The sequence below is a fragment of the Microchirus variegatus genome, assembly GCF_963457635.1.
Source record: "Microchirus variegatus genome assembly, chromosome: 4".
Lineage (NCBI taxonomy): Eukaryota > Metazoa > Chordata > Actinopteri > Pleuronectiformes > Soleidae > Microchirus > Microchirus variegatus.
The window spans coordinates 17,326,141-17,398,229 of record NC_139805.1 but is presented as its reverse complement, the minus strand read 5'-3'; the positions used below and the strand labels follow the sequence as shown (position 1 = coordinate 17,398,229).

Here is a 72,089-nt window from a genome sequence, read left to right as displayed (position 1 = left end):
AAAACATAGTATAGTATGACGTACTACATAGTATACGAGGACGATTTGTCAAGTTTTGGACCAAAAAAACGTTTTTCAAAAAAATTGTCAGATTTTGGACGACAGTATAGTATGTCGTTTTTGTCAAATTTTGGACCACATTTTTTTTTCTGAAAATTGTCACATTTTGGACAACATAGTATAGTATGACATACTACATAGTATAGGATGACATTTTTGTCAAGTTTTGGACCAAAACAACGTTTTTCAAAAAAATTGTCAGATTTTGGACGACATAGTATAGTATGAAATACTACATAGTATAGTATGACGTTTTTGTCAAGTTTTGGACCAAAAAATGTTTTTCAAAAGAATTGTCACATTTTGGACGACATAGTATAGTAAGACGTTTTTGTCAAATTTTGAACCAAATTTTCTTTTTCAAAAAATGGTCACATTTTGGAAGACATAGTATAGTATGACGTACTACATAGTATAGTAGGACGATTTTGTCAAGTTTTGGACCAAAACAACGTTTTTCAAAAAAATTGTCAGATTTTGGATGACATATTATAGTAAGTCGTTTTTGTCAAATTTTGGACCAATTCTTTTTTTTCATAAAATGGCTACATTTTGTATGACATAGTATAGTATGACATACTACATAGTATAGTTTGACGTTTTGTCAAGTTTTGGACCAAAAAAATGTTTTTCAAAAGAATTGTCACATTTTGGACGACATAGTATAGTATGTCGTTTTTGTCAAATTTTGAACCAATTTTTTTTTTCAAAAAAATGTCACATTTTGGACAACATAGTATAGTATGACATACTACATAGTATAGGATGACGTTTTTGTCAAGTTTTGGACCAAAACAACGTTTTTCAAAAGAATTGTCACATTTTGGACGACAAAGTATAGTATGTCGTTTTTGTCAAATTTTGGACCAAAAAATTTTTTTTCAAAAGAATTGTCACATTTTGGACGACATAGTATAGTATGTCGTTTTTGTCAAATTTTGAACCAAATTTTTTTTTTCAAAAAATGTCACATTTTGGACAACATAGTATAGTATGACATACTACATAGTATAGGATGACGTTTTTGTCAAGTTTTGGACCAAAACAACGTTTTTCAAAAGAATTGTCACATTTTGGACGACATAGTATAGTATGTCGTTTTTGTCAAATTTTGAACCAAATTTTCTTTTTCAAAAAATGGTCAAATTTTGGAAAACATAGTAAAGTATGACGTACTACATAGTATACTAGGACGATTTGTCAAGTTTTGGACCAAAAAAACGTTTTTCAAAAAAATTGTCAGATTTTGGACAACAGTATAGTATGTCGTTTTTGTCAAATTTTGGACCACATTTTTTTTTCTGAAAATTGTCACATTTTGGACAACATAGTATAGTATGACATACTACATAGTATAGGATGACGTTTTTGTCAAGTTTTGGACCAAAACAACGCTTTTCAAAAAAATTGTCAGATTTTGGACGACATAGTATAGTATGACATACTACATAGTATAGTATGACGTTTTTGTCAAGTTTTGGACCAAAAAATGTTTTTCAAAAGAATTGTCACATTTTGGACGACATAGTATAGTAAGACCTTTTTGTCAAATTTTGAACCAAATTTTTTTTTTCATAAAATGGCTACATTTTGTATGACATAGTATAGTATGACATACTACATAGTATAGTTTGACGTTTTGTCAAGTTTTGGACCAAAAAAATGTTTTTCAAAAGAATTGTCACATTTTGGACGACATAGTATAGTATGTCGTTTTTGTCAAATTTTGAACCAAATTTTTTTTTCTAAAAATTGTCACATTTTGGACAACATAGTATAGTATGACATACTACATAGTATAGGATGACGTTTTTGTCAAGTTTTGGACCAAAACAACGTTTTTCAAAAGAATTGTCAGATTTTGGACGACAAAGTATAGTATGTCGTTTTTGTCAAATTTTGGACCAAAAAAATGTTTTTCAAAAGAATTGTCACATTTTGGACGACATAGTATAGTATGTCGTTTTTGTCAAATTTTGAACCAATTTTTTTTTTCAAAAAAATGTCACATTTTGGACAACATAGTATAGTATGACATACTACATAGTATAGGATGACGTTTTTGTCAAGTTTTGGACCAAAACAACGTTTTTCAAAAGAATTGTCACATTTTGGACGACATAGTATAGTATGTCGTTTTTGTCAAATTTTGAACCAAATTTTCTTTTTCAAAAAATGGTCAAATTTTGGAAAACATAGTATAGTATGACGTACTACATAGTATACTAGGACGATTTGTCAAGTTTTGGACCAAAAAAACGTTTTTCAAAAAAATTGTCAGATTTTGGACGACAGTATAGTATGTCGTTTTTGTCAAATTTTGGACCACATTTTTTTTTCTGAAAATTGTCACATTTTGGACAACATAGTATAGTATGACATACTACATAGTATAGGATGACGTTTTTGTCAAGTTTTGGACCAAAACAACGTTTTTCAAAAAAATTGTCAGATTTTGGACGACATAGTATAGTATGACATACTACATAGTATAGTATGACGTTTTTGTCAAGTTTTGGACCAAAAAATGTTTTTCAAAAGAATTGTCACATTTTGGACGACATAGTATAGTAAGACGTTTTTGTCAAATTTTGAACCAAATTTTCTTTTTCAAAAAATGGTCACATTTTGGAAGACATAGTATAGTATGATGTACTACATAGTATAGTAGGACGATTTTGTCAAGTTTTGGACCAAAACAACGTTTTTCAAAAAAATTGTCAGATTTTGGATGACATATTATAGTAAGTCGTTTTTGTCAAATTTTGGACAAATTCTTTTTTTTCATAAAATGGCTACATTTTGTATGACATAGTATAGTATGACATACTACATAGTATAGTTTGACGTTTTGTCAAGTTTTGGACCAAAAAAATGTTTTTCAAAAGAATTGTCACATTTTGGACGACATAGTATAGTATGTCGTTTTTGTCAAATTTTGAACCAAATTTTCTTTTTCAAAAAATGGTCAAATTTTGGAAAACATAGTATAGTATGACGTACTACATAGTATACTAGGACGATTTGTCAAGTTTTGGACCAAAAAAACGTTTTTCAAAAAAATTGTCAGATTTTGGACAACAGTATAGTATGTCGTTTTTGTCAAATTTTGGACCACATTTTTTTTTCTGAAAATTGTCACATTTTGGACAACATAGTATAGTATGACATACTACATAGTATAGGATGACGTTTTTGTCAAGTTTTGGACCAAAACAACGCTTTTCAAAAAAATTGTCAGATTTTGGACGACATAGTATAGTATGACATACTACATAGTATAGTATGACGTTTTTGTCAAGTTTTGGACCAAAAAATGTTTTTCAAAAGAATTGTCACATTTTGGACGACATAGTATAGTAAGACCTTTTTGTCAAATTTTGAACCAAATTTTTTTTTTCATAAAATGGCTACATTTTGTATGACATAGTATAGTATGACATACTACATAGTATAGTTTGACGTTTTGTCAAGTTTTGGACCAAAAAAATGTTTTTCAAAAGAATTGTCACATTTTGGACGACATAGTATAGTATGTCGTTTTTGTCAAATTTTGAACCAAATTTTTTTTTCTAAAAATTGTCACATTTTGGACAACATAGTATAGTATGACATACTACATAGTATAGGATGACGTTTTTGTCAAGTTTTGGACCAAAACAACGTTTTTCAAAAGAATTGTCAGATTTTGGACGACAAAGTATAGTATGTCGTTTTTGTCAAATTTTGGACCAAAAAAATGTTTTTCAAAAGAATTGTCACATTTTGGACGACATAGTATAGTATGTCGTTTTTGTCAAATTTTGAACCAATTTTTTTTTTCAAAAAAATGTCACATTTTGGACAACATAGTATAGTATGACATACTACATAGTATAGGATGACGTTTTTGTCAAGTTTTGGACCAAAACAACGTTTTTCAAAAGAATTGTCACATTTTGGACGACATAGTATAGTATGTCGTTTTTGTCAAATTTTGAACCAAATTTTCTTTTTCAAAAAATGGTCAAATTTTGGAAAACATAGTATAGTATGACGTACTACATAGTATACTAGGACGATTTGTCAAGTTTTGGACCAAAAAAACGTTTTTCAAAAAAATTGTCAGATTTTGGACGACAGTATAGTATGTCGTTTTTGTCAAATTTTGGACCACATTTTTTTTTCTGAAAATTGTCACATTTTGGACAACATAGTATAGTATGACATACTACATAGTATAGGATGACGTTTTTGTCAAGTTTTGGACCAAAACAACGTTTTTCAAAAAAATTGTCAGATTTTGGACGACATAGTATAGTATGACATACTACATAGTATAGTATGACGTTTTTGTCAAGTTTTGGACCAAAAAATGTTTTTCAAAAGAATTGTCACATTTTGGACGACATAGTATAGTAAGACGTTTTTGTCAAATTTTGAACCAAATTTTCTTTTTCAAAAAATGGTCACATTTTGGAAGACATAGTATAGTATGACGTACTACATAGTATAGTAGGACGATTTTGTCAAGTTTTGGACCAAAACAACGTTTTTCAAAAAAATTGTCAGATTTTGGATGACATATTATAGTAAGTCGTTTTTGTCAAATTTTGGACAAATTCTTTTTTTTCATAAAATGGCTACATTTTGTATGACATAGTATAGTATGACATACTACATAGTATAGTTTGACGTTTTGTCAAGTTTTGGACCAAAAAAATGTTTTTCAAAAGAATTGTCACATTTTGGACGACATAGTATAGTATGTCGTTTTTGTCAAATTTTGAACCAATTTTTTTTTTCAAAAAAATGTCACATTTTGGACAACATAGTATAGTATGACATACTACATAGTATAGGATGACGTTTTTGTCAAGTTTTGGACCAAAACAACGTTTTTCAAAAGAATTGTCAGATTTTGGACGACAAAGTATAGTATGTCGTTTTTGTCAAATTTTGGACCAAAAAAATGTTTTTCAAAAGAATTGTCACATTTTGGACGACATAGTATAGTATGTCGTTTTTGTCAAATTTTGAACCAATTTTTTTTTTCAAAAAAATGTCACATTTTGGACAACATAGTATAGTATGACATACTACATAGTATAGGATGACGTTTTTGTCAAGTTTTGGACCAAAACAACGTTTTTCAAAAGAATTGTCACATTTTGGACGACATAGTATAGTATGTCGTTTTTGTCAAATTTTGAACCAAATTTTCTTTTTCAAAAAATGGTCAAATTTTGGAAAACATAGTATAGTATGACGTACTACATAGTATACTAGGACGATTTGTCAAGTTTTGGACCAAAAAAACGTTTTTCAAAAAAATTGTCAGATTTTGGACGACAGTATAGTATGTCGTTTTTCTCAAATTTTGGACCACATTTTTTTTTCTGAAAATTGTCACATTTTGGACAACATAGTATAGTATGACATACTACATAGTATAGGATGACGTTTTTGGCAAGTTTTGGACCAAAACAACGTTTTTCAAAAAAATTGTCAGATTTTGGACGACATAGTATAGTATGACATACTACATAGTATAGTATGACGTTTTTGTCAAGTTTTGGACCAAAAAATGTTTTTCAAAAGAATTGTCACATTTTGGACGACATAGTATAGTAAGACGTTTTTGTCAAATTTTGAACCAAATTTTCTTTTTCAAAAAATGGTCACATTTTGGAAGACATAGTATAGTATGACGTACTACATAGTATAGTAGGACGATTTTGTCAAGTTTTGGACCAAAAAAACGTTTTTCAAAAAAATTGTCAGATTTTGGACGACAGTATAGTATGTCGTTTTTGTCAAATTTTGGACCACATTTTTTTTTCTGAAAATTGTCACATTTTGGACAACATAGTATAGTATGACATACTACATAGTATAGGATGACATTTTTGTCAAGTTTTGGACCAAAACAACATTTTTCCAAAAAATTTTAGATTTTGGACGACATAGTATAGTAAGTCGTTTTTGTCAAATTTTGGACCAATTTTTTTTTTCATAAAATGGCTACATTTTGTATGACATAGTATAGTTTGACATACTACATAGTATAGTATGACGTTTTTGTCAAGTTTTGGACCAAAAAAACGTTTTTCAAAAAAATTGACAGATTTTGGACGACATAGTATAGTATGTCGTTTTTGTCACATTTTGGACCAAACTTTTTTTTTCAAAAAATTGTCACATTCTGGACAACATAGTATAGTATGACATACTACATAGTATAGGATGACGTTTTTGTCAAGTTTTGGACCAAAACAACGTTTTTCAAAAGAATTGTCAGATTTTGGACGACATAGTATAGTAAGTCGTTTTTGTCAAATTTTGGACCAATTGTTTTTTTTCATAGAATGGCTACATTTTGTATGACATAGTATAGTATGACATACTACATAGTATAGTATGACGTTTTTGTCAAGTTTTGGACCAAAAAAATGTTTTTCAAAAGAATTGTCAGATTTGGGACGACATAGTATAGTATGTCGTTTTTGTCAAATTTTGAACCAAATTTTTTTTTTTTAAAAATGTCACATTTTGGACAACATAGTATAGTTTGACATACTACATAGCATAGTATGACGTTTTTGTCAAGTTTTGGACCAAAAAAATGTTTTTCAAAAGAATTGTCACATTTTAGACGACATAGTATATAGCAGGGGTCACCAACCTTTTTGAGACAGAGAGCTACCTTAAGGGTAAAAAATAATATGGAGGGCTACCATATAATATTTTTATGGTTTGTTTACCATTTAAATGATTAATATTATGCATTCAACTGCATACACATTCATTCCAGTGCTTACTCCTAACGATTATCAGTTTGTATAAACAATATCAAAGATATTTTACTGAGCGATCATACGGATACATGCAAGTGAGGTGAAGTGAAGTGAGCCCGCGGGCACCGTATTGGCTGCCTGCGGGCTACCAGGTGCCCGCGGGCACCACGTTGGTGACCCCTGGTATATAGTATGTCGTTTTTGTCAAATTTTGAACCAAATTTTCTTTTTCAAAAAATGGTCACATTTTGGAAGACATAGTAAAGTATGACGTACTACATAGTATAGTAGGACGATTTTGTCAAGTTTTGGACCAAAAAAACGTTTTTCAAAAAAATTGTCAGATTTTGGACGACATAGTATAGTATGTCGTTTTTGTCAAATTTTGGACCAAATTTTTTTTTCTAAAAATTGTCACATTTTGGACAACATAGTATAGTATGACATACTACATAGTATAGTATGACGTTTTTGTCAAGTTTTGGACCAAAACAACGTTTTTCAAAAAAATTGTCAGATTTTGGACGACATAGTATAGTATAACATACTACATAGTATAGGATGACGTTTTTGTCAAGTTTTGGACCAATTTATTTTTTTCATAAAATGGCTACATTTTGTATGACATAGTATAGTATAACATACTACATAGTATAGGATGACGTTTTTGTCAAGTTTTGGACCAATTTTTTTTTTCATAAAATGGCTACATTTTGTATGACATAGTATAGTATGACATACTACATAGTATAGTATGACGTTTTTGTCAAGTTTTGGACCAAAATTTTTTTTTTCAAAAGAATTGTCAGATTTTGGACGACATAGTATAGTATGTCGTTTTTGTCAAATTTTGAACCAAATTTTTTTTTCAAAAAAATGTCACATTTTGGACAACATAGTATAGTTTGACATACTACATAGCATAGTATGACGTTTTTGTCAAGTTTTGGACCAAAAAAATGTTTTTCAAAAGAATTGTCACATTTTGGACGACATAGTATAGTATGGTGTTTTTGTCAAATTTTGAACCAAATTTTCTTTTTCAAAAATTGGTCACATTTTGGAAGACATAGTATAGTATGACGTACTACATAGTATAGTAGGACGATTTTGTCAAGTTGTGGACCAAATTTTCTTTTTCAAAAAATGGTCACATTTTGGAAGACATAGTATAGTATGACGTACTACATAGTATAGTAGGACGATTTTGTCAAATTTTGGACCAAATTTTTTTTTCTAAAAATTGTCACATTTTGGACAACATAGTATAGTATGACATACTACATAGTATAGTATGACGTTTTTGTCAAGTTTTGGACCAAAACAACGTTTTTCAAAAAAATTGTCAGATTTTGGACGACATAGTATAGTATGACATACTACATAGTATAGTATGACGTTTTTGTCAAGTTTTGGACCAAAAAAATGTTTTTCAAAAGAATTGTCACATTTTGGACGACATAGTATAGTATGTCGTTTTTGTCAAATTTTGGACCAATTTTTTTTTCATAAAATGGCTACATTTTGTATGACATAGTATAGTATGACACTACATAGTATAGTATGTCGTTTTTGTCAAATTTTGAACCAAATTTTTTTTTTTCATAAAATGGCTACATTTTGTATGACATAGTATAGTATGACATACTATATAGTATAGGATGACGTTTTTGTCAAGTTTTGGACCAAAACAACGTTTTTCAAAAGAATTGTCACATTTTGGACGACAAAGTATAGTATGTCATTTTTGTCAAATTTTGGACCAAATTTTTTTTTTCAAAAAAATATGACATTTTGGACAACATAGTATAGTATGACATACTACATAGTATAGGATGACGTTTTTGTCAAGTTTTGGACCAAAACAACGTTTTTCAAAAGAATTGTCACATTTTGGACGACATAGTATAGTAAGTCGTTTTTGTCAAATTTTGGACCAATTTTTTTTTTCATAAAATGGCTTCATTTTGTATGACATAGTATAGTATGACATACTACATAGTATAGTATGACGTTTTTGTCAAGTTTTGGACCAAAAAATGTTTTTCAAAAGAATTGTCACATTTTGGACGACATAGTATAGTAAGATGTTTTTGTCAAATTTTGAACCAAATTTTCTTTTTCAAAAAATGGTCACATTTTGGAAGACATAGTATAGTATGACGTACTACATAGTATAGTAGGACGATTTTGTCAAGTTTTGGACCAAAAAACATTTTTCAAAAAAATTGTCAGATTTTGGACGACAGTATAGTATGTCGTTTTTGTCAAATTTTGGACCACATTTTTTTTTCTGAAAATTTACACATTTTGGACAACATAGTATAGTATAACATACTACATAGTATAGGATGACGTTTTTGTCAAGTTTTGGACCAAAACAACGTTTTTCAAAAAAATTGTCAGATTATGGACGACATCGTATAGTAAGTCGTTTTTGTCAAATTTTGGACCAATTTTTTTTTTCATAAAATGGCTACATTTTGTATGACATAGTATAGTATGACATACTACATCGTATAGTATGACGTTTTTGTCAAGTTTTGGACCAAAAAAACGTTTTTCAAAAAAATTGTCAGATTTTGGACGACATAGTATAGTATGTCGTTTTTGTCAAATTTTGAACCAAATTTTCTTTTTCAAAAAATGGTCACATTTTGGAAGACATAGTATAGTATGACGTACTACATAGTATAGTAGGACGATTTTGTCAAGTTTTGGACCAAAAAAACGTTTTTCAAAAAAATTGTCAGATTTTGGACAACATAGTATAGTATGACATACTACATAGTATAGGATGACGTTTTTGTCAAGTTTTGGACCAAAACAACGTTTTTCAAAAAAATTGTCAGATTTTGGACGACATAGTATAGTAAGTCGTTTTTGTCAAATTTTGGACCAATTTTTTTTTTCATAAAATGGCTACATTTTTTATGACATAGTATAGTATGACATACTACATAGTATAGTATGACGTTTTTGTCAAGTTTTGGACCAAAAAAATGTTTTTCATAAGAATTGTCACATTTTGGACGACATAGTATAGTATGTCGTTTTTGTCAAATTTTGAACCAAATTTTCTTTTTCAAAAAATGGTCACATTTTGGAAGACATAGTATAGTATGAAGTACTACATAGTATTGTAGGACGATTTTGTCAAGTTTTGGACCAAAAAAACGTTTTTCAAAAAAATTGTCAGATTTTGGACGAAATAGTATAGTATGTCGTTTTTGTTAAATTTTGGACCAAATTTTTTTTTCTAAAAATTGTCACATTTTGGACAACATAGTATAGTATGACATACTACATAGTATAGTATGACGTTTTTGTCAAGTTTTGGACCAAAACAACGTTTTTCAAAAGAATTGTCACATTTTGGACGACAAAGTATAGTATGTCGTTTTTGTCAAATTTTGGACCAAATTCTTTTTTTCATAAAATGGCTACATTTTGTATGACATAGTATAGTATGACATACTATATAGTATAGGATGACGTTTTTGTCAAGTTTTGGACCAGACAACGTTTTTCAAAAGAATTGTCACATTTTGGACGACAAAGTATAGTATGTCATTTTTGTCAAATTTTGGACCAAATTTTTTTTTTCAAAAAAATGTGACATTTTGGACAACATAGTATAGTATGACATACTACATAGTATAGGATGACGTTTTTGTCAAGTTTTGGACCAAAACAACGTTTTTCAAAAGAATTGTCACATTTTGGACGACAAAGTATAGTATGTCGTTTTTGTCAAATTTTGGACCAATTTCTTTTTTCATAAAATGGCTACATTTTGTATGACATAGTATAGTATGACATACTACATAGTATAGTATGACGTTTTTGTCAAGTTTTGGACCAAAAAAACGTTTTTCAAAAAAATTGTCAGATTTTGGACGACATAGTATAGTCGTTTTTGTCAAATTTTGAACCAAATTTTCTTTTTCAAAAAATGGTCATATTTTGGAAGACATAGTATAGTATGACGTACTACATAGTATAGTAGGACGATTTTGTCAAGTTTTGGACCAAAAAAACGTTTTTCAAAAAAATTGTCAGATTTTGGACAACATAGTATAGTATGTCGTTTTTGTCAAATTTTGGACCAAATTTTTTTTTCTAAAAATTGTCACATTTTGGACAACATAGTATAGTATGACATACTACACAGTATAGGATGACGTTTTTGTCAAGTTTTGGACCAAAACAACGTTTTTCAAAAAATGGTCACATTTTGGAAGACATAGTATAGTATGACGTACTACATAGTTTAGTAGGACGATTTTGTCAAGTTTTGGACCAAAAAAACGTTTTTCAAAAAAATTGTCAGATTTTGGACGACAGTATAGTATGTCGTTTTTGTCAAATTTTGGACCACATTTTTTTTCCTGAAAATTGTGACATTTTGGACAACATAGTATAGTATGACATACTACATAGTATAGGATGACGTTTTTGTCAAGTTTTGGACCAAAACAACGTTTTTCAAAAAAATTGTCAGATTTTGGACGACATAGTATAGTAAGTCGTTTTTGTCAAATTTTGGACCAATTCTTTTTTTTCATAAAATGGCTACATTTTGTATGACATAGTATAGTATGACATACTACATAGTATAGTATGACGTTTTTGTCAAGTTTTGGACCAAAAAAACGTTTTTCAAAAAAATTGTCAGATTTTGGACGACATAGTATAGTAAGTCGTTTTTGTCAAATTTTGGACCAATTCTTTTTTTTCATAAAATGGCTACATTTTGTATGACATAGTATAGTATGACATACTACATAGTATAGTATGTCGTTTTTGTCAAATTTTTAACCAAATTTTCTTTTTCAAAAAATGGTCACATTTTGGAAGACATAGTATAGTATGACGTACTACATAGTATAGTAGGACGATTTTGTCAAGTTTTGGACCAAAAAAACGTTTTTCAAAAAAATTGTCAGATTTTGGACGACATAGTATAGTATGTCATTTTTGTCAAATTTTGTACCAAATTTTTTTTTCTAAAAATTGTCACATTTTGGACAACATAGTATAGTATAACATACTACATAGTATAGGATGACGTTTTTGTCAAGTTTTGGACCAATTTTTTTTTTCATAAAATGGCTACATTTTGTATGACATAGTATAGTATGACATACTACATAGTATAGTATGACGTTTTTGTCAAGTTTTGGACCAAAAATTTTTTTTTCAAAAGAATTGTCAGATTTTGGACGACATAGTATAGTATGTCGTTTTTGTCAAATTTTGAACCAAATTTTTTTTTCAAAAAAATGTCACATTTTGGACAACATAGTATAGTTTGACATACTACATAGTATAGGATGACGTTTTTGTCAAGTTTTGGACCAAATTTTTTTTTCTAAAAATTGTCACATTTTGGACAACATAGTATAGTATAACATACTACATAGTATAGGATGACGTTTTTGTCAAGTTTTGGACCAATTTTTTTTTTCATAAAATGGCTACATTTTGTATGACATAGTATAGTATGACATACTACATAGTATAGTATGACGTTTTTGTCAAGTTTTGGACCAAAAATTTTTTTTTCAAAAGAATTGTCAGATTTTGGACGACATAGTATAGTATGTCGTTTTTGTCAAATTTTGAACCAAATTTTTTTTTCAAAAAAATGTCACATTTTGGACAACATAGTATAGTTTGACATACTACATAGCATAGTATGACGTTTTTGTCAAGTTTTGGACCAAAAAAATGTTTTTCAAAAGAATTGTCACATTTTGGACGACATAGTATAGTATGTCGTTTTTGTCAAATTTTGAACCAAATTTTCTTTTTCAAAAAATGGTCACATTTTGGAAGACATAGTATAGTATGACGTACTACATAGTATAGTAGGACGATTTTGTCAAGTTTTGGACCAAATTTTCTTTTTCAAAAAATGGTCACATTTTGGACGAAATAGTATAGTATGACGTACTACATAGTTTCGTAGGACGATTTTGTCAAATTTTGGACCAAATTTTTTTTTCTAAAAATTGTCACATTTTGGACAACATAGTATAGTATGACATACTACATTGTATAGTATGACGTTTTTGTCAAGTTTTGGACCAAAACAACGTTTTTCAAAAAAATTGTCAGATTTTGGACGACATAGTATAGTAAGTCGTTTTTGTCAAATTTTGGACCAATTTTTTTTTTCATAAAATGGCTACATTTTGTATGACATAGTATAGTATGACATACTACATAGTATAGTATGACGTTTTTGTCAAGTTTTGGACCAAAAAAATGTTTTTCAAAAGAATTGTCACATTTTGGACGACATAGTATAGTATGCCGTTTTTGTCAAATTTTGGACCAAAAAAATGTTTTTCAAAAGAATTGTCAGATTTTGGACGACATAGTATAGTATGTCGTTTTTGTCAAAATTTGAGCCAAATTTTTTTTTCAAAAAAATGTGACATTTTGGACAACATAGTATAGTATGACATACTACATAGTATAGGATGACGTTTTTGGCAAGTTTTGGACCAAAACAACGTTTTTCAAAAGAATTGTCACATTTTGGACGACAAAGTATAGTATGTCGTTTTTGTCAAATTTTGGACCAATTTTTTTTTCATAAAATGGCTACATTTTGTATGACATAGTATCGTATGACATACTACATAGTATAGTATGTCGTTTTTGTCAAATTTTGAACCAAATTTTTTTTTTTCATAAAATGGCTACATTTTGTATGACAGTATAGTATGACATACTATATAGTATAGGATGACGTTTTTGTCAAGTTTTGGACCAAAACAACGTTTTTCAAAAGAATTGTCACATTTTGGACGACAAAATATAGTATGTCATTTTTGTCAAATTTTGGACCAAATTTTCTTTTTCAAAAAATGGTCACATTTTGGACAACATAGTATAGTATGACATACTACATAGTATAGTATGTCGTTTTTGTCAAATTTTGGACCAAATTTTTTTTTCTAAAAATTGTCACATTTTGGACAACATAGTATAGTATGACGTACTACATAGTATAGGATGACGTTTTTGTCAAGTTTTGGACCAAAACAACGTTTTTCAAAAAAATTGTCAGATTTTGGACGACATAGTATAGTAAGTCGTTTTTGTCAAATTTTGGACCAATTTTCTTTTTCAAAAAATGGTCACATTTTGGAAGACATAGTATGACATACTACACAGTATAGGATGACGTTTTTTTCAAGTTTTGGACCAAAACAACGTTTTTTTAAAAATTGTCACATTTTGGAGACAAAGTATAATATGACGTACTACATAGTATAGGATGACGTTTTTGTCAAGGTTTGGACCAAAACAACGTTTTTCAAAAAAATTGTCAGTTTTTGGACGACATAGTATAGTATGACAATAACAAAATTGGTGCCAGCCAAAATTAAATATTTTAATGTGAGATGCATGTAGTTTTTGAACATCAATGATTATTGCACAGTAAAATGTTTGGAAATAGCAGGTCAATTTGATTAAAAATGAATTACATTCACTGACAACTGTACAAAATATGTGATTTAAAGAAAAAAGCAACACCACCAAGTCCACTCGACTTACACCATCTTCTTTTTTTAAATAGTTTGAATCAAACCTCAGTCTGCATTTAATGATGAAGGGTTGTAAATGAAAAGGATGAATTGACAATTACACTGTATTGAAGTTCCAAAATGCAGTTGATGCTCCTATAATAATCAAATCCACGCAGTCTTCAGATTCACTTCTTATGGAATTTATTCTTCTTCTTGTTCCTCTTGCCAGCTGCCTGCGATGCTTTCTCTGTCACAACTTGCTGGTATTTCCTTTTATTTTTCCTGGAAAGAGAAATATATTGTTTGCACTTTTAAAGAATTTAAGGAATTTCAAAAGCATACACCTCTTGAGTGTACAAAGAATTTAAGCCAATAATCTACTACAAAAGGCTGTTTTAGCAGGGTAACACCAGTTTCTTCTTAAAGCCCTTGTAGTGATGCATTTTTGCTTATTTCCTCTCCTTTGTGGCCATTTGCAATTTTGCTTTCCCCTGTCTTTGTGACTTCATGAATGTATTGGCTGATTAGGACATTTAACAGCCAAACATAAGTGGAATGGAATGCCTCTTTGAGGAGTTCTTTATCCTGGTGAATTACAGTTGTGGGAAACTCAAGTTTACATAGATTTACCACTGATAGACCCATGTCACAGACCAAACTCTAGATTTAGTGTCAGAATTAGGGCTGTAACAATTAATCAATTAAGAAATGAGTAAGGTTTTCTGACCCCACCCTGGTTAGATAATCATCAGGCAACATGCAGGGAGATACTATTATTAAAATATATATTATTATGAGTTATAATTGTGACGTGACAATCGTTCTACACACTTAGTCATGGTGTTTTACTCGTGTATTTCAACTTACTGTCTAAACTCAGCGTCAGCCAGCAGCTCCTCCACCATCGTTCTCTTCCTCTCTTTCTTGGGAAGACGGGAATGATAAAAGTCGACTGGACTGTCCACCACAGTAGCAACCTGGATCCACATGCATGGAACACAAGCAAACGCATGTGAAGACACAAATACACTTCTGTCTGCGGCATACACTCGTTTATTCAAGCTAGAGTGAAATCAATCAGTGAAGACGTTTGTTGAATGGGGGCATTGAAGAGCACTGACCTGAAAGTACTTGGGGAATCCGTCTCTGTCGTTCTTCTTGTAGAACCTTTTGGGGTCCATGGAGCCCCTCATCTTCAGGACTCTGAGGTCTCCTTTCAGCTCCTGCGTGATCTCAGGGGCTTTCATGTTAAACCAAGCATCTCCTGTTGTTTTCTCCCTCTCAACCTAAAAAATAAATAATTATTTTACTTCTGCATCCTATGCTAATGAGGTAGGAGGGTCTGGGGCTCAGACTAAAGCAGGATTGGTTACATGTGTGAGATTATCGAGTTTGAAGCCTTTCATAAACACTGGATACACACAATTAAAATATACTAGGGATGCAGGATATTGGACCTTTTGCCGATATATATCGGAAGCGCTTGGGCAGATAACCGATACCAATATACTGTACATATACATCTTTTTCCCTGGTTTTCGTTCCCATGTTGCAGCAGATGTAAATATACATTTTCTTTATTAAGTAAAATAAACTTAATAGAAATAATTGTCAAGCAGATGGCAGTCTTATTAGCCTACTGTTATAGTTACTAGTCATATCTGCAGATCTTGGTGTGTTTGCCGATATCCAATAATACACTGTAAAGTCGATATGTGCCGATAAATTTGTGCATCCCTAAAATATACACATGTAAACTATACGGTCATAACGATGATTGCACAGTAAAGGTCATAACCATTTAGTCGACATTCTATTGCTTTGAAAAACGTACTCTGTGCTTCAGTTTTACGGCGTGTTTGGATTCACTGTATGGAGGCACCGCCTCCTTCTTTTCAAAGTCCGGTCCAATCACACTTTTCTTCATCACCTGCGGAAACACAACAAAAACTTAAATACTGCAAAGCACCCAAATCTGTCAACACTTCACTACCCCGACATAAAAGGCCAAAGTCAAAAAGAATTAGAGGGAAACTATGAATAATACCATCTCAGGTGTTACTGGATTTATCGTCCTAGCATACCTGGAAAGGTTATCATTCATTTTGCATCACAGATCACCTTCATAGGTGGGAAAAAATCAATCACATATTAACCTCATCTTGGATCTTCGTTTCCTTTACTTTCTGCAGCGAACTGGAGACAGGTTTTGATTTTCTGTCACCAAAATTGATGTATAAACCCCCGAGCTCCTTCATTCTGATGCCTGGGTCAATGCGGGTCGACAGTGCCTTCCTGAAACAAAGTGACAGAGGTCCTGTTCATGCCTGATAGAGCATCAGAGACGGATTAACATTTGGTTTTACTTTTTTTCTTCTTCTTCAATCGGGAATTGTTGACATTAGAAAACGATAAAAAAACTAACTTTATCCTTTGGGTTCTGTCAGGCCGGAGGCACCTCACAACTGTTTGACAGCGCAACATCAAAAAGCTAAACAGCTGAAAGACAATTAACATCACTCCCTTTCCCATGTACGTAAGGGATTTAGTGGCGTTTGTATAATAAAAAAAAATGATGTTCTTTGTTTCCACATCAAAAGGAACACAATCTGACTGGTTTGTCCATTTGGGCTGTTGAAACCTGGTGTTGGCCTCTGTAAAGCAAGGCCCTTACCTTAAAAAGTACATATAAAAGGCCTATTCTAAAGCTATGTAATCCAAATGATTTTAGTTTGAAAGCAATTAGACACATGTACAAAACATACTTATGCAGTCAGGTCCATAAATATTGGGACACAACCCTCTTCGTTTTGGCGCTATACACCACTACAATATATTTGAAATGAAACAAACAAGATGTGCTTTAACTGCACACTTTCAGCTTTAATTGAGGGTATTTACTCTATATGTGCCCCCCACTTTTTAGGGGACCAAAAGTAATGGGACAGTTGACTGAAAAGCTATTTCATGGATATGTGGGATATTCCCTCGTTATGTCATCTTCAATTAAGCAGGTTAAAGTTCTGGAGTTGATTCCAAATGAAATGAGTGACATTTGCATTTGGAATCTGTTACTGTTAACTCTCAATTATGGACCTAACTATAGGTAGTATTTTCAATTTCTCCCAATAAATGTAACACAGTTGCCCTTAAATTAACCAGAGACTACTTTTTTTTAAAAATATACTTACAGATTTTGATTTGAGAAGAGGAGTCCTGTATCATCATCATCATCACCCTCCTCATCCACAAATTCCTCATTTTCCTCATCCAGTTCAGCTTGCTCGCTTTCCTCTGTTGGTTTTTCCTTGTAGTAAAGTTCATCAGCCTCTTCACCGGGCCGTGTGTCAATCATAAACAGTCCTTCAACTGATGATGCAGCCGTCTCGGACGTCTTAGAGGATTCTCCCCTCTTGTACTCAAAGTCCTCCTCCTCCCCCTGCTCCTCCTCCTCATCATCATCATCATCTCCAGAAACTTCCTTCTCTTCTTCAGCATCGTCATTTTCATCATCGCTGCTGTCCAACAGGCTGATAACTTTTGCTTTCTGTACGACGACATCCTGAGGTTTGTGGTCAGAGTCAGAGTCCACTGTGATCTTGTGCTCCTGGTGAGACGTTACCTGAATGGACTCGACTTGTTCTTCACTGGTCTCAACCACCTGCTGAGCATCGGTGTTCAGGGTGCCAACTTCCATTTTCTCATCCACGCTGGACTGGGCCTCTACAGCTGTGTCTACTCCAGCTGAGTCATCTCCTTGTGATGAGGGAGCTTCCACATCAGACACATCCATGGGTTGACCCCGCTCTTCAGTGATTTCAGAGGCCTTCTCACATGTTACTAGGAATGGCTGGCGGGCCCTTACCAGCTCTGATGACTGGATCATCTCCTGCATCATTTCCACCTCTGAGGTATCCCCATCTTTATTTTCAGCAGACAGCTCCTCCTGCTGGTCTATGGTCATCACTGCAGGCTCAATAACAACTATTTCTTCTTCTTCTCCCTTTTCTGCATCTCCCACAGTCTTCCTGATGTCATCTACCTCTGTGGTATTTTCAGCAGACAGCTCCTCCTGCTGGTCTATGGTCATCACTGCAGGCTCAACAACAACAACTTCTTCTGCCTTTTCTACATTTTCTGAACCTCCCTCAGTCTTCCTGATGTCGTCCTTTTCTTCTAATGTTTGGTTCTCCTCACATTCCTCGACCAGTGTACAGTCTCCATCTTCAGAGATCACTGTGCTTTCTAACCTGGAGTCACTTAATGAACTGTCCTCTTTAATCGGCTCTATAGCTTTCTTGAGAACAATACAAAGGTTTTTGACTGAGCGTCTGGTGACCTGAGCACGATGACTGCTGTTTCCTGAGCCTGTGCGGCTGCTGCAGGGAGTTTCTCTGTCTGTCAGCTCCAAATCAGAGTCCACGGCTAAGGGACCTGTGGATTGGGACTTGGCCCGTGTACGAGTGGCCATACTGTAAGTGGGCCCTGACTCGAACCTATCAGACTCCAGTGACAAGGCCTCATTAACAGCTTCAACGACTTGTGCTTTTTTCCTTAAAGCCCTGGTTGGTCGACTTCTCGGGGCAGGGGAATCAGAGTGTTCTGAGGCCTCGTCAAGGTTTAAAGGGATGTGGTGTATTGGCTTTCTAGATCTTGTGCCTCTGCGAGCAGTGGACTGAGACCCTTCAGCTCCCGAAACGCTTGACATGCAGCTTTCAGCATTTGAGACCTCTGCGTCCACAGCTTGAGCACCTTTTCTGTGGCTTCTGGTGACTCGCTTGGATTTGGACAATACAGAACTACATGAGTCGCTCTTCAAATCCTGGTCAACTTTGACTTCATCTTCACCCACAACGCGAGTGGAATCATCACATTCAGGAGCCTTTTTTCTCCGTGTGCTCCGGCGAGTAATTTGGCCAGCTGCAGAGCAGCATGACTCCACATCAGATATTTCCTCATCTCCCTGAACAACTGCACGGGGCAGTCTTCGCCTGCTTCTTGTGAGTGTTAAAGGTGGTTCGACGTCAGACAACACAGAGCAGCACGACTCCAAGTCTGACACATCTGCTTCATGGACCGAGCCCACTGGTGTGCATGGCTGCTCTGGACTGTGGAGTCTGGAGGCTCTGGTGCATCTTTTCAACAAGGACGTTGGTGGAGATGTTGGAGGTTTAACAGCGCTCCTTGATCTCCGATCAGTGGAAGGAGTGGCCTGTGGGGCAGAAAGAGGACAAACTGCAAATTAAAAAAAAAATGTGTGCTGGGGTTTATATCATATGAAAGTCACTTGGTTGCTGCCATTCCTTAGTTTTGTCATTATCAACAGAGCAGCAAACAATGTCTGCCTCATTACACACCCTGGCCTCCATTCTGTATCTGTCATGAATGTAGAGCTGAATCGATTATTAATCGATTACTAAATTAATCGCCAACTATTTTGATAATCGATAATAGGTTTGAAGCTTTTTTCATCAGTAAAACCAGATTTCTAGCTGTTTTAGCTCTAAAATGTGAATATTTTCTTGGTTTCTTTGCTCCACATAACAAAGAAATCATTAAAACTGAATCATTTTGGTTTGTGGACAAAACAAGACTACCGAGAACATCATAATTTCCAGCTTTGACACACACGATCAATGTTTTTTAAAATTTTCTGACATTTTATGAACCAAACGATTAATCGATTAATCGAGAAAATAATCGACAGATTAATCGATTACAAAAATAATCGTTAGTTGCAGCTCTACATGAATGTATCATTTGTAAGCCAATGTCACCATGTGTTTATTTTGGGCCTGTTTTCAGCTGTGTATCACATAGGTTTCTTTCTCTATAGAGACTGTTTTCAGGATGATGAAGAAACTTGATGGATTAGCGATGCTCACTTCACTTGTGCTGTTCCCATTGGGAAAGTTAGCTTGCAGTAAGGTCAGGGTCTCTGCAGGTTTCAACAAGTCAAATTTAAGACTTTTTAAGACTTTAAGACCATAATGAATACAATTTATGACCCATTTCAAATCCATACTGTCAAAAAAGTACAAAAAACATGAAGGAAAATTGGAGCCATAAATCGTTAAACTTGCAATTCGGCTTAGCTGTGGGCTTTCATTGAGTTTTCTCTGCTGCTATGCTAAGCTGAAACACACTGCGGCGTGCGCACAGCTCACTAGCTAGTGGTGCTCAATTAATTCTGACCGGGCAGCACAGGTTCCTACTTTAGTTCCGTGTTGTAGTTCTGTTATCGCATCCTCAAAAATATAAACATTTCAAAGCGAGACTGAAGTTTATGCTTGTTTTAAATAAAAGAAAAGTTAATAGATTTTAAAGACCTTTCAAAACTGTATTTAAGACCTTTTATGAAATTTTAGGAGAATTTAAGACATTTTAAGGCCTTAAATTCAAATTATTGGATTTAAGACTTTTTAAGACCCCACGGATACCCTGTAGGTGCATGAGATCTCAAATCACTCACAGAAAGTACACATAAAACTATTTCAATCCCATAAAACACAACACATAAAAAATACGAAGACTTCATTTATTTTATGTGCAAAGAAGTGAGGCTATTGCACATTGGACTAAAGCTAAAAAGCTTGAGTTTTGTGTGCAAATAATGCAGGGTTATCACACAAAATGCTGATCACTCACTGATCTTTAAAAGCAGTTCATTGAGAACAATGGAAGATTATTATTACGATACTACAGGAGGGCTAATAAGCTGGGGATAAACATCTTTCAATGTACGTTTTATTAAGTTGAATAATTCACAGAAAATAAAATGTACAGAAAGTGAAATCCCATCATGTCTGTTTTACCATGATGACTTTACTTAAGCGTATTTGTGACGACACCCTCTACCACCAAACACATTGTTATTAAAACTATTTATTCTATCATTTTTGGGCTACATCGGGTTTCCTCCCTCAGTCCAAAAACATGCAGATTGAGGATTAGGAAAATTGGACACTCTAAATTGACTGTAGCAGTTAGTGTGAGTGTGGTTGTTTGTCTCCATGTGTCCCTGTGATGGACTGTAGAACTGTAACCAGCCTTTCGCTCTATGTCAGCTATGTTTATTATTAGTGTACACTTGTTTTTGTTTTTTGTTGTTATTCACACAGTTTGTTTACTTGGGTGGTCTATCTATCTAACTATCCATCTGTGAAGTGTACATCCCCTCTCAGATCTCAGAACTTCAGGTTTAAATACAAAGCAGGTTGAAAAGTTTAAATGTACGCCCCTGTCCCTCTACTTCCTCACCTCATATTACGGCAGACACGCTGACATTGAACGATGTGCTCTCACTTTTATTTGATTTTGATGAAGTAAAGTTAAGAGCTAAACAACTCCAACTATGTGTATTGTTTGAGGTCATTAAATCACTCGAAGGACCTTTAACACGACTAACGCGTATTCTCTAACAATCAATACCATCTCTGGATATTTACAAACTCCACAGAGCTGGAGACAAACTGTTGGCGTCCACGTGTCTCCACTCGTGGAGGTTAACTACCACTTTAAACGCTTAGTTCACCTCGCACTGAACATTTGCACGACTTGTCAACATGTACGTGTTCGTATTACATCCGTTTTCCACACATACCGGGACGCCGGAGGACTGCTGCCGCTCGGAATCTGTTTGGTTTGAAGCATTCCCACGTCCTCCTGTCCTGGTGGCCACCATCTTGCACGCTCCCTCGTCTCTCTCCCACTTCCGGAACAACTCGAGCCGAAGGCGAGTAGACCTGACTAATCGATTCGCAGGCAGGAGGCGGCGCTTGCGCAGACGATCGCAGAGCTACAATGACAACAAAAACTCCAAGTCCAAAGTTTAAATATTTAAACATTTGTAATACATACAATTTTCTACAACGATACTTGTTTGTGTGAAACGTATTTCCGACAGTGGACTCAAACAGCAACACAACGCTATATAGAAATGCACATAAAGGAGATCGGATATATTGTTTATGTGAAGGTATCAATGAGCTAGTGCCGTTTTAATCGTGTAGTTGCATGGTATTGTGCCCTATCAGGTTGTTTATTCAATTATAAATTAAAATATGCTTTGTATCTTAGTGTTAAGGAAACTAATATCCATGTTGACAAATGTGGTGGGGTTACATATTTCCACCCTCACATGTAGTGCAGTACCAACAGTATGTATGAACATTCTTGGGTAATCTGCTCATCAGCGGTGAGTCCTATGTTCTTTGTGTATTGATAGTTGTGAGGCAGCCAGATGAACAAGCTGACAGTCAAGTGAGTTAACAGGCCACTGTGTTGAGGAAAGCATGAACAGTTGGATATTTGATGCTCCAGCACAGCAGCAAATACAGAAGTCATGTGATATTTTGTTAGCAATTTGTGAAACTAAATCTAGATTGAAATACAAAATACACATCGCACCCCCCCCCCCCAAAAAAATGTAGACATTAAATATATACCTTTCACCACTTTAATAAAGCCAGGTCATAAAGATAGATATGACAGCATTTGATTCCAGTAAAACATTTTTTCAGTTGTTGTCTTTATGAGATTTGCTGGGCGCCGTCTGAAAAAAGAAGCATCACCTTATAATTAAGTTTCCAAGGCTAGAATAAATCATACACATACAGAGTGAAGGCAAAAGGGCCAACAAGTGCTCAGAAACTCAAAGCAGTAATCAAAGCAAAGGTTAGCTACTTTGAAGAATGTAAAATATGAAACATATTTTGAGTTATTTCACTTTTTGTTTACTTCATAATTCCATATGCGTTCATTCATAGTTTTGATGCCTTCAGTGAGAATCTATGATGTAAATAGTCATGAAAATAAAGAAAAAAACATTAAAATGAGTAGGTGTGTCCAAACTTTTGACTTGTAGTGTTTTTTTGTTGTTTTTTTAATCAATGCATCATCAAAAAACATGATAACACTAGCAGCAATCTGTGGGGAGAAATTTAAGTCATTTTCATATACTTGTCCATTTACCAGTTAAAATGTAAAATATCTGTCTGCACCATAAAATACAGTATACACATAGTTGGGTTTGACTCGTAAAAGTGCATGTTTTTTTTCTCACCAATGGAATGCAAATGGTGTTATTACAAACAGCAATAATAATCACAATTGCACAAATATAAAACTAATTTCAGACAAGATGGATTTCGATTTCTCCTTTCAAAATGTTTGGAATAATTATTTCATAAAGACGGTAGATTCGCTTCGCTTTTCCTATAATAACCTTTTCATTCCGAGTTACATATACAGAGCTCGATGTAAACAAAAAACAACAGAGACAAAGCAAATATGAGAGCAAAGGATTAGAGGCACTGAGAGGCACAGGGTCAAAGAACCTTCATTTTCAATCGATTTTTTAGCAACTACCATGTATATATTGATTAAATCTGTATAGATTTGTAAGCTTGCTGGTCACAGTGAAAACATATGAAACAATTCACAGTCTTTCTCTAACACACTGATCATGGGGTTTAACTTCCACATTCCGTTTCCTTTTTTTTTTTTTTTATCTCACTGAGACAATGGTAATGAACATCTGCATCTATGAACCAGAACAAATCAGAGATGCAAACTTATCTGTGAGATAAAACAATGACTTCAAGACTCATTTTGATTGGACCCCACTCTCAGAGCTATAAACTGCATACTTTGTATGTGTGTGTGTGAATGTGAATGAAAAAGGAGGAAAATGGTTTCATCACTGCATCTTCTTTTCTCGTAGAGTGTGCTAGGGGTTTGTCTTCCTTGCGCTGATGATATAGCCTTTAGACTTGATGATGCCTCTGCTCTTGACAATAATGGAGTAGCGTAGGACCCACTCCAGCCTCCAGTCGACCACATTCAGGTTCTGTGTCCCCTCCTGTACTGTCTCCTGAAAGGCAGCAGCCGACATCAACTCTAAGGATGCAAACAAACAGAGAGAGAAGCAGTTTGAAAGTGGTACATGTGAATTGTGCAGTTTACACTATACAGAGCACATACAACTAGATTCAGTGATGATGTAGTTGACAGTGTATTAATTGTGTTCAATTCAATTATATTGGACAATTTTCACCTTTGGATTGAGACACATTTAAAATATTAAGTATATAGTATGAAACATTTGGAACAGAGAGTGCATACAGTGTATAATGTCAAGCATGTCATCAAGTAAGGCTGCATTTATAACTGCATGGTGCTGCAAGTGACCCAATTCTTATCTTTTCCTCCCACATAGCACAAATCAAGCATGAGCTATGAAGGTGTAAGCAGGAAAAAAGCACATGGATTCAAATATTTTCAGAACGGTTTCAAGCCTCATTCTTATGTGGACATAAAGAGAACAGATATGTGCATTTTCATCTGCCATCTAAGTGGACAGATCAGATATTTGCAGTGTAATTTCATCATGTGAAGTTGGTCGAGTTTTCTTATGATCAATCGATTGTTGGTTTAGCTCTTATGATGGGAAAAAAAACAACTGCATATAAATTATGCTTTAATCTTTTAGCATTGATGGTACTTCATTTGAGACAAATTGTTTTGCATCAAGAAACAAACAAACAAATATTTCACCTTTTGGATCGCTGTGTGTGAGCAGCTGGATGTCAAACTCTTTAGCAAAGGCTGTCAGGTCAGGAGGCATCACACAGCAGGAGGCCAGGTTTACCTGGTTACTACTGGGCTTCACCTGATCCCAACAGAATACATTGTTATGAAAGTGCTCAGAAAATAACCCATGGATCAGCTTCAGCAATGTCAGTTATTAATCAGGGTCAACACCATTTCCGCTGTGGTGACACAAATTAATCCTCATGAAAGAACAAAATTCCCACTGACCTGCGCCCAGGTGTAGAGCTGCTCCAGTAGATCTTTGTCCAGGTCAGAGGTGCCAATAGCAGCAATACGTTGGCTCCTGACCAGTGTCTCCAGCTCCTCCCATGCTGGCTGAAGATGGGCCAAAGTTAAACTGTCACCCTCCACAAGCACAGGTGGCGCTATGATAACAGAGTCAAGCTGGGACACGGCCAGTGTCTGGCAGCCTAGCAAAGTAGATCAAATACTATATCAAATTTATTTAAAAAATCGTTCAAATCCATATGAGAGTTTTTAAGGCACATTTAAGTTTTACTGAAAAGATATAAGCTCACCTGACTCCACTGCATCTCTGATTGAGGACTGAACCGGGTCAGACAGGAACAGTTTGACTGCAAGAACAAGGAAACACTAAACATACTAATCCCCATTTACCTAAGGCAAGTAATTGATACAAAGACTTGTCACAAATATTAATTAATCATAATTTGTGGTGTAACCACAAATATTTGGCACAATTGTCATAAAGTTTGTCATTGAATTTTGAGAGCAAACAACAAGCAATGGATTATTACATCCAGAAGAAGGCAGTTAAGCAACATTATGAATGCCAACCCCACCAAACAACTAATTACTTGGTGAAAGAAAATTGAAGTGCTAGGAAACGGAGTGCGTCATGTCAAAACATAGGTCGATCATGATGATTAGAAAAACCATACAGACCTGAGACCTTCACCTCCTCCCTCTCCTCAGGTGTAATCACATCTGTTGCTTGGGGAACAGAACAGTCGAGCGTATCTGTAAAGTCCTGCATGACAGAAAAGGAAAGCACTTCATTGTCAGTTCTTGCTTCTAATTTAGTTTATTATTATTATTGTTATTATTTTTTAATACAAAGCCTGAACATTTGTTTTGGCATGTCCTGCATGATGGGGAGCATCAAGGCAAAAGACTAGGCCAGATTAGGTTGGGCCAGATTTAACTGCCATTATAATTTGTATTTTACACAGTGGACATTATTGTGAATTGTGATATTATGATAATAGTAAGAAGTTTATAATATTGTATATGGTATAATGTTAATACCATCTTGTTTCCAATGAAATTTCCAGCTTAGTAATAATGTAACAGTGTGGTCACAAGGAGACTTAATTTCATTTCCAAAGTAATATCCAGGTACTAACTTCGTTATAAAAAATAAATGTAGGCTACATTCAGCATAATACCATCAGATATAAATATTTGGGAAATAGAACTGGTAATTACCATAATGCAATGCCCAGACATTTTTTTTACATTGTTAATAAGATGGTATTACGATAAATTATTGGCATACTATTAGCATATTGTTACTGTACTGCAATATAACGTGATATTCTTGTTACTTGTGTTGGACAGTGGTGTTTTGGTCTTTGTTAATCTTATGGAAGTCATTTCAAACCTGTACGATGCTGAAGTCTCAGCCAGCAACATTACATTTGTGACACTTGCATGAGCTCATTTTGCACACGAGACCAATATGTAAAATGTCCATCTCATTTCATAATATGGTGTGTGTAGGAAAGAGGCTTGGCTCTACAGAATACAAATATTAAAAAACGTTGCGCTGAACAGGTTACCTAATTTGCCAAATGTTAGCTAACAAACTTAAACTGAAGGAGACTCAGGACTTATACCAAGCATTTGTTTGCAGGGGATGTGTCTAAGAAGCTTTGCATATGTGAGAATTAGCAAACTCTTTAGAAACATTTCCCACTTGAGTCCAGTGAGTGTGGTGGTAAAAGCTGCAGCCCATTAGCTGAGCTGGAAACCAATACATGGTTTTATTCAGCAGCGTTTAACAGCAATGGATCCAGAAACCTTATGTTGAAAATGTTTTACGCATCATCACACAGCTAATGCTTTCCGTGAGTCACCATCACATCACAAAGGATGGTCAAAAAGTTCCTGAGCAAAGTATTCCTGTGTTCCTGCCCACTCACTGCACACCACCCAACCCAAAGAGACGCACATTTAGAAATGTGCCTTTGGCAGCCAGCGCTGCATGAACATTCATCATGACATCTTATTTTCAGTGAGCCTCGAGGCATCCTTTGATGTCTTTCACTACAGGGTTTTAGTTTACCCAACCACTGAAATCCTACTGCAATTCAAATGTAGCTGTAGGTGTTTTCACTTGTTGGTTATGCAAATAGTAATCTACGTTACTAAATAAATACACCATTTTCACAATACAAGAGCCTATATAATCTACTATTCTGGCTCAAGAAACTTAATAACAGCAAATGTTACCCCACCTCAGATGCTGGCTTAGTCATGGAAAGCCAGTCACTCAGCGTAGCTTGAATGCAGTCTCGAAGCTGAAATGTCAAAAAGAAAACGTTAAATGAACATTCAGAACACATGTACAGTTTGTGGGAATGTTTCCTGAAACTGAGCTGAAAAGCTTCTTTGTTCACAGCAAACTCCACAGAAACATCCGACGAGCTGATCCAACAAACATGAGTAATGTCAACAAAGAAATCCGTTGGATAAACTTTATACAATGTGTCAATCCCACAAAAATAATCCCAGGTGTGGGAAGACGAGAGGAGGATGTGGCTGAAGAGTAGGTCCAAAAACTTCAACTACTACTACTCTGAAGTAGTGTCCAAGTCTAATGGAATTGTAGATGATAGAGATAGGACAAATATGACTCTGTGTGTCATTTGCTCACACATGACAGTTTAATGATGGTTGCATGAAGGCTTTAAAAGAAAATTGTGACTTAGATAGAGTACATTTTGGGATATGTACTACGTACGATAAGTACTACAGCACTAGCTTTAGGGTAATTTGGTGGTGAGTGCATTATTTTTGAATGTCCTTAATAGGAATGCTGTACAAGAATGTGTGCGTGCATTGGCAGGTTTGCATCCTTGTACAATTGGTATGTTCCATTGTCTTGTGCATATTATACGTAGTTTATTGAGTCGGAGTTACTTTGAAGACCTGTGCTCTAAATAAGGTCTCCTTGCCTAGCAATCATTAATCGTAAAGTGTTCGCCTCACTAACCTTAGTGACGTCACCAGGATCACAGAGAAGTCCCACTGTTCCGCGAGTCCACTTAAGCTATATATATATACCTCTATTCTACGAATTTCCGCCATGTACCATTTGAATATTATTATTTTTTTTTTTTTTAAACAAAAAACACTTATACATTGTTTTGTATCTAAAGACTCGAAACACGTTTATACACGGTTTATTATCAGTTTACAAACACAATAGGTCTCCATAGCCGGTTAAATATTTAGTCGGGGTAGCCCATATCCTTTTGGCTAAGCTAATACGCTACCACGGAGAGGAAAGTGTGGTGTTATTGAATGAGTCAATTGTACAGTGCAGGTTGTGTACTTACCTCCTCGGTGGGAGAGCATGGACACTTCTTCTTCAAGCGATTCCTGGTCACCAGATTCCCGGTGTGGAGCCGGAGAGTCCTGGCGTGGGTCAGCAACATCTTCGCCTCAGCGTTTACGTCGTTCGTGCTGTTTTGAGGATCCATGTGGTTTCCGTCAGTTAGCTCTCAAGTTGCTAAACACTGTATGTGTGTGTGTGTGTGGTTGTGTGAGTGTGTCCGTGACAACGTGAGCAGGTGTCCCTTCTCCCGCCTCCTGTGAACTGCTGCCTCACAGCAAACCACAATACAGCACCGGTCGCTATTTAAAAAATGATGAAGTCAGGATGACTGGCATTTCGCGCTGCTATCGTCGGCTTTACAGCCTCGACGTTATGTAGACAAGCCGGTCGGTGGCGCCCACTGTGTCAAAGAATGACACATAAAATCTGGTCAGGATCCGCTGGAGCTACTGACACGGATTTACGACAACATCAGTAAAACAGGGGTTTGATTAACTGGAATGGATTTTTGTTGTGGAGCCAGTCGCTTCTCCGACCGCTAGATGGTGCTGTTGCATTTTCTACTGCAGGGGTGTCAAACTCATTTTTACTGAGGACCACATCAGCATAATGGTTACCCTCAAAGGGCCAGATGTAACTGTCATACAGAATAAATCTAACTAAATGTAACCAAATATAATGTAAGATCAAGGTAACTACTCCGTAAGATTTTGCTAAATAACTTTCTGTGTTTATTACTTATTCAATTTCACTCGTCACATGATGCACATACAATGATACACTGCGATTTAGTGGTGGTGTTGAGTTTGACGCATGTGTTCGACGCATGTGTTCTACTGAGTTATTTGTAATTATTTTGTCAAACTGCAATGAATTAGTTATTGTAGTCCTTTATTAGTCCCACAATGGAGACATTTAAAGGTCTAGCGTAGGTTTTGATTAAATAATTTTTCATTTGTCAGAAATTTAAAATAAAACAGCTGTACTTAATGAATTAATTATTTTTATTCATTTTCCCAGAATGAGTTTTATATTCATATCAGAATACAGTGTCAGTGTCGGCTCTATGCCAGCCATCACTTTGGACCACTGTGATTTTACAACTATAATAACTAGTATTATAATCCAAGAACACACAGAACCCCCACTATTTTGCACTGTAAACAGACACTTTAAAGGTGCATTATTTAATAACTCTAAATCAACTGGTCATAAAATTCTCCTAATATGTCACAGAGACTCAGGAATAATGTTCATATAACAAACTGAATTCACCAACAACAACAGTACAGACAAAATATTTGCATTAAAAAATGTTTTGGCATGTGGCGCCACCTACCGCCGTCTACCAATCATTGCAGTGAGTAGAGTCTCAACTGCGGAGCAACCACGGGTTGCCAGTTTCTGTCAGAAAACGAAACCTAAAAGACCTCGGTATTTTGAATTTGAATGTAGTAACTGTTTTTGGCCACATTCTTACATATGGCACCTTTAAGAGTCTCTTTACATCCAATTATGGGGAACGACAGCATTTACTGGACATGCACTCTTCTTTCAGTCATTACTCCTTTTCACGATTGTTATTTTATTAAAAATTAATTGACTGATATTTAATTTGATTCACACTATTGTTTTAAGGGAAATTCAAGTTTGTTTGTTTCTATGTATCGATGTAAAGTACACATTGGAAAAATGACAATTAAGAAGCTTGACCTTGACCTCTTGATTGGCACATTATGTATACAAACTCTAAAGCAAATGAAATAAAAGCTGAACACAAAACACAACACAGATGTATCATTTGTTTTCGTATTGTGTAATCATTCTTATTTGCTGAAATGAGAATGAGACGACAGTGTCCTCACATGTTTGTTTCTTTTAGAAAGGGCTTTCTTTCTTTTGTTTCATGCGTACTCACTGAAAAAATGTTTTCCACAGATTGGGGTGGAAGAATTTGACCCACGGTGTCTTGACCTGAGGCCTGTTCAGAACCTTTGGAATGAAGTGAAACTCCGAGTGCAAAGCTTGACCTTGTCACCCATCATCAGCGGCCAGTCGCACTAATGTCCTCGTGGCTATGAATGGCAGGAAATTCCTGCAAAACTTTTTTTTTTTTTTTTTCTGAGCTTGAGGAAACCTTTACTGGAAGGATATTTGAAACAACCTATTCATATTCATGATTTTGACATTAGATGTGTTTAAAGTAACACAATACAACCCTTTTGAACCCTAAAAAAAACAGTGTCAAAGTCAGTTTGCTGGGTCACTGACTTGAAATATGGAGAATGGTGCCTCCTTCATTTCCTGATCTGCACCTAGAGTGGACTGCTACAAAAGTTTAGGAGAGCTGATAAGAACAAAGATGTATTAGAATCAAACTTGGACATGTCAAGAATAATGCTTAAAGGTGCATTATGTAATAAATCTAAAGCAATTGGCCATAAAATCCTCCTAATATGTCACAGAGACTCGGGAACAATATTCATTTAACAAACTGAACTCACCAACAACAACAGTACAGGCAAAATATTTGCATTAAATGTTTATACTTTGCAGACTGCAAATTGTGTTTATGTTTTGAAATCATGTTTTAGGCGCCACCTACCACCAATCATTGCAGTCAGTAGAGTCACAGCTGCCGCGCAACCACGGGTTGCCAGTTATGTCAAATGTCGGTATTTTGAATTTGAATGTAGTACCGTTTTGGCCACATTCTTACATATGGCACCTTTAACTGAGGGTCATTTCAAAAGTCTCAGAACTCATCAAAGAAATGTATTTCTTTCGCTCCAGCAAACATTACATAATGCTGTTTTAACTGCATTCAAATAATTGCAGGGAAGAGATGTTCAAGTGTGAAGCTGAAACATGAAGCTTGTTTATTTCCCCCCCTCAGAATAACATCTTGGGTCCTCGCAGGAGTTTAAGGTTACATGTTTTAGGACAGTTGTCTCAGGAGAGTTGTCAAATAGCAAGTTTGCCTCGTGGGATGCAGCGGTCAAATTGCACTGCCACTGAGTAACTATAAAACACACTGAGCGTTGACATGCCTGAGGAGGTGGGAGGCGCAGTGGCAAAGGATGGAGTTTGTGTTGGGGGAGGTCTGATTTAAGTGAGCACTTATAAGAGCCAACACAAGCTTCTCTGGATACAAGATTTTTTTTCCTCCCTAGGACTTAATGAAATACTGAATGTGAACAGGTATATTTCTCTGCATGCTCCCACAAGTTATTGGTAATCCTGGCGCTGTGGTCCAAGTAGTGAGTTTGCTGTGATATGAAAAAAAAGTTTTTATTTCAAGCTTGTTTTCGGTAAATTAGCAGTGAGTGAGCCTGAGAAGAAACAGCTGTGCAGAGCTGCAAGCCAGACATGAGGATTTAGATATTTTTAATCAGAGGTCAAAGACACAGATGTCTGTTTTGCTCTAGTTGTTTTACTGTGTTTGTTTCTATGCAGTCGCTTCAGCAGCAGAAGCAACCATGAAGTTTCAAGTTCTCTTCTTCTTTCTGCTCCTCACCTGCATGTACATGAGTCTGGCACAAGGTAAGAAGAACATTTTCACATCTGACTCACCCTCAACACCTATGATGCTGTAACTGCAAAACTGTAATCCAATGTAACTTGTGTAGTTTAGTAGAACACATGACTTTTACAGTAGCTGCATGCTGCACATGAAACTGTAACCTTACATTTATAATTACAGACAAGGCAAGGCAGCGTTCTTTATGGAGCACTTTTAAATACACAGATTCAGGAAAAACAAGTAAAAAATAAAACGCAATCCACAAGTTGTCAAAGAACACAATAGATATTAAATGTTAATAGAAGATTAAGTGTGTTTAAACAGGTAAAAGGAGTAAAAAAAAGGAAAAAACAGAAAATCTCTAAATGTAAAAGTAGTTTAAATAAGTAAATGTATGAATAAATAAGTCGTGAAAGAAAAGACAGGATTCAGTAAAGAAAAATACAGAATACATGAGATAATCAAAAATAAAATCTTCAAATATACATGAAAAATTATGTTTGTTTGAAAAAGAACTGCAATTTTTTATAATACGTAAGTAAAAAGAAAATAAATATATATTTTTTAGCGGATAGAGCACCTACTATTTTTGTTAATGGGTAATTTTGGTCCATTTTTCATAATTCACACTACTCTTGTAAAATATTGCCGCTAAACCTCTAAATTATTCTGCTCAAAACCACTAACCATTTGTTTTACCAATAGGCTTAATATTGACGGAACTATTGATGATTGTCTCCTGTTAGAAAAAAAAAATAGAGAGTAACTGATTTAAGTTTTATTAAGTTCCGAGACATTTCTCCGTCAGCACACGTGAAGACATTTGGACAATAAGTTGGATATGTTCTATTGACACTTAATACTTAATACCTATCCACTATGATGCTTATAATTCAGTTTAATGTGCCAAAGTAATCTCTAAAGCTCATAGATAGTTAGTTTATACCAACACAAATATACACAACATAATGAAATGAATTGAAACACTGCCCGTAGAGTGTCATGGTTTATCTCGGTACCTTTTCTGTGTCTTTGCAGGCTCGTTTGGTAACTGCTGCCTGGGACATGTCCCGTCGATGAAGGCAAATAGAAAGAGAAACATCGAAAATTACAGGATGCAGGAAATAGATGGCGATTGCAACATCAGAGCTGTTGTGTATGTAATAAATGTCTTTCATTCCTGGCCCACACTGAGCATGATTGCTTTCACAAATTTGAAACCCCTGACTGTAATTTGGCAAAGATTGATGGAAAATTGAGAAACCTGCACACTGAGAAAGTGTTTGATCCAAACGTACGGCTGCACCTTTAAAATGTGACCACTAGTGGCTTTGGTTTGCTTGTGAAAAATGAAATGATTTGCCTGAACTGTGCAGGTTCCTGATGAAGAAGAGGGCTTCACATCTCAAACAGAAGACCGTCTGCGCCAATCCGCATGAGCCTTGGGTCCAGGATCTGATCCGAGCTGTGGATATGCGAATGTCCCAATGAACAAAAGAGAAAAAAAAGAAGTAAAACATTTCACAACATACTTTCACAGTGATGTATTTTAATGCCTTCCAGACAACTTTAATGACTGTGTTAAATCTCCATTGTAAAACCTTTGTCTTTGTAGAGCAAGCGGATGGTAAAAAGAGCAGGAAAAAGCGGGACAAAGGAGAGCGACTGTTTCACCTCCTTGTCGGGCATCGTATATCACGCTGGACCAGATGGATTGTATTTTCGTAGATTAGGTCTTTCCTGTTTCTGACAGACAATGTTTCACATATAATCAGTTAACTAACTCAAACATACCATATGCCCAAAAAGTATAGCCAGTCAGGCAAAATTCATTTATATGAGCCATTGCTTTTGATACTGTTCACTCTTCTGTGATAAGTAAAACCTGCTAGTAATGAACCACTATAAGGCAGCTTTGAAATGTATGCTGAGTGTGTGTGCTTGTGTGTGTGTGTGTGTGTGTGTGTGCCAGTGTGTGTGGAGTTAAGAGTTGTTTTTTTTGTTATTTTACAGTTTTTCACTTTTTTGTATTCATACTGTAACTGTATTTTGTGTCTCTCTCTATCAAATAAAGAAAGCAGCAATACAAACAAAGACTCCTCCGATGATCTAGTATCACTATAGCTTATGTTCAAAATTACGCTGTTTTCTATTCTTTCATTCCTGGTTCTGTGCTCCCACAGTTTATTTTAAGTGGAAACTGTAGCCGCAGCGTTCCCCTATGGGACGTTTTTTACGAGATGTTACTGACACAGAGCATGAGGTTGAGCCGTGTTCCAGTAATGTTTCGTTTTGTTTGGATTTGACATCGTCTGGAGTGAGTAACTGACGATAATATTCAGTTATCAGTTGGTCAACAAGCAGTTCTTAGTGATTTCAAGAGAACGTTGTGCTCATTAGGCAAAAATGTGCATGATTTTCATCTGTCCAGGCCAAAATGACTCAATTAAAGTTTAATCCCATATTTTTTCAAGTCTGACTATATGAGGATATTGGAAATATCTGTAACTGGATGTATTATTTTATTAAAAAAAATGTTTTACAGCGTATAGTTTATGGTCTACCAGCCAGCTTATCAGGTGCAGCTTTGCCAAGTTTTCAGAGTATGATGCTGATTTACAGTTCTTTATATATATCCTTTATTTAACCAGGTAAAATAAGTCTAATTGAGATTAAAAAACCTTTATCCACATGTGTCTATGTTATTTTGTACATTCTGCAACAAGTGGTTGAAGCCACCATATACAGTATGTGTGTAATGTTCCATAAACAGGCAATAAATTAGACGCACATTTCATCGACTACTAGAGCACATCGGCATCAAGAGCTAACACGTTTCTGTGATTATCCGTCTGTTTTAAGGAATGTAGCACAAAAACTGCAGGTGAAGCCTCATATGAGACAAATATATAAGAAGCGGCCTCAGGGCTTCAGTTACAGTTTATTATCATTTCCACTTTAACTGGTTCATTATTCCCACTCACTGAACCTAACCAGAAGGTCAACTGTACCTCTCTAGTAACTGATTAGTGCTTTGTTAATGCTCTATGGTGTGAAAAACAAGGATAACTGTAGCATGGCGAAAACGTGATTTCGAGATTGTGTTTTTTCGATCATGGTCTGGTGGCTTTGTGTCATGATTATCCAGCACCAGGCACTCCCACATCACATATAATCCTCAGTTTTAAAACGACTCTTGCACAATCTGGAGTCTTCCTGTATCTGCCTCATGTCATGTCAGTAGCTTTGTGAAAGTAAAATGTGCGAGATGAAATATTTAAATCAGCTTGAATCAATTTTGTGTCATATGTGACACACAATAAATATTACTGACGTTAAAACAAAGAAAAGAAAGAAAGCTCAAAATTGAAAGTTCAGAAAACGCAACTGCCTTTTGTTTGCGGTATTTAGCTGAGAGTCAAATAGAAAGTGATGAGAAAGATTAAAAGATGACATGCAACCACATGGTGATGTGTGCAGATATTTCCCAATCCATTCATTCACAGTTCAATTGCGAGACTGAAGCTCTTGATGAGTGATGACAAAGTTTTTTTTTTAAGATTTAACCTCAACCTCAACAGCTGAAAGGCTGGGATTAAGAAGTGGAAAAACCGCTCAGAAATCTCCAAAAGGCCCCCAAAGCAATCGTGAGGCCCCTGATAAGGAATGTCACGACCGTTTCTCAGACGTGTGCTCACACGAGTCATTCGTCAAAATAAAGTGCCATTCTGTCAAAATAAAGAACAAACTAAGTGATGTAGACAAAAGTCAAATAGTATTTCAAATTTGAGCTCTGGTAGCACTCTTTATCGTCTACAGATATGTTCTCAAACTGTGGTACGCGTACCACCAGTGGTACGTGAGCTTCCTCTGGTGGTAATCAGAAATGCTGTTCTACTGTATATGTAGGATATGTGATCGCACTGGAGCTGAGGAATTGAAACAAATAACAAAAATGTATATAAATATAATAATAATAATTAGAGTCGCCTCATATCTTGCTCCATCTTAATTTAATGTCACTATACCAGTGTGTGAAGTATGAGGAAGAGGAGGATTTATACTTATTGGGAATAAATCTGCCTCCTGTGAAAAGTTTGGGAAACTCTGATCGTTCAGTGATGTGAACAACAACAGCCACAGAGGAAACAACATTTTTTGTATGGGAAAAAAACAATTGTTCCACCACTCTCACAGAAGTTTCTACAACATGTTGCTTCACTTTCACCTTCTGTTCAGTTCATCCCAAATCAGCTCCATATGGGGTTTAAGTGTGCAGGTTATGTGATTATCCATCATGTGGAACCACCATCTTGTCCCCCCCCCCCCCCTCTTTTTTAATGATGTTTCGGGTCATTAACTTTATTGTAGGATGAGGCCCTGACTAACCCGTCTGTTTGTCATTGGTACTCACTCCATTTCTGAACAGCTTTGTGCAATATTGTCCCTTCAATGCATCAGAGGACGCATTAGCACAATTACTGTCAATGCGACTCCTTACATGAATTCAACTGGCGTCAATTGCTCCAAAATAGCTGTCACATTTTGGTGAATTTTCAGATTTTCATAATTAATTATAAATTCAGGCTGGCTTTTTTTGGAATCACTATGTGGGCTGATAATGATAATCATCATCATAATTCTATATGGCAACGGAAATAAACGATATAGAGAGGAAGTAATTTTCCATGTATGTGACAGAGGTAGAGAAAGTGGATGGGTCATGGTTGAAACTTAATTATTCCTCAATTCCTAACATTATCCACGCAAGTGTTTGTGCTTAACTTTATATCTTAAGTCATAACATGTGCTGTGACAAGACAAATAAAACTCTTCATTCTCTCTCAATTAATAAAAACTCAGTTAGGATCGACTGAAGAATATTGAAATTTGCTGTTTTAGAAGCTCAGCGCGTTTACCCGAGTATAGTCTCAGGTTAACTTGTGCTGAATGAAGCTGATGTGTATGACATGGTCATTCACCTTTGAGCTCCTTAAGGTAAATTATTGACTCTGGTCAAAACAACTCGATTTCCTTTTTGTTGTATCAGCTCCTTTCTATCAGTTAGTTTATTTCATCACAAAAAGCTGCAGACAGATGCTGAGTTGTCTTTCAACTGGAAGGTTGTGGGTTCAATTCCTGGCCCTGCTCGTCTATATATGTGTCCTTGAGCAAGACATTTAACCCTGTGTTGAAGCGTGTGAATGGTTATGAAAGATGTGTGAAGCAGCTCATCAAGACTAGAAAAGCGCTCTATAGAAATACAGACCATTACTAGCTCTTTGATTTGTTAGTAATGAGAAAATATAGTGGTGTAAATGTAAAAATTGCTTGAAATATAAATAAAGTAAAGTAGAGATAGGTGAATTTTGTACTTAAGTACAGTAACACTCTACACTGAGCAGTAGAATTCACTTTTGGAAGTTTTTGTGAGCTCTTCTTTTCATTCACACTCCAGCCTGTTTGCATTTGTCTCACTTTACTAGCACAATGGTGCTGCTGCCTCCGTCTGTCTTGACAAAAAAAAACACCTCAATGCTGAGAAACACACAGAGAGAGAAAGAGTTTTGTGGAGCTTATTGGCTTAATTAGTGCTGTGTGAACTCGTTTGACAATAATTTGAATCAAACAAATATTTGTTTATATAAAAAAAAAGTGTGCACTGCAGCTTTAATTGCATTCTGACGATTAGCTTGTGGTTAAAAGGTTGCGCAAGTTGAACGCGGCAGGCCAGATTTTCACACGAGTTCACACTGAGAGAAATTAGGATGTTTACATAAACACAGCGCAAGTCAGGACTCCTCCTTGGCACCAGTGAGGACCTCAGTAGTCTCTTTCATGATCTGCTCCTGCCCACACAGTGTGTACACATACCAGGGTTAACAGGGGGTTCGACGTTTTATTGTAAAATTAAAAAAACTTTTCAGACACTCAGCATGGACATGTAGACACTGGCAGAATTGGCACCAAAAAATGCAATGGTAAGAAGCAAAGAGTGACGTTTGGCTCACAGAGACAATTGTGGCATGGAGGATTATCGGCAAAGTTTAAAGAAATTTGTTGACTGGCCTGAGAAAGTGTCTCTGTCTCACTGGATGTACTATTTCATAATCCTGTAGAGTCCGCAGACGCACAAATGCATTTATCATCCGCTCTTTTACAAAAAGAAAGTGCACTGAAATGACCCCAGAATCTCTTCACACTGACTCCAGAGTCAAGCATCAGGGTTCACGAGGAAGTCATGGATAATATTTACCATGCACTCTGTCAGAAGAGACAGCCGGGAGATAACGTGCGGAAGAAGAGTCAAGATTTCTCAAGAAAACATTGTTTGCAGTGGTTTTATTGTCATCGATTAATTTGCGAGTGAGAATGTCACGCTTAAAAAAACATGAGCAAAAGCAAGGAGCAACATATTAATACAACTGTGATCAACTTCAATATGTGCTCTTTATATTGACATTGAGTGAAGGCGTTTTAGAGATCACTTATGCACTGAGAAGATGAATGCAGACCGCTTCGACAATTCTCTATTGTTCTAACCACATGTGGTCATAATTTGGTTTTATGCCTAATTTTTTCATTCTTTCTTTTTTTCAGGACATGTTTTTCTCACTCTCCACAGTTTCAAGTTTCATTTCTGTTGGGCCAAGCATATTCTCAGAGTCACTCTTACTGGGATTACCTGTGGCCTTGGATTAGTCCGACAGGTTTTATGCTCTGACTAAGAGGGATTGGAAGATGTCCATGTAAGCACACGCTGACTGATAAGTTTCGCCTCACTAAGCTTTCTTGTTGATGATATAATCAGAACCCAAATCCACTGACAATTATGAGCGAGGTCTGTGAGCTATAATTGACTTACGCTGTGGGACGCATGAAGCTTCCAACTCCGATCTGCAGCCTCTGTGAGCATGTGCGTGTCTTGTATTGCACAATCCATGTTGTAAAGCAGCAAAATTGCACATCTGTTTGTGATAAAGTGCCTGTGTGTCCACAACTACAGCAGTCCAGTGCAGTGATTTATCCTTACAGTATAACACAGACGGCCGAGGGATTGTGTTTGTCCACGGATGCTGCACTCCATGTCTGCAGACCCCTATACTCATCAGGATGAAGCGCTGAATACCCCACAGCCTCCACTGATCTTCTCTTCTGGGCCCGGTGCAGGAGAATACGATAGGTCCCCGTCAGCGGGCTCCTGCAGTCTGAACAGGGATTGTTTTGTAAATGAGCTGTGACAATACCTAGATCTGAGAGCACATTTTTCACCTCCTGCTCCTCTGCACACAGAGGCTGCCTGGTCTGAGCAAAGTGGGCCGGTGATGCAGGCAGTAAGACGTAGGGATGAGGGCACTCAATCCCCTTCAGCCAAGCACTGTTTGCAATGTGCGCCAGAGAGGAGCGATCGGCAGGCACAGGCCGCAGCATGCCTTTAATGATCAGCTGGCAGGGATCAGGCACATAAGAAGGGATACTGTAAGCCCCCTGGAGGATGCAGCGCTTCAGCCTCCCCAGCTTATCACCGTTGAAAGGCAAAGTGGCCGTGACGATGAAGTACAAGAGGATACCTAACGCCCAGATGTCAGAGTAGCGTCCATTGTAGCCCTTTTCCTTATACAGTTCAGGAGCAGCATAAGGAGGAGACCCACAGAAATTAGTGAGGAGCTCAGCGGGGCTGCTCTCTGTACTGAAGCCAAAGTCTCCAACCTTAATGCAGTAGGTGGTGGTGTAGAAGATGTTTTCTGCCTTCAGGTCTCTGTGGATGATGTTGTTGTCATGCTGAGATGACACAAAAGAGAAAAAAATGTTGGAAACCACAGGGCTAATTCCATCAGATGGAAAACAAACCTGAATAAGTATCATAGGGAATCATAGGGAAAAGATGTTGATCATATGATCACAGCAGCTGCAGTGCATAACTGCTGGTGATTCTTGCTTTTGTTGACATTATTATTCTGTCTCTGTTTATGTGTTAACTTTATCCATATGCGGCATCCTTTATCAGCACTGAGGGAGTGTTTATGTGTATACAGATGAGCAGGAGCGAGTGTTTATCACATCAAACTGCTGAACGACGGGTTTCTTTTAACCTGTCCTCCAACTGAATAAGTGCACTGGTATTTTTCAACTCAACTAGGCTCTCACTAGGTTAGTGAGGTTAGGGTTAGGGGTAAAAAAGACAGTACCAGGCAGTAACTTGTGAGTCAAACCCGTGTCGATCACGGCTCCCAACTGTTTGCAGCCATTTCACATTATTTGTGAGATGTTGCCGTTTTTGGCATTAAACAAGTCACTTCCTGTGTACAGCATGGGATCTAAATACCACTATTCTGGAAAACACACAGAGAGGCAGAGCGACGGGGAGTTAATAGGCTGATATTTGACACCTATGGAAACTACAGGAAACTATGAAAATCAAAAGAAAGATTTAATTTCTCACAGCTTTTTTGTATGTGGACATGCGTGATATCAATGATCGCCATCAGAACCTGAGGCTTTAAAGCAGGGGTCTCAAACTGGCGGCCCCCCAATCGATTACATGCGGCCCCACTTAATATCATGTTATAATGAAAACATGGCCCACGACCTCACCGTCTTTTAAACACAGTGTGTATCTGAGGCACAGCTGCCAGCGAGGTGATAGAATATAATGTCTGCTAGCAATGTTTTTTATAACTGTAATAATAAGACATTTGGTCATAATTATCCCATTATCATATAAAACATTCAATTACATATATAAATACACTTGTTAGGGCCCGAGCCAAGAATGGCAGTGGCCAAAACACTCCTGGTACGAATTTTAATTACAGTTTTCCACACTATTATTTATGTAATTTAAAATAAATGTCTGTTTTTGATATTAATACATTATTTTTGCATCATAAATAGTATTATTAAGTATACATGTGATATCATCAGGCAATAATATGAACAGTTTTTTCCCCCCACTTTTTGTTCTCTAGGCCGGCCCCCTCTTGACCACAAATGATGCGCCTTGGCCCCCAGGTCATTTGAGTTTGAGACCCCTGCTTTAAAGCTATTTAACTTTTATCTGAAATAGATGCCTTATTTACTTTGTGTAACCCAATCATATGAATCACAGTAATAACATGGCGTTCAGCAGACGATGATCAACAGTCAGTGACACTGAAGCTCACCATGTGTTTAACAGCAGAGATCACTTGTGCAAAGACCAGCTTGGATTCCAGGTCGTTCAGCTTCCCCCTGGTGGTGACTCGGGAGAACAGGTCTCCACCGCTGCCATACTCCATCACCAGATGCAGCCTCCTGCTGGTCTCGATCACCTCATACAGACGCGCTATGTTGGGATGGCACAGCTTCTCCATGCAGCTGATTTCTAAAGAAGTCGAGGGCTGCTTCCTCTTCTCCGTTTGCATCTTTTCCATGATTTTGACAGCTACTCTCTCTGAGACAGAACAGGGAGGGAGAGTGACGGATTCAGAGAGGCTCTAATGAAGTGAGGGGTCAAATTGAGGACAGAGATTTTCTTAAGAGATTTACGAACAAAAGAAAATATGCAGATGAATGCCACAGTAGCAGCATGGTGAGAAGACTGAAAGAATTTCTCTGGGCAACTTATGTAATTGGAAGATTGTTGCCGTGTTGCTGAAGCATGACAAAAATGTGTCTGAGAACCAAGAATCTCCTTGTGTTTCGCAGCCGTGTGTGGGACCAATTTTCATAAATGCTTTTCAACAGAAACTAAAGGAGATCGGGGATTAACTGTCATTTAGTGGCATCAAAATAATTGGGAAATCTCTAATATGCATCATATTTTTCCCTCAGGGTCATACAAAAACACAAACCAGACTGGATGGGTGGGATAACCAAGAAATGATGAAATCAATGCTTGCTTTTGGGAAATGTTTACAGAAATGTAAACAAACTGGTCGCTCCTGACCTTTTGTCAAAGCGTGGATCCCCAGCCTGACCGTTGAGAAGTTTCCCTGCCCAATCTCTCCCCGCAGCTCGTAAAAGCCAATCCTGCGGCCAAGCATCAGTTCATTGACGATCTTCTCACTGTGAGCCATGTCATACACAATCCTCTCAAACGGTGTCTGTCTGCTTCTTTCTACTTCGGTCAGCTTTGGCAAAGCGCTTGCAGCAGCGGGGGCCAGCGGCTGGGCTGCCTGTTGCACTTTCTGAGCCTCATCTTTGGATTTTCTGCTTGCTTTCTGCTGCAGACATAGGCGAGCTCTGATGGCTTAACAAGAAATTTAAGAAACAGGAGCAAGTTTAACATCAGTACAGGTGTTCATCAGTAAGAATTGAGTAAAGGAGGGGGAACAACTACATAAAAGTCGTATGTTGTTTGCTCTGTGATCAGGCTGCTCCTCATCATCCTCACTTAATTGTTAAACAACACATGATTAATTGAATAAACAGACATTTTGTAGACTATATTAATTTCTGCTTCTTGGATTTGGTTTTGTCAAAGGTGCCAGTGTTGTGACTACAGTATTTTTAGTTTTGCAGGTCTCTGCAGATTCTGTCATCATTTTGGAATGAGTTAAATCAATTTAACATGCGTGTTTTCATTTGTTATGTCGAACAAAACCAGGATGTGTCTTTTTTTTCTCCTTCTCTGTTTTGTTCTCAAGAACAAAAACAATTGAGACTCAGCACGTTTCTTTGAAAGAGAAATTGTTAATTCTCTTCCAAACAGGAAAGTATTCACAGTTCCTGTTACTCTTTACGGGGGAAATTTTTTATTTCGTGACCCCTGCATCTCACAAAGAACAACGGATGCTAAGGGTCACACGGCAAACTTTGTACAAGCTCAGCTTTCAGAGCATATACACAAGTTTTCAGAACGTCAGAAAAGATTTACATAATTAAAACAATTGGACAAAGATTATTAGTGATTAACCTAAATGTATTATTTGCTATGGCTTTACTACAGCTCCTCAGTTTGTCTAAATTTAGAAAATGTTCAGTTCTTTAAATCCACAGGATTACTGCTTTTAGAAAGAGTATTAGTGGGTCACTTTTAAATGTAGACAGCTATTTATATTAAAGCAGGCTGACTGGAATGGCTGGACATAGTATTTTGGACAAATATAGATCACTTGTATGAAATTGACATACAAACATAAAATAGTTACTGATGTAATAATATCACAGTACATACAGTATATATTGATCTTTAATAGTTAATACTTAGATTTCAGTTATATGCTGTCAGTGTTTATTACATAAAAAGTGACAATGCTCACTTTATAATAACACACTAAATATGTATACATTTTACCAAGACATTAATGAAGGGCTTCTACTTTAGACCATGTGATATAAGGCGATAAAATTACATTATAGCACATGTAATACTAAAGGAGACACCAACCACGGATATTAATCTGAATAGCAATGTCATTTATTATTGTTTCTAATTTATTTATACAACATATAAATGTGTATAATCTGTTGTACAGCAAATTTGGACATTTAAAATCTCTTAAAAATGTAAGAACGTTGTACATGCTAGAGACAAAAATATACAAATAAAACAGTGTGAGAGTTGGTCATTTTACCTGTTAGTTGTGGGTCCTTCATGACTGACTGTCCCTGAGGCTGTAGCTGTACCTGACTATGACTCAACATGTGAATGAAGCTTCAGGAGACTAAGTCACCCCTTTACAATCCTATTAACAGTGTATTAGCGGGCTGCTTATTGAGTCCTCTGACCCAGGGTGAAATTATGAAAGTGCTGCATCCAGAGAGCACATGTTAGATTTTGTAATGATGAGGCACATAATAAAATCTGTTTAAATATTATTCCTCTTCAAAAAAGCCGATATGAAAGTAATAAACTGTGTAATTAACTGCACCAGTTATAGCAGAGGTCACAAACTTGCAGCCCCCAAATTAATATTAAACTTAATATGCCGGTTTCTGATATTTTTTATTCTGAACTATGAAATTCCATATCAAAACACACACTTTTATTTTGAAATCCTGTTGAATACTGTCACAGATATTGTTATTCTATAATGGTTATCTCATATCAGACACCCTGATGGAACCGTTGTTTTCCCACACACTTGAACTTTTTTCAAGGTCTAAAGATTACTATTCATACTTTCTTGATAGGTGTTTCCTCAATTGCTTATACATAATATATAAACTTAAATTAAAATACATTGCTAGAAGGAATATGAAGTCACCAACAGTCTGGACCTCATATATAATTATAAGATGGTAATAACTCTTCAATTCCTTTGTCAATATTATTTATTTTTATTTGTGTTGACACATTATACTATATTTCCAAGTACTTCCAAGTAGAATTGCATAATACTAAATTTCTCTTATCTTTCATATCTATGATTTTTGTCAATTTGGCTTATTTCATGCATATATATAAGTTGATAAAAAACAAACAAAAAAAAACGCATGTAGCCACTGCGTTTTTTTTATTTTTTAAAAATGTAAACGTCTATCACGTTAATTTGTGACCATTATTTTGAAAAATTCACGTCACGTTTACCTTTTCCGGTTTTGTTGGCGGAAAACCCACTCGTCGATTGCCTCTGATTGGTTGGGGTTTCAGGGTAACCCAATCAGAAACGGGATTGGAGGCGGGTCTTCTACCACATGAGGCCAATAGTATCCAGCTGCAGCATGTAGCTAACACGGAGAGCTTAGTACAGCACGGCACGTCTTCTGTTATAGTCCGGGTTATGCTAAAGGTTGAAGTTGAAGGAGAAGCGTGTCGTGAGGACTACAGGCTGCAGCAGACCTTTCTCCCTGCCTGCGCTCCCTGAAGCGGCCACGCGTCGAGATTGACGTTCACTTCTGTCCAATAGCAAAGTACCGATTCACACTTTGTCCAATTACCGACGAGGATTAGTTGGCGGGAGAGGAAGGGGCGGGGCTTAGCAGTGACTGGCAGGCCCCTGGTCAAAAGTGCGGAAACACACATGCTGCTCGATGTTATTGTCATGTGTGACATGTAGCTCGAAAACTGTAGCGGATTTTCTGTATATATTTTATCAAATACAACATCTCTGTAAAAAGAAACAAAAAAAACTAATGGCAGCGACTATTGCAACACCTGTCACTCCCACGGAACTCGACCACGACCGGTGTGGGAGCGAGGAGGAGACCCGTGGGGCCGAGGTGGAGGAGGAGAGTCAGCAGCAGCAGCAGCAGCAGCACTCGGGCCCCGCGGCCGCCGTCACCCACAACCGCGTGTCCAAACTGCCGCTGTCCCGGATCAAGACACTGATGAAGACCGACCCAGACGTGTCCCTCGCCAGCCAAGAGTCTGTATTCATCATCGCTAAAGCTACAGTAAGTCCCGCAGCGCCACACACTGTCCTCTGCCTCTGAACTATACACTTACCATTAACACTAAGGTTGACAACGTCGATGATGTAGAATTACTTTTATTGATTATTAATCAATAATTGTTCGCTAGAATACAAGTGCATTTTGTAGAAGTGAAATTCCTTTTTGCATGATATCAAATACCATTATTTTTCATTTGATGTATTCTCCAATTAGCCTTAATATTAGTGGAGAAAAAGAAAGCTGTCTTTCTCACTTTGTTTTGCTCGTAAATAATATATAAAGTAATAACGTTTTCTTCTGTTCAGGAGTTGTTTGTGGAGATGATTGCCAAAGATGCCCTGGTGTATGCCCAGCAAGGCAAGAGGAAAACTTTGCAGAGAAAAGACTTGGGTAAGGATGGTCAAGGCATTATTTTCTGTTTGTATAAATATACAGTATCACTGCACTTCGTCCAAGACGTGGTTATAATACAGTTGTGAGCAGAAACATTTAGTCGTTATTGTGTGGATTGTTTGAGAAGACATTGGATAGTTTGGCATCAATAAATAACCTGTGGGATTTATTAGATGAGTTGCACAGTGACATTAATAAAAAACATCATCTCATTTGTCTAAGTCAAACCACTTTTCTCTTTTCATTAACCTCCACAGACAATGCAATAGAGGCCATAGATGAATTTGCATTTCTTGAAGGTAAGTCTGAAGTAACACGTTAATCAGTGCAGTATTTATGATATACATATATAATCTGTGCTGTAGCCTCTGCTCTATCTTGGCTTGCAACCTCTTTAAAACTTAATTTTGAGGCACACAAATACCTTTGTCCCTTCCTTTGGTCTCATTCAGTGCATTAGTAGATTTCTTGCTCCTGAGTTAAAGTCTTAGAAACAGAAAACAAGAAATGTTTTTTTTAAACCGAGACATTTTTGAGACACATCTGACAAGTGTGTTTGCACAGTGCATAGACATTATTACACACACACACAAACATATCCTACAATGTCCTCTGTCTTTTCTCTCTTGCAGTAATTTCAGTAAAATAAATTTGCTCCAGCTTTAGATAGATCCACTCTGTTTCAGGTGCCAATGTTTTGAAGTGCAGTACGAGGTGTCATAGAGACACCTCACTGCCAACGCGCAGCACGCACTCGCCAGGACAAACTGTGTACAACACAGACGTCTAAACCAGTCTGTGTTCAAGCTGCAAGTCATGCTATGCAAATCTGATTCACTTGAATTATAGTCAAATGTACACCTCTTAACTTTTTGCATCGTTTTATTTACTCACGTTCAAAAAAGAGACATATTCACAATGCTGAGCTGTCGGTGCTGTAATAGGCTTTATTGACTTGTTTGTAATAGTTTACTAATATTGTTCTTTTTCATCTCTAGGCACTCTTGACTAAAGGCTGCTTCAGGACAACAATCAGAATATAGAACATCTGCAAACATTCAAGAAACTCACCCTCACAGGGACAGATGTGTTGTGCGGAAACTTCTCTGGTACTTTTCTAAGTCGAGCCCTGCCTCTGCATCATATCTGATGTTTATAAATGATTTTCTACAATGTGCCAGTATTACTTTTCATACTTTGAATACATTAGAGGTGATGTGTACATTATTGTAAATATTTGAGGAAAAAAAAAAATACTGCAGAGTGGAAAAAAAATGTAAGTTTTTAAATGTCCATTTTCTTTGAAAATTAAAAAGTCATTTTTCAGCAGCTTCATCAACTTGGATTACTGGTCTATTTTTGCATTGCCATTCACATTAAATATAGTTTGATACATTTTTCTTGGTCGTGTGTCATGTCATCACCACAGGAATGTATTATGTTTAGCAAAATGACAAATTAAGTACACATACATTTTTACATTAAGCCCTCATGTAAATATTAGTTTATCAATAAGACTGTTGTCCACATGGCACCTTGATGTCCTTGTAGATGATTAAGTTTAAAATGTAGTTTAAATGTAGAATTTATTTAATCTATTTTCTTCTTGACTTTTTCATCATGAGTCAGTCAGTACCACTCAAGCTCATGAAACACACCTGTCCTTTAGTCTCATATAATTTGTATGTATTTATCTGACTTTAAGAAGTTTGGTCAGCCACACCAGCAGAAAAAACAATCTGAACACAAATACATGTTACAGTACAAGTGACCCGAACCCAAACCCTCAGGAAAGTCTTATTAGCCTCAGCATAATGTCACATGCTCCTATTAAGTGTTGATGATGTATTATGCACCTTAAGTTTATATGACAGATCTTTCTGCTGATGGCAAAGGTTTGATGCCACTAAACCATGCCACATGTGGAGGATAAAGCGGTAGAAGATGGATAGATGGATGTTCCTGAAGGAAACAGACGATCACATATGAGTGGACACCTGTGTGATTGACAGCTGGTGTTGCCCAATAGGAGCCTGGTTCCAGGTGATGGATGAATTTCTGGGTGCTAAATCTCAGCATGGGGCCAGCCAAATTGCTAATCTTAATTCCAGTTCAGATTCTTCACGTCAAAATTGATTGCCACTTGCACAAGATGCAACACTGACAACAAGTCAGAAGGGTGGATTTGGCACAATGGCGGACTGTAGGTGTGCAGAGGTTTTAACCCTCTGTGGTATATAAACACCACTGTCCATGGTGCTGATCCTGCACATATGCAGGAACTATCCAGGGTTCTGGTCTGTCATTATGTAATCAATGTCCCCCACATATTAACAATTATGTAATTTATAACTGATTTGAGTTAGTTGTCAAACTGATTTTTAAAGTTGACAAAGGTTATTTTGTTTATTCTACAGTTTCATACCATTAGTATCATAATTTTTCTCAGTTATGATGTTAAACTGTCGTAAAGTTACTGCCGAGTACATCAGGTGGACAAAGTGATGTACATACATACTGTATGTAACAAAGGGAAATTATACTTAAGGGAAAATGGCAGGGCAGGGTAATTTTTCTATATTTTTCTATAGTTTTGCATTGTTTAATGAAAGGTTTACTAGTCCAGGACAACTAAAAACAACACAGCCATCTGTAACTATACTGCTAGTTTTTGTTGATTATCAGGGAAGTTTTTTGCCTACATACATGTAAATTAATATCATATTCTAAATCTTTTGGAAAAGTGAATATCATTTAACATTTACACAAACACCCATTTCCCTCCTTCAGCAGCAGCAGCAGCAGCAGTATACTCTGTACATGAATACAGAACAGGCCTGCAGTTCATTTCCATGCTGAACACAATGACATTGAGAAAAATCCCACAGAGCTTAAAGTTTGTATTAGGAATGTGTCTGAATGTATCTTGACCCGAGAGATGTGTGTTGTTCTTCCTGGCAGAATTTGTTAAACACGTCCTAAGTGCTCAGTTTCTCACTCCCAGATGCAGTCAAGACCCCTTGAGTTTTTTTTTTAATAAATGCCCAACTGATTTTTTTGGGTTTAGTGTTTCAGGGAGTAATAAAACAGAGCAGTGAGAAACACAGATGTTTGGTTTCAGAAGTGCACCATGCAGTCAACTCCCTTCAGAGGAATTCCCGACTGGCACAAGAGAACACGGACTGCTCTTTTCAAATAAAATATAATCACACGTCAAAGGATTGGACATCATTTTTATTTCCACAGTTGATAAAGACATTCCATTTAGGAAATGTCCTGAGAAATGAAAGTAGAGAGCCTCCCTGTCCAGAGCAGAGCATGAAGAATGAATCTGGTGGTCCTCAATGACTTGCTCAGGGAATACATTATGACCAGTGATTTCCTTTATGGAAATTAAGATGTATCATTCCCTTTCCAGTTTAATTATGTCAAATTAACTATGCTGAAACAAATTACAATGATGTGTGTGTGTAAAATTAGAATGCATTTATTACCTTTAGTCAAAGCTTGTGAAGATGTTGTGGAGATAATACAGACAACATTTCACTTTAATTTGTTTATTTCTACCTGTCAACTCTTTTTGACCCAAGTCTGACCACACATTGATGAGGACAGGTGAATGTTGAGGACAGGTGAATGATGAGGACAGGTGAATGATGAGGACAGTAGTGATGAGGACAGGTGAATGTTGAAGACAGGTGAATGATGAGGACAGGTGAATGTTGAGGACAGGTGAATGTTGAAGACAGGTGAATGATGAGGACAGGTGAATGTTGAGGACAGGTGAATGTTGAGGACAGGTGAATGATGAGGACAGATGAATGTTGAGGACAGGTGAATGTTGAGGACAGGTGAATGATGAGGACATGTGAATGATGAGGACAGGTGAATGATGAGGACAGGTGAATGTTGAGGACAGTAGTGATGAGGACAGGTGAATGTTGAAGACAGGTGAATGTTGAGGACAGTAGTGATGAGGACAGGTGAATGATGAGGACAAGTGAATGTTGTGGACAGGTGAATGATGAGGACAGGTGAATGTTGAGGACAGGTGAATGTTGAGGACATGTGAATGATGATGAGGACAGTTAAGGAAAAACAAGTTGAAGCATTTGTGACCTTTGACCCATTGTGACTGATACATTGTGTTTACATATTTTATTCTGTCAGTACTTTAATTTGAAGGTTTGCCTTTAATTAAAGTTTTGTGTCCCCTAGTCCTTTTTGCAAGACACAATAAAGAACCCAACCTTGCTAAAAGGCTAACTAAGTAACTTTTACTCTGAGTAAAAAAGCTACTTTTTTACTTTAACTTGAGTACATTTTTAGAACAGTATTTTTACTTGTACTTAAAAATGTTTTTTCATATCTATTATTATTTATGACATGACCCATTCAGATCCAGATCTGGGTGTGTGCCACAGGCTATGGAAGTGCTTCAAACGCCTACCTACTGATCCAGATGTTCTAACCAACAATTGACAAACACAGACAACTTCCTTTTTATTTTAACAAGGTTTTTAAAAAATTAAAAAATTCCAGAGAACACCATTGCACATAAACATCACAGGTAATTTAATATTTAGCTGTGAAGCAGTCTCTCTCTCTCTCTCTCTCTCTCTCTCTCTCTCTCTCTCTCTCTCTCTCTCTCTCTCTCTCTCTCTCTCTCTATCTCTCTCTATATATATATATATATATATCCTACGTTTCCTTGTTTCAAAAATGCTAAGAATTTACTTTTTTATCTCTTGGAATTCCCTCTAAGGAAACATTAAAATCTCTTCAGCTCCATGCATGTCCGGTGCAGTAAGTCCTCCCAGTGTCTGCAGGAGGCCACATATCTCATCCTCCTCACACACTGTACTGTACAGCTCATGCTCTTCACCTCCTCAAAGAAGAAGAAGAAGAAGACATAACCCTGTCAGTTCCCGCTCCACTACACACTGCTGCTTCTTTTACATTTTGATTCCCCACGCGATGACTGCGAGTCCACACACACACACACACACACACACACACACACACACACACATACACACACACACACACACACACACACACACACACACACACACACACACACACACACACACACACACACACCTTGACAGAAGGTATTTCAGTAGCTGCGAAGATATGCAACTAAAGGAATCCGGCTCACAAGCAGCAGACCTGTAGTCATGTGGAAGGTATGTTTTTGCAGCTGAGATTCCAACCTGATTTTTTGGGTCAAATTCTTCAACGGTTAACCCCACCCCTAACACACACACACACACACATATACACATTTTTACCCCCGCCTCATCCCTCAGTGCACAGAATGCATATTTCCACATCCAGGGTTCTGATATGTACAGTATGCCCGTAAGAGACATATTGGTGCCATGTTGTCTGAATATTTCTCAGTGTTACCACTAAGTGTTTCAGGAGACAAAGAATCGTTTTCTTCTGTTACCCCCCCCCCCCCCCCCCCGCCCCAGGAATTCAGGCATCTTCTGATTAAACCCTAGAAAATGTGTCAAATTAATGGAGAATGTTTGTGTCTGTTGGTTATTTCAGTTAACTAACCATTGCTCCACAATACATTTTATACAGGGACCCACTTTTAAAATATAACAAACTATTGTGACACAATTCACAATATAAGTCGTGACAAAAGCAAATCTGAGCATTTCTGTGACACCTAACATTCAGGAAAAGATAAACCAACTAATACCGTTTCAAAGAGATATGTTTGATACATAAATTACAACTTAATTTGAATTTTTTAATTAGAGCCACATTCTTTAAATGTTTTTTGACATCCCAAAAAGCCCAACCCAGTCTCTGGGAATGACTGATCTAAACCATCAAATATAAATCGTGGTTTGGGGTCAATCGAGCAAGAACAACAGAAAGGAAGATACACTTTTCTCCAGTATCTAACAACAAGGGTCAAATCACAAGAAAATTCAGCCACATGTTACATATTTATGTAGTCAATTAGAATATTTCTGGAAAAATGAACAGGAACAAAGTTGATTTTTTTATAAAAGAGGAAAAAATCAGCTTCTTCCTGAAGTAGTAATTTGTTACTGAAGGCACAATATTGTGTTTGAATTGGTTAATTTTTTATTTCATCTCTCAGAAAAAGCATGAAAGTGTGGATAAAAGAGTGGAGGTATTCTTTGCTGATGTTAAATATGTTGACCTCCACAGATGTAAAGGCTTGAGGGGGAAGAAAATTTGCTCAGCTGTAACAGTTCTTAACAGTGATGTTAGGACATACAGGATAAACTGTAGATTTTTCCCCCCTGCTGAGAGTTTTGTTTTGTGTATTATTACAAGTCTTGTGATACTGAGATTGTTTCTGGACGTCGCTGCTGAGCCCCACTAGTGTCACCTTTGGTACTTCAGACACACACACACAAATTAAATTGTCACATTTTTAACCCAAAACCCCCCAAAAAAACACATTAAAACACATGGACACAGGGTGAATTCAAACAAAACAAACCAACAGAGTCAGAGAGACTAAATACACTCAGGGCAGCCAAACACAGGTGAAACTAACGAGACACAGGTGAAATACATGAGGTTCAGGACAGGCAATCAAGAGGGAAGACAGGAGAGGAAGTCAAACTTAACTTCCAAAATAAAACAACAAACAATCCAGACACAAAGAACTAAAACAAAAAAAGCCAAGGTTAAAGAAAACAGAACAAAAGTCCAAGTCTAATGAAAATCGCCTGGAGAATAAAAAAAAAAAAATTCTATTCCCTTCATATGTGTCGTGAAAAGACCTGAAGTATGTGAAAAGAAATATCACCTGCTGGCTATAGTTTGTATTATTGCCAATAGAGATGTGCCAAGATCATCGGACAAAAACATCTGTGCAAAAAGTCTTATTATCTCTCAATCACTTTATTGGATCACATCCAGAAAAACACAAACAATAAATATCTTCTGAAAAGATATTTATTGATATAGTGTCAAGTATTTAGTGTGAACTACACTGACATGAAACTGGAGTGGAATCAGAACTAATGTCTTTGGTAAAACCTCCTATATCATATTGGCAAATGCTGTATCTGCTGTGAAAAAGGTCAATTACGCCAGGTTTATTGTATACACACATGTTGTACTTCTGTCACATTATTTAAATCCAAATGCTGAAATGCCAACATTTGACTGACATAAAAACAAAGGGTGCATTGAGACTTTTGCACAGAAACAAAATTCCAAATCTTTACTTCTTTGTTGGCATTTTGTAAATTTTCTCGTTCACAAGGTTGCTCCAAAAGAACATGTTACTGCAACACATGTAGGCCACATCATTTTCTTTCTCCCTATATAATCAGGTCCTGGTGTGTTTTTTTCTGTCGAAGCCTCTCCTTCATGGTTCCAGATTCTTGATCCTCAGATAAAGCCTCCAGCTTGTTCTTGTGGTATTCATTTATGCACTCTAAGTAACAATTTATTATGATTTACGGTTCCAACGGGGAGAGGCCACAAAAGACATATAAAAGGAATATTTGTAAGACGTCTGAATCACCGAATATAATTACATTGACTTGGTGACAACAACAATGCATTAGCGTATACCAAAGCCATAAAAGAAATGTCATATTGGCTACAGGACTTGGACTTTGTTTGGTTCTAAAATGATTTGTATGCTGTGTTCTTCATCTGACAACAGGCACAGACAGGGTGTTTGTGTGTAAACAATGGCAGTGCGGAGGCAAGAAGCATTCATCCCGTCAAACTGTTGCTGTTATATTATTATATAATATAATAACATACGTAATGTTGGACAGCCGTGCGTTTGTGTTTGAACATTTTGAGGATGATTCCTTGTGGATGTGGTCGCCTGTTTGCAGCCGTCTGTGTCACTTTATTTACTTTACTTTGCGATGTTGTTGTCGCCTACATTTGTCTTGTCTTAAACACTTCCTGTGTTCAGTGCATGACATGAGATGAGATCTGATGACCTCTTTACTGAGGCTCATGTGGCCAACATTGGGCGATAATTTAAAGGTCCCATATTATGCAAAATCAACATTTTAAATCATTTAAATCCTTATATTTGGTACTCTGGAGGCCCTACCAGTCGCCAGTGTGAAAAAAGATGGCTCACTCATGTCTTTGTGGTCCACCTCAGTCTAAGTACAGGAGATAAAACACGCAATGTTGACTTCCGCACTCACTGGGACGTCACAATGCGCTCACTTCCTGGAATTGTTGTCTTGCGGAGTTCCGCTTTGTCCGTAAAAGACGCGAGAGTGCTGGCGAGGGCAACAGCATCCAAAAACCCGGAGGTCCGCGAAAAGTTCTATTCTTGGCTCCACAGTGCAGCACAGAGTTCTACACAAACATCCAGCCTCAGAGGATTTATCTGCCCAGTGGATACATTTTATATATGACGGCAATGTGCCTGCTAGAGCCTGCAAATGATCACTTTTCCAAATGGTAACTGCTGTTAGCTCCCAGTAGCCTCTGTGGCTGATGTAATTTCCTGTCCCTTAAGTTTCGTTTCTTACTTCTAATCATGCTTCATGACACAGTGCATTGTAATTTGTATTTTGTGGTTCAGTAAAGCAAATTAATGTAGTCAATCACAGTTTCTAGGCGTGTTCAGCGTCCTGTCTGCAGTCCAAGAGAACATAACTGCTGAGAGAGAGTCAGACAGACACACCCACTCTTCTAACAGCAACTACATGAAACAGCTACACACAGGGTTCATTTTACATCATTTAGAAATGTTAGTATTCTCTCTGTGCAGCTCAAAATGCCCCCAAACAGGGCTGATTATGCAACGCAAAAGCTACGGGGTGATTCCATCTCGATTCCACTTAAGTCTGTTTCAATCCCGGCAGAGAGAATGCAATGTGGACAAGAGGAGGAGGAGGAGGAGAAAGGGGATAAAAGAGGAATTCAGAGCCTCAAATGAGACAAATGAGGCTTGGCACCACATGTGAGGAGACAAGGAGGGAGAAAGGAGTGAGAGGTGAGATGAGTGTGAAAGAGAGAGAGAACAAGGGAGGGAGTTTGGTTTGAGCGCGAGAATGACTGAAAATGGAAAAACAGGGTGGGAGGGAAACATTGTAAGAGGAAAAAAAAAAAAGGAGAGAGGTGGTGAAAGTGAGTGAGTGAGTGAGTGAGAGATGGGCAGGGAGGTATAAAGAAAGAGAGGGAGGGAGTCATATAAGAGAGGCAGCCATAGAGGGAGAGGTGACAGAGTAGATTATCCTCCTCTCGTCCTCTCTGCCAGCCTCATCATGGTCATGCTGCAGATGTTGACTGTTATCTCTCTGACTGTTATCCTCCTGGCATCTGTGGACGGTAGGACATAGCCATACTTACTTTGTGTTTGTGTGTGTGGAAGTGTGTGTGTGTGGAAGTGTGTGTGTGTTGCATGGCTTGTATGCACCCTGCAGGTGGACAGTGTAGCAGGAGAGCGATGGCGAGGATAGAAAAAGGAGAGAATAAGGAAAGAGGGGTAGCAGCAGGAGCAGCAGAGGAGGGAGGCACGGATGTAAACAGAGGGGCAGAGCGCAGGCAGGAGGACGAGCATCTGAACATCACACAACACACACACACACACACAGTGAAAGACAGTGTGTCAGGGCTCAAAGTCTCATGGTGTCACCTTGTTTTTTTTTGTAAGAGTGGTGGAAGTGCAGCGATTCTACATCATCTGTGTCATAACAAAGCAGCACTGTCCTATTTCACTCTCTTATCGCTCCTGCTGCTTCACATCACACTTTAATTTGTTCGCACAATTGCTTTGGATGAAGAGGCATCATGGCACACCCTCCACACACACACACACACACACACACTCCTCCTCCTCTCCTTCTCTCACTTTTTTTCTTTCTCTCCTCTCACTGGCACGGCTGCACAATAGGATGCCATTGTAATTCCTCTGGGATTCCTGTGCGTGCGTGTCGTGTGCGTGTTGTGTGTGTGCACGCACAGCATGTGTGTCCATATGTGAACGTACATGCAACCAGGCGGCATGTGCACGTCCTGCAGAACAGATAGCATTTTTTTTTATGTCTACAGAGGCTGCCAAAACACTCACCACAATACTGTCTTCAGAGAGCTTACATTCCATAATCTGAGCAAAGTTTTGTATTTATTTGTTTTCACGCACACACACACACACACACACACATATATATATATATATAGTTATTATATATAGTAAATAATACTACAAAAGATACAAAGTTACAAAAGTTCCATGAGGATATGAAGAAGAATTGATTAAGAAACTCCTCCAGGGACTTGAAAAATACCACAGGAATATTTAGGAACATTAAAAATTTAACAGAAATAAACTTAAACTTATCATAGTATTTTGTAAAAAAAAAACCAATATGCTATAACAAAATAAAACAATCTTAAGGGACAATCGCACCAACCAACTTTTTAAGTTAAATACAATAAAACATTACATTTTATACATAAGATGCAATAAAACCTTATTATTATATATTATTGTATGAGAGAAACACTGATTTGACACAGTTTAAGTGGTTTACCCATATGGAAATGGCTTTGGGCTTCAGAAGTGATTTCAGAGCTATTTTAAAGTGTAGATTAGAAGTTATTATGGCTGCTGTTGTATCTGCTGTATTTTTCCCTGCCGTTTTTCCTCATCCCTCTTTCTCTGCGTACGTCTCTCCCAGGTAAAGGTGTACAGATGCAGAGAGATGTCCAGTGCTGCATGCTGTACTCCCAGGGCAAGGTGCGTACCAAAGATGTGTTGCGGTTTGAGGTGCAGACAGAGGGGCCAGACTGCAGTATACAAGCCATCATGCAAGTATTTCAACTATCCACTCCTGGAGCTTAAGATCACACAGCAATCTGCAGGCATGGAAACTATGCCTCCTGTTAGAGGAGGGCAGAGCCAGGCTGAGAGGCATTGTCATCTTTCCAGGTCATGTTGTTATGGAAGAGCTTGGAGCTGTAACTGCCAGGGAAGTAAGAAAGGAAATATGTGGGAATAACAAGCCATTTGAAAATACCTCCCGAGCCAACTGTAGTCCTGCTGTAGCCAGTCAGTCAGAACAGCAGGGTTTAGTTAAGAAAACCATTTAGCATTGTGATACCTATTGTTTCTATCAAGTCACAGTAAACTGAAGGAGCTGGGGGAATAAAGAGCATGCTTTCTTTGTGGTCCAGTGAACAAAAACATCAAATTCTTGAAGATGGTTTCCTTTGGTCCTCTGTATTTCGGTGGTTACCGAACACTTTTTATCACAGTTCATGTATTTGACTATGTTCAATCATCTGGCATAGTTTCTCTCTCATTTCAAAGTTCAGGAGAAGCTTGTGTTGACGTTTTTGCATTGTGAAAAAGTATTATTTTATTTTTTTGTTGTTGCCCTTTTTGTTTTAGTCTTTACACGAAGAAGGCGGTGAAATGCGCAGACCCCAGAGACCGGAAGGTGAAGAGGTTGCTGAGAAAACTGCTGCAGAGACAGAGAACCAAGGCCCACCGGACCATGTGGCTCCTTCCTCATGACAACCTGCCTGTCATGTCAGAGGTCAGCGTCACGTATTATCAAGTCTATTGTATTTGACAATAATGATTCTTTATTAGAGGGGCTGTATGTAAAATCAGAATAGTTTTTTAATGCCAGTCAGTGAACACATCATCAGCCTCCTTTGTTGGCTGCAATGGCCTCTAGACTTATTTATATGCACTGGAGTCTGTTTTGAATTGATTTGACCAGCACAGTGTTCAAGTTTTGTAGAGGTTCAAAGGCGTCACCTGCAACCAGACTCCTATTGGATGATACCAGCTGTCAATCGTACTGGTGTCAATGATACAATCATTTGCCATTCTTAATCGTCTATTTTCCATTAAATTTAAATGCACAAAGCTGACATCATGTTCTATTGGAGAAAAGCTCAAAGTCATGATGGAGACCCAGGAAAATGTTTACTGACATTATAAATCAAGTGAGAAGGTTTAATTTCCCATCAACTTTCATTGAAACTGAGTTATTTTTGCAACCAGGAAGTTGCCCTCTAGTGGCTATTCAATATATTTTCACTTCCTATCTGGTGTCAGGAGAAACCCTGGAGACTACATCCACTTCCACCTACTATTTCAGAGGCAGTGAGTAGCGACCGAGTTGTAGTTTGCTAATATCTACAAATGACAACACAGACTCCAACAGAAACTCCACACAAGCATAAAAAACACAAGGGAATGTTATCAAGAGCAGCCGATTAGGGCAAACACTGATGTAAGACCATGCAGAGAGTTGCTCGAGTAAAATACTGCATTCTCTCTAATCACAGTGCTTTTACATGCATGTTAAAAGTCTGATTTCAGTCAGAATAAGACAATAATTTGGTTTTCTTAATGTCAAATAATACAATCGAGATAGTCTTAGTCGGACTAACATACCTGGATAATGAGATTCATAGTCCGATTACTCCTGCATGTATACAGTTAGTCAGGCTGGAGTTGGACTTCTGCACATGCACCAACATTTCCTCCCTGGTATTTGACCCGATAGTAGAAGGAGACGACGTATAATCTGCAGTACTGTTGTTTTTCTGTGACATGAAGGTCAACAGGAAACTGATTCAATATTCACTAGTTTGTCGAGAGTTACAGCGCCACCTATGGAGGCGGAGTCACGCATACACGGCCAAAAAATCTATCTTCTCCTCCACGAGTATAGTCGGACTTGGCGAGTTGTCCACTTGCTGGTCTTAGTAGGACTATGGCCTTAGCTCGATTAAACTGTGGGTGTAAAACAAGTGTTTTGGCTGGAGCTCAGGACGTTTGTTTGTTTACAGTCGAATGTGTCACCAGGAACAATTGTTTTCAGAACTTAAAAACGATTTTGCCCCTTTAATTTAGCACTGAGAGCATTCCACATTATTTTCATGTTTCCTGTAAGAAATTCCTAGAGTTTCTTATATTTCTTATTTCTTTATCATCAGGACAGGAAAGATAACTGGGCGATTCTCAATGTGGAGTGAAGTGGAGGAAAACTCATAGTCATAAGTAAGGTTCTCTCTATTTATATAAACCATCTGTGATGCAGTATATACAATACATACATAAAATATCTTTTCAGATGTGTTATTTTAAATGTTCTAATTTTTCCCTGACTCTTACAGGCCAAGTAAACATTCAGCAGCTTGTCTTCTTAACATGGCAACGCTCGCTGCCTCTCAAGTCGTCTTATTTCTTTGTCTTCACTCTCTGTCTCCCCGGGATCAGACCTGTGTGTCTCCCTTGGACCAGACCTGTGCAGCAATACATATTTAAATGGCTTTAGATATTTAAATATGAACTGTGCTTGGAATATTTCCTAACATGTGACTGGGTAAGTCTCAACAAAGGTTGTAAGATAAGCTGAATTTATTATTATCCTTTTTTTTTTTTCTTTCCTTTTAAATGGCTAATACTGTTATTTGCCTGAGTCTGCCTGGAAGTGCAACCGCATAACTACTTGTGGCCGATGTGAAACCAGTGAGAAATTGTTGTAATTACATAAACAATACATGAGTAGTGATATGAATATTGTATATCCGCAAGACACTCTATGCTTATTTGTGACTTGTATACGTCATCGATGTGCAACGACACAGTAAAAGTAGGTAGAATGTTGAAGACCTAATGTTGTTTTGCACCTCTTCTTACACAATCTGGGTCTTAGCTTGTATTAAGGTAAAAAAAAAGATAAATCTTCTGTATCTGACTGTTAGACATTCACACTCTCTGTCACATCAAGAGCCATGTAGTCCACACTGGTGTCTGCTGGCAACTTCCACCGCATTAAAAAAAACAAAACAAAACAAAAAACTTAAACAATTAAATCCAACGACAGAACAACTTTCTTATGCAGTCCAATATGATATAACACAATCATACACGTGTCGGACATTGCCAGCAGCAATGTGTCCATTTTTTAGCAAGGTTTTAACTGATCAACGTGAGCGACATCACCGTGTCTTAAAGGAGTGGTGGGAGGTTCCAAACACAAAACAATAACAAAAATGGCAAAATAACAAAACAATCCATTTTGTACAGTGACTTATAAACTGTAAAGTTGGTATGAGTCAGTGCCCTCTGACGTCCACCAGTTATGACAATATCTCTATGTCTTTTCCACCAGTAGTCTGTCACTATACTAAACTATGCCAAAGTATCCATTATTCACTTCTGTACGTGGCAAGGCTGTTAAACTTTGAGGGCTCCGCTGTGTGTGTGTGTGTGTGTGTGTGTGTGTGTGTGTGTGTGTGTGTGTGTGTGTGAGACACACAAGTATTGTGTTGTATTGTACTGTAGAAGAATGCACTGTATGTTCAAACACAGTATCTCAAGTGAGCTATTTTATAAATTAATCTGAAATCATAACCTGAGCTGCCTCGCTGACCTCTTCTGTGTGTCTCGATGTCTTATTACGTACACGCTACACTCTGTTGTTAATGTAGGTACGTATTTATCTCCTCTGGATGATTTAGGATTAGGGTGAAGCCTTCATTTTTCAAGTTATAATCAGATTGTATTTTATTTTTTTGACCCACATTTCATGACATGACATTACCATCAGTCTCAGCAGTAACTCACTCACTCAACTTCTACTGCCTTATCCTCCACATGAGGGTCACTGAGTTTGCTGGTGCCAATCCCAGCTGACGTAGGGCGAAAGGCGGGGGACACCCTGGACAGGTCGCCAGTCCATCACAGGGACACATAGAGACAACCATTCACTCACATACATCAATGGTTAATTTAGTGTTCAGTTCATTTGCCTAATCCCATAAATCTGCATGTTTTTGAAAACCCACGCTCACGTGGGGAGAACATGCAAACTCCATACAGAAAGGCACAGTAATTTACATTTGTGCAAATTAGCAAATGATAGCATTCAACATTAGCAGGTTGAACATTGCATACATCATTATATGAACAATACGCTACATCTTAATTGTGCTCTGCACTTTAATGTAATTGATTCTGCTGCATATGAAGCAGTGTGAGGTAATGAGATACTATATGATGCTACGGTGCACTTATACTAATTATACTAATCATACACTATAATATAAATCAAGAAAAGGAAAATCACATTGATAATAACAAACGTATTAAGGACTAAAGAAAATAAGAATAAGTAATTTTATAATGCATCTTTCAAGTGTAGTGCCTTACAGTACAGTGTTGCTATTCACACATTTACTTACACATTCAGCACTTTTTCTCTCACACATCTGTCACAAGCAGCTGGCACAGCCATCAGAGGCAATGTGGGGTTAGGTGTTGAATGGACACAGGTTGGACTAAGGGTGGACTAAGAGTGGACTAAGGGTGGACTAATGGAGCCTGGGATCGAATCCCCAACCCAACATTTGGAGGACAACCCACATTGCCACTAACTTATCAAACATTGCTGACGTACAATTTAAAGTTTACATTTTAGAGTTCACATTTTAGGGCAGCAAAGGGTGAACATCATTTTATTTTGTTTATTGTAAACACGTTTTCATTCTTGCAATTCTGTTTTGAAATAATAATAATAATATTTTGTTCATTTGAAACGTGTGTGACTTTGGACAGGGAGAATTTTGTAGACAACAATTTTGCACTCCAAGGCATTACGATGACAACATAAACTATTGACATTTAAATTGAACGTTAGGGTTAAGCAATGAGGGAAATATAATTTCTCAGAGGAGCAGGGTCTCCACCAGGGGTAGCCACAAACACAATAATCAGAGAATCACAGTTCAATTCCTGAGCCATTTATTTCTCTCGTTTTTCATAAGCTGTCCATCAAAAACAATGTTGACCTGTGAGAAATTACATTTTAACTGAAATCACAACAAGCATCAAAACAGACGTGACTCATGAGCACAAATGTGGCACAAAGTCATAAGAAACTGTTAATTTAATGATAATGGTAATGTACAGTATATAGCATTTCACTCTCATAATGATGCCTCTAAAACAGCCAACAACAAAAAGCTGAAAACAACTGAACGTTCAAATTCCCCAAAGCAGTCACAAACTTTCTTCACAGTACATTTACAAAAACACAATAATAATAATAATAATAATAAATCAGTGATTAGCCTATAATATGATATTCCAATTCAACCCCGCACAATGCATGCTCAGAAAACAGAGACATTTCAGGTGCAAAGTCAAACTAGAATTGTCGGGGCCAAATAAAATGCATTTAAAAAAAGAAAACAAAAGTTTATGACCAAATATTACTGCAGGTATTACTCAAAAATTTGATTTGGATCACTGAAGAAATACAAGATACTCACACAGTGTGTAAAGGCTGTAAAACATGCCACGGACTATTTTTTAAAAACACCGACCTAAGTAATAAGTAGCAATGATTCTCCTCCTCACCATAGTCCAGTGTTTGAATTATAAGACTATTTATGTGTTTGTTGATTTGATCCATTAAGTATTTGTGTGTAAGGTTGTTGAAGGTCCTGTAGAGGTAGCTGTGATGTATCAGTGCTACAAAAAAGTGAGTACAGTGGAAATACAGTGTTTTCTAACTGTGATGCTGGTGCTCGGTTCCATGGCTGAGTGAATCATAACGTCGTGAACTGGAAACAATAACACATACTGTAACTGGAGTTACAGTCAGACAGTGAACATGTAACCCTTCCTACACAGCATGTGCACCTATTTCCTGTCACCAAACAGCCAGAGGGCCACAGACCTCACACTTTCTTGTATTTGAGAGTAAGATGGAAGTTCAGGACACTGTGAGAATCTCAAGCACGTAGCGACTGTAAGCCAAACTTCTAGCTAAAATACTTTTTGAGTATTGTTTCACATTGTGGTTTCGCTGTTGTGGTGATTCAGAGTGTCGTTGTCCTGGCTGATAATCTGGTAGGCCCTGTCATCCTCCATGATGACAGAGTTGCCCACGTCAGTGTCCTGATTTTGTAGTTCTTCGCGGGAAAGGTGCTCCACGATGCCGGCGCCGAGCGAGTCGCCCAGCACGTTGATGGTAGTACGCAAACGGTCCCTGAAGCGTTCGAGGGGGGGAAACACACAGGAAGAAACAAGATGTTATTATTGTATGTCTGAGGTGAAAATACTGTGCACTGTGCAAGACCCAGACCTCCTAATCCAGCATGCTGCATTATGCATCAGTAACCTTTGTAGTGGTGGGACCTTTTGGGTTTTGCTGAAGCTTTTCCTATGACATTTAGTCACAGAAGACAACACAGACCAATCCCCATCAAGGTGACATTTAGCGGTAACTCACAAGAACCAATCCACGGCGACGATCAGTGCTATGTCCTCTGTGGGCAGTCCCACCGATGTCAATACAATCACCATGGTAACCAGGCCAGCCTGAGGGATGCCTGCTGCTCCGATGCTGGCAGCAGTTGCTGTGATACTGCGTGGGTGGTGGGAGGAGAGCGAAGACATTTAGCAAAATACATAAAACATAAAGCAAAATAAACAAACAGCACCATGTGCACTGCTGCTGGGATACGTAGGACAATAACAATTTGTGGAACAATATCTAATTGCTATTTTAAGATGTTAATCGAGTTGCATTATTATTGTTCGACTCGAGGTTCAGTTCAATAGTCACTGATTTAAAATGTGATGGAGCTTTAGCACATGTCACAATCAAAAGAGTAACGCCTCCATATATGGTATGACTTTATATTACAGGACAGGTAATAGTATGGAAATAGTAGGGGAGTTATGTTATGGTTAACTTATCTTATTTTTGATAGCAATCACCAAGTAATAGCTTGGAATTGATTTAATAATAGCCTTTTCACATAAATGTTCACATAAATCTCTACATAAAAAAGGTTGAGCAGGTAACCTGATCACACGCTCTCCTCTGGAATGAAATGATAATAAAGACGCTGTAGACAGACGACGGTCAGAGAACATTATTCTAGACACCGTTACCTCACGGTGAGAATTTGGCCAAAGTCTAGGTCCATGCTGTTGACTTGAGCGATAAAGATGGCCGCCACAGCCTCATAGAGGGCCGTGCCATCCATGTTGATGGTAGCGCCCACGGGGAGAATGAAGCGAGTCACTCTTTTATCCACGTGGTTGTTCTCCTCCAGACAGCGGAAGGTGATGGGCAGCGTCGCCGAGCTGGAGCAGGAAGGGAGAAGCGTCATTGGTTAACCCTAACCCTAACATGGTAGTAAGTACATTATGTATTAGAGCTGTCAAGTGATTTGTCATTTCATTCAACGCAATTTATCTCAGAGGATACAGAATCACGTATTTTGAAATTCTACTATCTTGCAATTCACAACAAATGTTGATTTCCATATTAACAACGTAGAGCAACATCCAGGGACGTAGAGAGGTCTCCGTAACCTACGTAGAGCACTTTACGCAGAAGTATACATTGGGCTTTACAGTGTTATATGTAATCTGGGATGTTCTTGGTAACACTAATGGTTAACTGCTAATGGTTCCAGTAAGAACCATTTTGATCCAGAGAACCCTTTAAAAATCCTTTCCCGGATAAAGGATTTTAAAAGGGTTCTTGGTAGAACCCTCCAAAAGGGTTACAGGTGGAACCTTTATAAAAAGGTTCTACCTGGAGCCAAAAAGGGTTCTCCTATGAGGAACCTTATATGGTTCTACTTAGCACTTTTATTTCTAAGAGTGTAGACACCGGAATGACTGTGTGGTTGTGAGAATGGAGAAGTCAAACTCTACCACTGACCCACACCTTCCTGCTGAATGTCTACTATGTAGCTGCACTGTGCCTCTTTATAGGATATTTGTCACATGTTACATTGCTGTAATAAGCCAAGCCGAAATGTTTGTGTACATTTTTTCTGTTCTTTAACTGCCAATTATTATTTTATTTTATGAACAGCATTCCAACAGTCAGTCAGTGACACAGTGTCCTCAGCACCAGCAGGACAGATGGACAGATGGTGAATCTCACCTGGATGAGGTTCCCAGGGCCGTGAAGAGGGCCTGCAGCAGACCGCCTATGAAGCGATAGGGATTCTTCCTGGTCACGATGAAGTAAAGCAACGGCAGGACAACGAGGCCGTGGATGGAGAGACCCACGACGACTGAAACGGTGTACATTCCCAACTGACCGCCCACCTCTGCCAGATTGTCCATCTCTATAATCTTCCCTGCAATCAGGAACATGATGCCCACTGGAGCGTACCTATTAAAGCACGGAGGAAAATGCTGAGCATCTATAAATCATCATACTGTAGAATATTTGACAGACGATTCCCTTAACAGTCAATTACTGTGTGCTTGATATTGCCCTTTAACAGTGGGTTACAATATCATATAGTAAATGAATGTAAATTAACAGCTGTTTGCTCTTACTTCACAGTTCTGCTATATATTACTGTGATTTAGTAGTATTTTTTCTTAATATATTTCTTGGTATAAGCAGTATTTTCCTGTATAAATGCAGTGTTGGTCCTCTTTCACAGTTATGCCACAGTTAACTGCACAAGGATTGCAATGATTATTCTATTAATCTATTATTAATCAATTACTAAATGAATTGTCAACACTTTAGATAATCCATTTCTCAGTTTAAGTTCTGTATTTTCAGCTCCTTAAATGTGAGTATTTTCTGGTTTCTTCGCTCCATAAAACACAGAAATCATTAAAACTGAATAATTTTGGTTTGTGGACCATCGACCATCAATCATTATGCCCAGCTTTAAGAAACACTGAACACTTTTGAAGTTGACAGTTTATGGACCAAATGATTACTCGATAAATCCAGAAAATAATCGACAGGTGAATCTATTATGAAAATAATCGTTAGTTGCAGCCCTAAACTGTGCTTAGCTGTAAACGTCAGAGCCATTTTTGAAATGTTCCATGTTATACCCCCACCACAATTTTATATTTTAAAGCCTGTAAAATGACAATAATGTAATTGATTGTGAAATGTATGGTTAAAACCTGCAAAATCTGGGGGAAAATAAATCAAAGTGAAGGTAAATCAACCACAGCAAACTAACAGACCTGAGACCAGTGCGTACGTACAGTAATAATAAATGTTATGTTTTGCTTGTTGAATGTGCACTGACCAGATGATGATGGCCACCAGCCTCATGATGGCTTCATTCAGGGAGTCAAAGAAGTCTCTGACAGCCTGACCTTTCTGCTTCATGTTCCCTATCACCAGACCGAAGCACATGGAGAAGACGACGAGACCGAGAGCGTTCAGTCCATTGGAGGAGTCTGCCACGGGGACTGTCTCCTCCACTGTCTCCTGTCAAAAAATAACAAACACATTATTTACCTTTTTTTTAGAATGGTTTAAGTGGACATAGAGCGATTGAAATGATGTTAATGTTAGAATAAACTTTCTTGGAATAACAAGTGATAAAATTGAGGTGTAAGCCAAATTAAAACTAAAATAGCACAGTTTGTGGCAGTGTTATTCAGTGTTTTGTAAGATTTTGTTAGCCAACATTTATGAATAACCAAGTTATGCACAAATCCAGCTCTAAAGAAACAAACCTATATTCAACTAAAACCACTCAAATAAAAAAGAAAGGTCAATTTCTACATGGCACAAATTATGCTCAAAGTCAAAAAGTTATTTTAATTGAGGGAAAAACAATATCATCTGAGAGGAACAGGCTCATTAAACAAGCAGTTAGTGAGAAGAAATAACCAATATTTATCATTAATTAGTTCAAACAGCTGTTCAGAAACAACAAACTAAATGGATGATGGATGCATCTCACACACTGAATCTTGTCTTTTCTTGGATTTTATTTTTACGATGTAGTTTATACAAATATGGTAACTAAAGTACTTTAAATTGTAAAACATTACAGTTTAAATATGATATGATATTTTTATGAGTGCACACACGTATGTCCTGGTAATTTTTGGACACAGAACAATGGAGATATTACTATATATTATTATTTGTTTGGTTTCAAATATTCATTACTTCTTTATGTTGTTTAATATTCTTGTGTCGTACTTTTCATTGATTCATTCTACACAGATCCTCTGTATATGATCTTTAAATAATATCTGGGTTTTTTTGTGTCTGTTACTCACCTGTACGGTGTGCAGCACACTGCTGAGGTTGGAGTTTGTCACGTTGACAGAGTCGGTGACGTTCTGAGTCACTGTCACTGTCCTCGTACGAACAACCTTTTTGTAAGCAGTCTTATACTGTAAGAGAGAGAAAGAGTGTTTAGGTGTGAAAAGTCCCTGAAGGTTACATGACGTGAAACACCACCTGTGATTTTAGAGTGAACGTGAAATGAGGTCAATGTCTTATTCATGTTGTCGCCAGTAGTTTAAATTCAAATATAAGGGGAGAAAAAAGATATATGTCCTCACCTGCTTAAAACAAGCTTCAACCAAATTGGGGGGAAACATATTCCTGAGATTTAAAAGAAACAAATAAAAAAATGACAACTGTTTGTACATTTTGTATTTCTCAGTAACAGTATAATGATCATAAAGAGTAATTTACACACACACACACACGTCATCCATTATTTTTCAAGTAATCTCCTCATCTACCTCCCTGCATTTTTCTGAAAGTGCCAGATTATTTTGTTAAATACTGAAGGCAATAAATGGTACATGTGTGTGTGTGTGTGGAGTCTTTACAAAAACAATGTTCCCAGCCTCTCGTTACCTGATGAGATCCAGAAAGGCGTCGAGCGCCTGAACAGTCTCGACGCTGCCACCGCTCATAGGATTGTCTCTGCTGCCTTTCCCCGGCTGAATAATCATGACAATGAAAATGCCAATGAACACAGCGATCAGCGTGGTCAACATGTAGTAGACCAGCGCACGGACGCCCATTTTACCTGATGCCCTGCTGTCCAAGGAGGCGATACCTGACACAGAGGAGAATGAGTTTAACACTCAAATCAGTCCAATTTATTTATATTAAACTGCTGTGCGTAACTTTGTTATTATTCTGCCATATTATTTGCATGTTATTTTGTTCATCTGAAAACAGACTGTGTCAAGCAATACTATCAGACCTGACTGAGGATGTGATTGAGTGTATTCACCAGCAGTGCATGGGCGGGTGGGGCTATCAAATATGCTGATTATAAGAACTTTTCATGGGCGCTTCTTTTTGTCATGCACAATTGTGCTGTTGCGTCTGTCTGTTTAGATGTAAAGCGACAAGACACGGGGTGACACGAGTTCTGCACACTACACTGAGAAACAGAGAAAGAGTTGTGTGGAGCTGATAAGTCTTAATTGGCCCTGTGAAGTCATTTGACATTTGTTATTTATGAAGTTACGCACTACAGTTTGGATTAGAGACACAGCTGGCACTTAAAGGAGTCATATTATATCCTATTTCTCCAAGTTAACCTAGTTCTCTGGTGTCCTTGGTCAAAATACCATAAAGATGAAGCACCACAGCAGTTCAATCACCCTGCCAAAACAGCCCTGTTCAGAACGCTCTGTTTAGTAGTATCTCTTTAGGTCCACCTTAAAAAAATAAGAAAAAGTAAAATGAAACTGAAGGGACAGGAAATGACATCAGCCACAGAGGCTACTGGGAGCTAACAGCAATTAGCATTTGGAAAAGTGATCATTTGCAGGCTCTAGCATCCACATTGCCGTCATATATGAAATGTATCCACTGGACACGTAAATCCTCTGAGGCTGGAAGTTTGTGTAGAACTCTGTGCTGCACTGTGGAGCCAAGAATAGAACTTTTCACGGACCCTCGCCAGCACTCTTGTGTGTTTTACGGACAGAGCGGAGCTCCGCGAGACAATAATTCCAGGAATTTTGCATCTTGTGACGTCCCAAGAAGCACGGAAGTCAACATCGTGTGTTTTACGGACAAAGCGGAACTTAGGAATTAAGCGCATTGTGATGTGTTTTATCTCCTGTAGTTAGACTGAGGAGGACCACAAAAACATGAGTGAGTCATCTTTTTTCACACTTTGCCAGCCGATTGGGCCTCCAGGATTTAAATGATTAAAAAGTTGATTTTGCATAACATGGGACCTTTAAATATGACAAAAACTTTGTCAAAAGATCGTAATAAATGATGCTATACAGGCAATATGTGCACCAAAGGTACAACATGTGGGTAAAACTTAAAAGATTTGGTGACATTGTAGAGTCAAAGCCAACCTGTCACTAGACTGGAGACGATGAGAGGCATCACCACCATCTTTAGCATTCTCATCAGGAGCTCCCCGGGAAAGGAAAAGTACTTAATGTCCCTCAGGGACATGTTGTAAGGACGAAGACCAAAGCCCAGTATTATACCTGAAAGCACACATACACACAAACATGTACAGAAAGTCAGTTGACGTCTATTGTCGACAGAAAAAAAACATTGTTAAAGATTTGATTGGGCTGCAAGATGACCAGCTCTACCCTCACTGCACTCACCCACAGCCACAGCGATGGTCGTGAACAGGACAAACAGGTTTCCCTTGACGAAACCTTTGACACTGTTAAAGCCGAGGGCGTTCATCCTCTCCTTCAGTCTGTCGGCTCTCCTCTCCATCTCACTGTGTAAACGCCTCCTGAAGTCTCCTCTCTCAGATAAGGGGGGGTTGTCCAAGTCCTCGTTCAGGAAAAGACTTGTGTTCGCCGGCGTTTTCTCGTTCATTATCAGCTCCAGCACCTGGTCCAGGAGACGGGTCTCATGGGAGACTAGGGAAGGAGAGAAGGGTGTAGAGAGGAATCATTTGTTTTGATTTTCTTAGAACCAGGATGAATCGATAAATGAGTATTTTGCAAAACAGATATTCACACTGTGATATTGTACAATGAAACAAAAGCATCAGTTCCCAAAAACTAATGGAGAAGGGTCAAATCAAACAGATCATGGCTGCTGCGTTTGACATGGAAAGAAAAATGTTTCCAAGAAACTGATGAAGATTATAAATCAAACCCCAGCACAGCAGTGAACTGATCACACTAATATATGTGAGGACTGATGTCCTGGATTAGCCACATGCTTTGATACTCCATGACATCAGTCGGAAAAAAGGAACATTATGGATTGGGAAATGATATGAAAGAGGAGAGACAAAGAGAAGACGCCTTTGGATGGAAAATTTCATAATAAAACAGGCTGCTAACTCAGTAACAGATGAATTGGATTTTTTTTTTTTTTTTTTTTTAAATAGCTGCAGCTCCTCTCCAATTTAAAATAGTCCATCTTATACACAACTGATCCTAATTTTATGAATTCAATACGCTGTGTTTAACAGAGTGGAGAAGAGAGTGTGTTTCTGCTGTTGTTCTTCTGCATCTGACAAGGCTGTGTAAACAAAGAAGACAATTTACACCGTCAACCACCCTGAATATGTGTGGTTTTACTAAACTACTACTAAGTAGTGTGTGAAATAAAACTTCACAAAGACACTCAAGTTCTTTCCGTCCGTACTTCTTCTGGTTGCCCTTTCCAGAGGGCAGCTTATTAAGCTGTAGTGAGCAGTTTCTTAAAATCTGGACAGTTGTGGTTTTCCGCATTACGAAACTTTTTAAGGCTTTTTTATACTCTGGCCTTTCGTGCCATAACGAAAAAGAAAATCCATAAACAAGCTGTAACAATATTCAAACGGAACTTTAAAGTCTGGCAATAAAATGGCTATTTTTTTAAGATGTGGTCCTACCTTGCTTTCCTTCCCAGCGAGCAGTTTGTGTGCAGCACGTGGCAGTTGGTCTCACTTCTCCTTACCTATCTAGATTACAATATTTCCCCTGAATCACTCACCAAATACACTTGAAGAACAGAAGTGCCGGCCCATTCATGTGCTTCCCCTTTATATCCAGTACGATTACTCTACACTACAGCACATTCATGTTTTCACATTTTCCCTTGGGGGGGCATTAAACATGTGATCTCCCAAGATTTCATCTATTCTGTTGGTGTCATTCATGTCTATTGATTTTCTTTTGTCCATTGTTCTAAGGTTCACATGCGTATATATATCTGTCACATACATTGTGAAAGACCCATTGTTGAGCAGGTTGTGGGATGACCCTAGATAATCAAAGCCACTATATTCACACATACTGCCAAATGTCATTCTATCTATCTGTGTGAGGACCAGTTTGACTATTAGGTCCTTCTTTCCCAAATATATCAGGAAACTACGGTGAGCGAAAGTGACGCTGCTCTTCGTTTATGTAATAAACTTCCACTTTAAAAAACGTGAGCCACATGCTCTTACTGGTTTGTCCTGTTTGGGCTGCTAAGGCTCACGCCTAAAGAGCATGTAAAAAGGCCTATTCCAAGGTATAATGTAAAGTGATTATACAAGAGTACAGCTGAAAACAAACATACTCTCATGGATAGTATGTACAATTTTTATAAGACTTCATAGGGTTCTGGTTAAATAATGTTTTAAGTTTATTGTTAAGCATTTACTTGCAATGATTAAAGCTATAGTATGTGACATTTCTGCGATAACTTCTCGGAAAACAACCAGACTTACGGTATACGTTTGCTGAGAAGTGTACTTGCATTCGCCAAAACATTTCCAACATTCTTTAAATCCATTTTGATAGCCTTTAAAAAACACTCTGCAAAACCATATGAGAGAATGTTGCTTCCCAGTTTCATAACACTAGGTATTTTCTTTCTAGAATCCTAGTGACAAAAATAGGAGAACCCTTTTTGGTTCCAGGTGGAACTTTTTATAAAGGAACCCTTTGTTCAGGAAATGGGTTGTAAAGTGTTCTCTGGATCAAATGGTTCCAGGTAGAACCTCAGCCCTTGTAGAAGAACTATAGCACTTTTGGAACCCTTGTTTCTAAGAGTGTATGGTTGCTCTCTAACTAAGTCCACTTTCCCCTCTGTTCAAATACCTTCATTGCTTGTTCGGTCTGGTTTATTACAGTCTGCATCTGTGATGTTCCTCATAGGTAAACTCTCCATCTGCCATCCTTAATTCTGGCATCCGCAATGTTACAGTGACAGTTCAGTATATTCTACTTCTTCTAAAAAATAATAATTCCCGACAGGCTCTGCACACTGAGAGGTATAACGTTTATTCACCTTATATCCTTACAAAGACCAAGTTGGTGAAAGCAAACATCAATATTTTTTTTTCTCTGAATGTTCTGAATCACTGTTGTAGTAATGCTATTACACAATCTGTTTCCCAGCGTAATTTAGGCACATTCTTACTGACAGCAAAATCCCAAGGTGGTGCAACCATGTCCTATTCTAACTGGCAATCATGCTGGGAGGAAGGAGAAGTATACATGCCCTGACTCACCCTATACCTGGACTCCAAACTCCAACCTCTTGATAGAATGGACA

General features: G+C 37.4%; 7 protein-coding genes across 7 annotated transcripts; 3 read left to right on the top strand and 4 right to left on the bottom strand.

Moving 5' to 3' along the window:
• Positions 1-14,318: 14,318 nt before the first annotated feature.
• On the bottom strand, positions 14,319-22,081 carry dnttip2 (deoxynucleotidyltransferase, terminal, interacting protein 2). Its single transcript, XM_083888143.1, has 7 exons — positions 21,987-22,081; positions 17,575-19,595; positions 16,540-16,678; positions 16,218-16,313; positions 15,505-15,669; positions 15,251-15,360; positions 14,319-14,665 (listed from the first exon to the last, which is right to left on the bottom strand). The coding sequence occupies exons 1-7, from the start codon at positions 22,065-22,067 to the stop codon at positions 14,569-14,571; spliced, it is 2,709 nt and encodes a 902-aa protein (XP_083744269.1). The 5' UTR covers positions 22,068-22,081; the 3' UTR covers positions 14,319-14,568.
• Positions 22,082-24,113: 2,032 nt separating this feature from the next.
• Positions 24,114-28,725, bottom strand: gclm (glutamate-cysteine ligase, modifier subunit; the record flags this gene model as incomplete). The annotated part of the gene is made up of 7 exons (XM_083888466.1): positions 24,114-24,283; positions 24,941-25,055; positions 25,205-25,407; positions 25,516-25,572; positions 25,904-25,988; positions 27,478-27,540; positions 28,582-28,725. 7 exons carry the CDS (start codon positions 28,723-28,725, stop codon positions 24,114-24,116), a joined length of 837 nt encoding a protein of 278 aa, XP_083744592.1.
• A 2,919-nt stretch (positions 28,726-31,644) lies between these two features.
• Positions 31,645-34,187, top strand: ccl25b (chemokine (C-C motif) ligand 25b). Its single transcript, XM_083888020.1, has 5 exons — positions 31,645-31,781; positions 32,037-32,123; positions 33,142-33,259; positions 33,480-33,614; positions 33,719-34,187. The coding sequence occupies exons 2-4, from the start codon at positions 32,060-32,062 to the stop codon at positions 33,592-33,594; spliced, it is 297 nt and encodes a 98-aa protein (XP_083744146.1). The 5' UTR covers positions 31,645-31,781; positions 32,037-32,059; the 3' UTR covers positions 33,595-33,614; positions 33,719-34,187.
• Positions 34,188-39,132: 4,945 nt separating this feature from the next.
• Positions 39,133-43,683, bottom strand: LOC310926094 (serine/threonine-protein kinase NIM1; the record flags this gene model as incomplete). The annotated part of the gene is made up of 4 exons (XM_083888194.1): positions 39,133-39,885; positions 41,268-41,536; positions 42,032-42,334; positions 43,662-43,683. The coding sequence occupies 4 exons, from the start codon at positions 43,681-43,683 to the stop codon at positions 39,133-39,135; spliced, it is 1,347 nt and encodes a 448-aa protein (XP_083744320.1).
• Positions 43,684-45,162: 1,479 nt separating this feature from the next.
• On the top strand, positions 45,163-46,943 carry pole4 (polymerase (DNA-directed), epsilon 4, accessory subunit; the record flags this gene model as incomplete). Its single annotated transcript, XM_083888153.1, has 4 exons — positions 45,163-45,423; positions 45,729-45,813; positions 46,074-46,115; positions 46,815-46,943. 4 exons carry the CDS (start codon positions 45,163-45,165, stop codon positions 46,826-46,828), a joined length of 402 nt encoding a protein of 133 aa, XP_083744279.1. The 3' UTR covers positions 46,829-46,943.
• Positions 46,944-55,022: 8,079 nt separating this feature from the next.
• Positions 55,023-60,050, top strand: ccl44 (chemokine (C-C motif) ligand 44). The gene is made up of 5 exons (XM_083887685.1): positions 55,023-55,137; positions 56,490-56,619; positions 57,203-57,350; positions 58,768-58,831; positions 58,948-60,050. The coding sequence occupies exons 1-4, from the start codon at positions 55,074-55,076 to the stop codon at positions 58,804-58,806; spliced, it is 381 nt and encodes a 126-aa protein (XP_083743811.1). The 5' UTR covers positions 55,023-55,073; the 3' UTR covers positions 58,807-58,831; positions 58,948-60,050.
• A 2,582-nt stretch (positions 60,051-62,632) lies between these two features.
• Positions 62,633-69,461, bottom strand: slc1a6 (solute carrier family 1 member 6; the record flags this gene model as incomplete). The annotated part of the gene is made up of 10 exons (XM_083888638.1): positions 69,200-69,461; positions 68,936-69,073; positions 67,461-67,665; positions 67,157-67,199; positions 66,869-66,985; positions 65,878-66,062; positions 64,752-64,985; positions 63,743-63,937; positions 63,075-63,209; positions 62,633-62,831 (listed from the first exon to the last, which is right to left on the bottom strand). The coding sequence occupies exons 1-10, from the start codon at positions 69,420-69,422 to the stop codon at positions 62,633-62,635; spliced, it is 1,674 nt and encodes a 557-aa protein (XP_083744764.1). The 5' UTR covers positions 69,423-69,461.
• Between the last annotated feature and the right edge of the window lie 2,628 nt (positions 69,462-72,089).

Excerpts from the sequence above, each read along its gene's own strand:
- dnttip2 (XM_083888143.1), bottom strand. The coding sequence starts at position 22,067 with ATGGTGGCCACCAGGACAGGAGGACGTGGGAATGCTTCAAACCAAACA. Across the intron at positions 16,314-16,539 it reads AAACGAAGATCCAAGATGAG|GTGATGAAGAAAAGTGTGAT; the intron begins GTTAATATGTGA and ends GTGTTTCCGCAG. Across the intron at positions 15,361-15,504 it reads GATTCCCCAAGTACTTTCAG|GTTGCTACTGTGGTGGACAG; the intron begins GTCAGTGCTCTT and ends ATGTGGATCCAG.
- ccl25b (XM_083888020.1), top strand. The coding sequence starts at position 32,060 with ATGAAGTTTCAAGTTCTCTTCTTCTTTCTGCTCCTCACCTGCATGTAC. Across the intron at positions 32,124-33,141 it reads GTACATGAGTCTGGCACAAG|GCTCGTTTGGTAACTGCTGC; the intron begins GTAAGAAGAACA and ends GTGTCTTTGCAG. Across the intron at positions 33,260-33,479 it reads TGCAACATCAGAGCTGTTGT|GTTCCTGATGAAGAAGAGGG; the intron begins GTATGTAATAAA and ends TGAACTGTGCAG.
- ccl44 (XM_083887685.1), top strand. The coding sequence starts at position 55,074 with ATGGTCATGCTGCAGATGTTGACTGTTATCTCTCTGACTGTTATCCTC. Across the intron at positions 55,138-56,489 it reads CCTCCTGGCATCTGTGGACG|GTAAAGGTGTACAGATGCAG; the intron begins GTAGGACATAGC and ends CGTCTCTCCCAG. Across the intron at positions 57,351-58,767 it reads ACCTGCCTGTCATGTCAGAG|GACAGGAAAGATAACTGGGC; the intron begins GTCAGCGTCACG and ends CTTTATCATCAG.